Below are 50,842 nucleotides of genomic sequence, written 5' to 3' on the forward strand. Positions count from 1 at the left end.
GATCAACTTTCGGTAAATGTGGCTATAAGGATGAAACATATCACTCCAACAATGACTTGGGGCAGATAGTGAACAATTTTCTACCATGAAAGAGAAACAAATTCCCACGTCTTCTCACAAACTCTTGGGAATAAAAATACAAGTGAAAAAACTGCAAACACTGTTTAGGAAAGCTCAACATTTTATATTTTACAATATTGTGCAGTGCATACATCAAGGCGTACATACTTGTTTAGGTGATCTAAATCTGTGGGCTTTTTTGATAACTACAGGTTTGTTAGGATATAATGCAATGAAGATGTTCCACATCCCTCCGTCTTGCTTTCAACTGTATTCCTTTGTGTAAGAAAGTGTTGTTTTGATATCAGTGGAAAAAGATGACAGACACTAAATTAAACCAATCATACTTTAGAAAACAGTTGCAGCAGTTCCAGCTTTCAGAGATTATGAGGTATCCAACTGAGCTTTCAAATACAAATCATTCTGGGAACAAAGAAATTGTTATGAAAACAACCAGTGTGAGGGATAAATCTTTGCTGCAAAATAGATCTTATGTATGGAAAACAGAGACAGTGAGCAAAGAAGAGATGATATAAGCCAGGCAGCCTTCCAGGGGCTTTGACAGAGACAGCTCATAAATCTGACAGAGATATAACAACCCAAGAAATTAAGTCATACCCAAAATGCACCACTCTATGGAGTAAATGTTTCTCTCTTTCAAATATTTATGCGTTCTTTTACACCAGGATCATCCTCCCGAAAATGCATGAGTGCACATTCAGGAAACCTGTTGCACAGCAGTGAATATGGAAGTTGATGTTAAGTAACACTTTAAGGCTCGCCGCTTGAAACTCTCTGGTGTTTCAAGTCTCCACGCTTTGGCGCTGTTGCACATGTGGAAAGAATTCAGAGGCTTTTTTCAAACAGGGGAGATTGGTGACTCAGTTGCACTCACTGTGCTTTTGGCTTTTGCTGTTTTTCTTCCTCTGTTTCCCAAAAAACATCTGCTTGCTGTTTAATTCTTCAGTCCTCTGGCATAACTTGTTCCTTGAACCTGAGGCAGGAATTATTACAGTCCGCAGTCGCGCACACAGTAGCTGCTCTCCTGACCAGACCCATGAGTAACAGCTCATGCAGCAGGACATGTCCAAAACAGCACAATGTGCTCTGGTTTACTGTTTCCGCCCACCTTGGAAATGTTATTTCACTTCATTTTTGAGATATTTAATATGAATATATATATTTTATTTCATGTCATGGAAATTAACTAATATATATATATATATAAAGTAAAGATAAGTGTGTTTTGATTCCCCAGGATCACACCAGATTTGAGGTAATTTGGTAACATTTGGGTTAACATGATTTCATTAGGTAAAAGAATGTGGTTATAAAACACCACATGTGCATCCAATGATGAATGTACTTCTTAACATTTAGAGGAACATAATTTTTTTTTTTTTTAAAAAGAAAAGAAAAATAGCAGTAGGCATATCCATTTAATCCTTAAAGAATTCTGGTATTTTAAAGTTACTTACTTTTAAGTATTTTCGAAAAGAAGCATCAGTTTTAGGAATAAAGATAAGATTAAAACAAAATCACGTAACATTAAAGAAAAAATGATGATTATACCAGATGTTATAGCATGGACAAAAAATATACGTCTGTGAACTCCGTGAGCAGACATGGTGGAGGCATAAAGTTCCACTTTTTGTTACTTTTTTTAAAAATTATAATTTAATGTAAAATATGTTCAATCCGTAGTTTAGATCCATAGGTCCCAATAGCTGCACAAATCCATGTAGGAGAGTGGTGTGGGAATTATAGAAACTATAGCATGAGGCCATTACTGTGTAATTCTGGGATTACAGTATAACAAATGTTATGGGCATTTCTTTCTCCTTCTTCTTTTTTTTGTGGTTATGTAAGACTCGCACTGAATTGTTGCGCCTCAACGTGACTTCCCAACCCTACACAGGGCAGCACGTGTGCAGATGAACAGATTACAGAAGCTTATTTATCTTCATTGCTTGATGTTTTTTCTTCAAAATGAGGATTATAAGTATTGCTCACACTTTGTCGGGCGGGTCTTCCAGTCTCCCGTTAAACCCCTCCTCTGCTGCTGTGGCGGTCCCAGTATATAACCAGCGCGCAGCCCTCTGCTAGGTCTGGCGCACCAGCTGCGATTCGGCCAAGTGAACTGCCGAGAAGGAGCAGCCGAGGTAGCTGAGAATAAGGGGCAGGAACCAGCTCTCTCCAAGCCCTTTAATACTTCACTTGCTTTTTTTTACTTTTTGCTATTGCTTTTTTTCCCATCATCTAAGTTTTTTCTGCTTTTCATTGAAATATCCGTTCCATAAGATGAAGGGTAGCCCGCTCACAGGGTTACTGCTTGCGCTGTGCGTAAGCAGCGCAGTTCACGGCTTGCCAAAGAAGAACAAAAGACAAACTGGCCAGTATCAGGTGTATCCCGAGCTTCACGATACATCGGCTATTAATCCAGGTTGGTACAAGAACTTATTCTTGAATTCAGGGGGCCTGACTGTGTAACTTCATGCATTAGAAAGGTATTTCTAGTGCGTTTTGTGTTAAATGAAAACAACAACAACAAAGAAACACGTGATTTCGATATGTTTCTTTCCATGTGAGCCAAAGCAAACAAAAAGATTAATGTTCATTCTACTGTTAAAATGTTTAATAATATATTATTTGTAGTCGGCTGTGAGGAAAACGGTCGCTCATACAGAGTGAACGAACAGTGGGAGAAACCTTACCTTGGTAGCACGTTGGTGTGCACCTGCAGTGGAGCAGCAGGCATCAAGTGTAAAACTAAGCCTGAAGGTTAGTGCGTCTTTGTAGTGCACTATCACTTGTTTCACGACTCTTGTGTTGATCCCGACAAGTGAAAAACAAAACACACACAAAAAGCAACGAATACACGGAGAAAGGCACAGATGTTGTGCGTTTTTACGCAGCAAGAGAAGACTCCAGAACAGCTTCTCGGTAAGAGCCTCTTTAACTTTGTGCTGTTTGTTTTTTCCTCTCAGTGGAGGAATCCTGTTATGATAAGTACAATGACCGGACATACCAGGTGGGTGAAACCTATGAGAGATTACATGAGAGGATGACTTGGGACTGCACCTGCATTGGTTCCGGCAAGATCAGCTGCACAATAGCGCGTGAGTTCCTAGAATACCAAATACTAACCTTGTTGAAACAGCATAATGTGCTGGAGTGGTATGTCTTAGCATGGTAGTTTTTTCTTTGTCAAAGTGCATGACACACATGGCAATACCTCTGCATGGTTCAGTTTATTCCTGAAATTAAGTTTTAATTATTGAACCAGAATTTGTATATGTGTGCCATCTCGCATATACAAGAGGTCTTTGAAATCAGCAAGTTCACATTTTGTCATTCACAGATCGATGCCACGATGGTGGGAGGTCTTATAAAATCGGGGACACTTGGCAGAGGCCTCATGACACCGGTGCCTACATGTTGGAGTGTGTGTGTCTTGGAAATGGCAAAGGAGAGTGGACATGCAAACCTCTCGGTGAGCAGGGCAGAAAAGAAAATTTCACAAATGAACTATGAAAAGCAGACAAATGTAAAATATTGCAAAAGATCAAAGTTTATATATTCATCATACACACAAACATGGATGCACACACACACATTTCCCAGAAGCGTAACTCTTTGATACCACTGCAAATATTTGACATGAGTCCAGTCAAACAAGATAAGCGAGTGAGACAGCATGTCCTCTGATTTGCTCATCTTTCACTCCAGCTATTGATTTTTGTTTGGTTTATGTCTAATACAAATTGCCCAGTGTGATTTAGATTCTGCATATTCAGTAAATCAAAATTTGTTTATTTTTCTGCAGGGGAAAGGTGCTATGACAATAGCTTAGCTGCCACGTATGCTGTAGGAGACACCTGGGAGAAGCCATACCAAGGCTGGATGATGCTGGATTGCACCTGTATGGGCGAGGGGAATGGACGCATCACATGCACCTCAAGAAGTAAGCAGAATCCAAACATACACAAGCACAAATGCAAGCTTTTCTTCAGGGGCAGCTACTAACCACTGTTGTACACCAACCAGACCGCTGCAATGACCAGGATACAAGGAGGTCCTACCGTATTGGAGACACATGGACGAGGACTGACACAAGCGGACATCGCCTGCAGTGTGTGTGCCTAGGAAACGGCAGAGGAGAATCAAAGTGTGAAAGACACAGCTCAGGAAGAGGTGAGACTTGTAAATCAGAAACCAGTGCTCAACAAGAGCTCTGAGCTTGTCGCTGTTAACAGACCTGACGTTGGTTGTTTTTTAAAATGTGTTTACAGCCAGAGTTGTGTTGACCCCAGTCCGGCAGCTTGAGCTTCCCACTGAGAGAACCTGTCGCACCGACTCTGGAGCCTACTACTACGATGGACAGCGCTGGATCAAAAACCAGGGCAGCAAACAGATGCTCTGTACCTGTTTGGGCAATGGAGTCAGCTGTCAAGAATGGGGTGTGTACCAGAAGCAAATAAAATTGGGTATTTTAATACAGAAGTCTTGAGGCTGGCTCAAGTGGCTCTTGGAGTCAATCCCAGAGAAATTGCAGTCTTTTGTAATTTTCTGTTGGTTCCATTCAGCTCTGCATGTTGCTCTTTGAATGGTATACTGAAGTCATTTTTCCCACCCTCCCTCCCCTTTTCCCACAGAGGCCAGGAACCAGGTGTACGGTGGGAACTCTGATGGCCAACCCTGTGTATTCCCCTTTGTCTTCATGGGGAAGACCTACTACTCTTGCACCTCAGATGGACGTTCAGATGGGCAGCTGTGGTGCTCTACAACCTCAGACTATCAGAGAGACCAGCAGTACTCTTTCTGCACTGAAAAGAATGGTGAGACTCAGGAACATAGATGTAAACGGCAACTTTGTCCCAAAAATTGATGTGCAGTTACTGTTGTCTAGCATCTTTAGTTTATCCACTCACATAATAAAGATTGTGTGAATAATTGTGTGGTTAGAGCCAATTAAGCATGCATTAACTTGTATGTGTACTTTCTTGAATCCAGCAATTGTGACAACACGGGGTGGGAACTCCAATGGGGCCCTGTGCCACTTTCCCTTCCTCTACAGCGGTCGCAACTACACCGATTGCACCACCGATGGGCGCCGTGACAACATGAGATGGTGTGGCACCACCTACGACTATGATTCAGAACAGCGTTTTGGATTCTGTCCCATGGCTGGTGAGTGTGTTTGCTGTTTTTCTCATTTGAAGGTACTGAACTGGTATATTGTTATATAACACAGCTGGGCATTTAAATACTTTTGCCATTTTTGTTCCGATTGCACAAAATGCTTTTTGTCTTCTTCTCATCAAGTCGTTTCTCACAGACTATAATGATGATTTGGTTGCAAGGTTCACTTGTAGACAATTGGGGAGTAAATAATTGGCACTTAAAGAGGTCATGGGAGAGTGATGATGCTATTAAGGCTGTTACGTAACAGTAACATACAAATTCTGGGTTGAAGTGGACCAAGAAAAACTCTGTGTCTGGACATACGCAGCACCATGTGAATGTATACATGTACCAACACACTGATAGCTTTTTTATGTTTCCTTCTGTAATTAGCTCATGAAGAGGTATGCACCACCAGTGATGGAGTGATGCGCCGTGTGGGCGACAAGTGGGACAAACGCCATGACGTCTTGGGTCACATGATGCAGTGCACATGCCTGGGAAACGGCCGTGGGGAGTGGAACTGTGTTGCTTACTCACAGCTTTTAGGTCAGAGGGCTAAATCTAACAAAACCTTTTATATTTTGTCTTCAAATACTTTGCGAATAATGTGAAAGTTTAAATAATTCATCTTCCTGTCTTTTCTCTGTGCATCCAGATCAGTGTATAGTTGATGGTTTGACCTATGAAGTTAACCAGGAATTCACCAAGCGCCACGACCAAGGCTACATGATGAACTGCACCTGCTTCGGACAAGGACGTGGATACTGGAAGTGTGACGCTATTGGTACGTTCACGGCTCGTTACTGATTGGCTTTTTGGGGACTAAATACTGAGAACTGCTGCAGCTTCAGAAAAACAACCCCGCTGTCGTCTGTCCCATCTGCTCCACTCTTTTGTCTCCTTGTGTTTTCTGCAATAGATCAGTGTCAAGAACCACAAACCAGGACGTTCTATCAGATCGGCGAGACGTGGGACAAAGCCATCCATGGCATCTACTACCGCTGTTATTGTTATGGCAATGGGATTGGAGAAATGAGATGCGAGCCCCAGCAGACCTACCAAGGTAAAAATGCACAGCTCTGTTTTAAAATTCCACATGTTCTGAGTCATAGGGAGTACATGAAAGATGGGAGTAGCTACTTTTGATACCCTTTGATTTTTTGGACTGCCATTCTGAATGCTTAGTTTTGGCATTTTAGGTGTTCCACCGTGGCCAGATCGACTTATTCAAAATAGTTTCTTCAGCATCTAAGGGACTTCTGTGGTCAAAAATGAGCCAGAATGTAAACAAACAGGTAGAAAATTTAGCCTGAAGAACATCCTAAACCTAAAGCTTTTCTCATTTGTAACCATTGGTCTGAATGTCCTTTCTTTTAGCTTTTCCACTGACCTATATGGATTTTGGTGCTCAGTTAATGTTTGCTGTACTAAACCAACTCCCATTAATTATTGACTTCCTCCCACTTAATCCTAACCTTGCCAGACAGGTGGAGGGAAGTGGGAGTTTGTGGGTTTCTTTTTATTGCGTAACTTTAAAGTCTGCCGAATGTTGAAATTTTGGCAAGCTGGAGGCACCCTGTCTGTCTGATGCTGAATGATGTTTTGTTGACTTGCTAAGCTGGAACAAGGTGAATTGCTGAACAAGGGAGAGGGGCTTAGAAGGCAGTCACTTCCTGCCTGGGGGAATTTGTACTGCTTTGTGAGCCTTGAATCAAACAACACTGACCTTGCTAAATGAATCTCACGCAATCAGGAAGTCCTATATCTATCTATCTATCTATCTATCTATCTATCTATCTATCTATCTATCTATCTATCTATCTATCTATCTATCTATCTATCTATCTATCTATCTATCTATCTATCTATCTATCTATCTATCTATCTATCTATCTACCTACCTGTCTGTCTGTCTATCTATTTATGGGTGTGTGTGTGTTCTCTAGGGAACAGAGACGAGATAAACCATGATGAATATAGTATGCAGACGTTATATCTGACTTGAAAATGTCTGTGGGTGTTTGAGCTGGTTTAGCATCGTCTGGTGGTTTGATTCTGTCCCCGAGCAATGACGCCCTCTGACAGAACTCACCGAAAAGTAGCCAACTTTCACCCACACTCCCTACACACAATGCTGTTAAGTTATGTGAAAAAAAAATCTTCTCACTTCCACCCTTTCCTTTACTCCTGATGTCTTCTCCTAAATCTTTTTTTTTTCTCCTTAGATGGCCGCAGACCAATCCAGGTGATCATCACAGAGGCTGGGAAACAGTCCGACTCTCGCCCTATTCAGTGGAACGCCCCTTCATCTGTTCAGATCACCCAGTACATCCTGAAATGGAGAGTTGTGAGTCTCACTTTCGCTTCCCTCGGTTACAAATTGCCTCCAGAAATGAAAGCGAGTCGTATTTCTTTGCTCAAAATTGGGCTTTAATTTTGCTGAATAGTAGCATTTAGTAAAGGCGGATACATTTGTGTTTGAGGGTGAGTGCCTCTGGTGAAGTCTGAAGGTTGAACAAACAAAGTGATTAGAGGGTAAACTTACTTGCCTTTGCAGTCTGTACACGCAGACACCGGTTTTTAGCAGATTCCCAGATAAACATCCAGTGTTGTTGTTTTTTCTCTTTGAAGACCTCAAAGACGTCTTGAGGCAGGTTGAGATGTTAATGAACTTCAACTGAAGTCAAACTTGCTTCCGCTTTATGGGTTTGGACTGTATTTCTTGGACAGCAAAGCCACTCAAAGTCTAAAACCTGCTTGAAAAGTTTATATTTTTCTAACAGTTCAAAGCCAGTTGACATACTCCTAATGGAAGAGCTGACACTGAATGGCTGCCCAGTCTCCAATATATACAGACCACAGGTTTATTTCCCAGAGCTAATTAATGACTCCACTGCACACCCTTTTGATTTATTTAGTCATAACTGTCTTTGCCCACAGGTGGATTTTACCTCATTATAAAGTAAATATAGATGTTTAAATCTCTATTTTTTCCCTAAGCGCTTTTGAAAAGTTCTTGTTGAGTACCTCTTCTTTATCTTCACAGATTAAAAGGTTTAAACTTGTCAACCTCTCGTTATCGCTAATCTGCAGAAAAACACCCGTTCTCCCTGGAGAGAGGTCACCATCCCGGGCAACATCAACTCCTACACCATTAGCGGGCTGCGTCCAGGCATCACCTATGAGGGTCAGCTCATCAGCATTCAGAACTATGGACGCCGTGAGGTCACGCGCTTTGATTTCACTACTAACCTTGGCTCCTGTGAGTATGCTGTACAGCTACATGGCTACACCAAAGCAGCACATCTAAAGAAATATTTAAAATAACGCCATGCTCCTTAATTTCAAAAGTGGAGACATATGAGGGAGAGACGACTGCACCTCCACCTGTGTTGGACACCTCCGAGTCTGTGACAGAAATCACCTCAAACAGCTTTGTTGTATCCTGGACATCAGCTGATACAACCATCTCTGGCTTCAGGGTGGAGTATGAGCTCAGTGAGGAGGGGTCCCAGCCTAAAGTTCTGGGTGAGAGCCTTTGACCATCCCTGAAACCTCCGTAATGCCTCCATATTTCCTGCAGATCAATTCAGTTTTTATTAGATTAGATTAGATTAGATAGAACTTTATTAATCCCTCGGGTGGGTTCCTCTGGGAAATTCGATTTCCAAAAAAAGCACAGCACCGACAGAAGTTACAGAGTTACAGAATATATATATATATATATATATATATATAAATACAGAGACAATATAAATAAAATATACGAAGGGGATAAATAGAATAAATAGGAATAAAAATAAAAATACAAGTGAATTGCACATTTCAAGTATTGAGTCTATTGCACCGTTGACTATTTACAAAAGTATTGCACAGTGAGGTGAAGAGGCACTACAGCTTAGTTGTTCCCCCCTCCTTTGTCCTCCTGTTTCCCCTCCCTCTCCCCTCCAGAGAGGAGTTAAACAGTCTGATGGCGTGTGGGACAAAGGAGTTTTTAAGTCTGTTAGTTCTTGTCTTTGGGAGAAGCAACCTGTCACTGAACAGACTCTTCTGGTTGTTAATGGCTCTGGGAGGCTCTGCCATTATTATACAGAGTTCTGACTTTTGACTGTGTTCCAGATGTTCCTCGCACATCCACCTCTGTCACCATCAGTAATCTCCTGCCTGGACGCAGATACAACGTCAGCGTCTTCGAGGTCCCAAGTCGGGGGCAGCCCAACCTCATCCTCACTACCTCACAGACCACAGGTAGGAGAAGCTCTCTTCTCCACTGTCGTGATGTTACACTCATAGTCACCAAGTGCGTTTGAAAGAATGATCCTCTCATCCTTTGGGCAGCTCCTGACGCACCTACTAGGCATGTTGTCAATGAAGTGGGAGAAACCTCCATCCAAATCAGCTGGTCCAGACCTCAGGCTCCTATTACTGGTAACAAACCATTTATTTTGTATTTGTTTGAGATATAAATCCTTTTTCTTATCCTGGCTTTGTGTATAACTGTATACTTGTGCCTGCAGGCTACCGTGTGGTTTACACACCATCAGTGGAAGGCAGCAGCACAGAGCTGACCCTCCCAGAGTCAGAGACGTCCGTGACCCTGGTTGACCTTCGCCCCGGTCTGCTTTACAACATCAGCATCTATGCCGTGGAAGAGGACCAGGAGAGTGAGCCTGTTTTTGTACAGGTCAACACTGCTGGATCTCCTACGCAAGGTAGACATAATATGCCTTTTAAACAGAATCAATTCACGAGTTAGCACTGTAAAACTTAATTTTTCTTTTTGTGAAAGATTTGAACAATATGCTGTTCTTTAGATCGCTCAGGATTCTTTTTAGTTGATTCTTAGCCTTTCGGCTGTCTGTGAAGGCTGAACAGATTCAGTTTATACTTGCAGCTGGAGATTCCTTGTAGGGCCTTAGAAAGGGCTTTTCACTGCTCAGTTAAGAGGGCTTGTCAAAACATGGCTTTGTCAAAATGTGCTTTTATGGTTATAGCCGTGCCATTGTAACATTTTTCTTCCTGTCTCCTTAAATATTATGGACCTCAGACTTCTTTTAAATCAGACTTGGCCGCAAAACAGTGACCTCTTTAAACTTAGTTTAAAACACTTAGAAAAGCAAGGATGCATTCATAAATCATTCATAAATCATTCATAAATCATTCTAATATCTTTGAGAATATTTTTAAATGGATTTCCATTTTAGACTCTAAGCTAACAGCATCTATTTTATCTAAGCCAAGTACAATTAAATTAAAGATTTTTAAAAAGCAGCAGTAATATTTGCACCCAATAATGCATATTTAGCTCTGTATACTTATTATATATAACTTAGGTATGAGTTTTATTTTTTTTTAAAGGTTATGTTTTTACCTATGGGGCCTAATAAATGTAAAATAAATATTAAGTTCACATCTGTCTCCAAACATAACCAATGACATAGTAAAAAAACTCCTGAGGAGACTCTAAGGTTTGACTGTGACCCTTGTTAGTCAACTAGCACTCTCCTCTCCACAGAGGTGGTCCAAGCCCCCACAGACCTGCAGTTCTACGAGGTTTCGGATACGAAGGTCACCATCACCTGGACCGGTCCACCCAATGAGGTGTCAGGTTACAGAGTCACTTTCTCCCCCGTTGGGTCTGATGGCACTGACGTAAGGCCCCTGGGGCTGCCTGTCTCCACCAGTGCATACTCTGAGATCACCCACTTGCAGCCAGGCACGCTTTACCACTTCTACGTCTATGCCATCAACGGCGGAGTGGAGAGTGAGCCTCTTGTAGGAGAAAAGGCTACTAGTAAGTGCCACTTTGGAAAAAAGCCCAAATACATAAACGCAGGGATTTTATCCAAAACACAACAGATCTTTTTTGCCTTACATGTGTTATGCTTTCTGCCTCCTCCAGAACCTGATGCACCCACCGATGTACGCTTCACTGAGATCGGCCCTGACAGCGCACTGATTGTCTGGGAGGCTCCTCGTGCCATTGTCAGTGGTTTCCGCCTTTACCTGAGCATCGAAGGCTCAAGTCCCATTGAAAAGAGGATCCCAGGCAGGGTCACCCAGTACCTACTGAGGAATCTACGTCCAGATACGGAGTACACTGCCACCCTTTACTCTGATCTCGAAAATGAGCTCAGCGAGGGCGTCACCACATACTTTACCACCGGTCGGTATTTGGAGAAACCGAACACAAGTAAAGATGGGAATAAATTGCTCCAATCATTTTAAAATATTGTCCCCCCCCCTTCCCTTTCTTCCCTTTCTTACAGCTCCCCAGATGGGAAATGCTCCCACTTTCAGTACTGAGGTTACCGACACCTCGATCATCGTCACCTGGATACCCGTCCACAGGTTCAGCTATAAGGTTAGCTCATTACATTAAAGGAATCACTGGAGCTGTTCACTAACTACTTATCTCCAAGCAGTGCCCAAGCACATTTAGAAGCTAACTGGTGAACATAGCGGAACCGTAAAGATCCAAAGAGTCTAATATTTACTCTCTGCTGTGGGCAGATTTTAGGCCATTGCTAATTGTTTCTAATTTTTTTTCTTTTAAGCGTATTCTCCAGTTTTTCTCATGTCCGTTTTATTTCCCCAGCTGTCTGTGCTGCCCAGCGAGGAAGGCGAGTCTCCCAGAGAAAAAACCTCTTCCTCTGGACGTGTTTATGTAGATGGTCTGACTCCAGGAACTCAGTACACCTACAGCGTTCAGCCCATCTACAATGGACAGAACCGCGGAAATCCCATCACCCGCAATGTTGTCACTTGTGCGTATCTGTTTTAATTTCACAAATAAAAAGCCAGGCACTGTGGTGACTGCTGAACAAAACCAACTGTAAAACCAGTTGTGTGACCGATCATCCGGTCTGCTCTGAGCTGACAGAGTGCCGTTAAAACCATTTGGCGTGATTTTGTGCCAGATATTTTTTGCTGCGCTGAAGTTTTTTTTTCAATGCGTCATGGTCTGCTGTTTCTTGTTGCAGCTCTATCTCCTCCCACTGACCTCAGACTTGAGTCCAACCCGAACACAGGAGTTCTCACAGCCTACTGGGTAGCCTCCAAAACACCAGGTAAATATTGACTTTGCTCCCCACGCACTGACATCACAGAAGGTCTCTAGACCTTGGCCTTCAAATAGTTTTTTTTCTTTTCACTAGAACAAAAAGCTGTTCCTGGTATTTCCTTTTGATTTCTAATATTAATTCATTAATTTGTTATATTTCCCGTCTCTCTGCAGGTATTACAAGCTACCGAGTGACAAGCAGACCAACCAATGGCCAGAGAGGATACTCCCTTGAAGAGATTGTTGCAGTTGATCAGACCTCAGTTGTTCTAGAGCACTTGACTCTGGGTATGGAGTACAACATCAGCGTGTTCGCTACCAAGGACAATGTGGAAAGCAGTCCAGTGTCCACTATTGTCACAACAGGTAGGAGCCAGAGGAAGTCATTTACACGTGGTAGAAAGCCACAAAGACTAGTGTGTCTGGTTCATCGTGAGGAACAAATGACATAATTTTCCCATTCAATGAAAATGGACCCTGCTACTCCCATCCCCACAGAGCTTGGCCTAGTTTCAGAAGAAACTAAAGCTGCATTAGTTAATTTTTACCCACTAGATAGAAGAATAATGTCATTATGTACAAAAATACACTTACATTTTGAAGTTAGCGAAAAGATTACCCATTTGCACATTTGGTAGCCATGGGACTGTGTGCTGGAGCTCACTATTTGGCAACCAATTTAAATCTAAATGTCAGTGTTCTTTAAGCTCAGTTTTGGTTCAAATGTCTAATGCAGCTTTTTTTTACTGCTAGCATGATTATTGGCTAACTGACCATTTGCATGGAAATCGTGTTTATCACTTGGTAGGGTGAATATTTTTGGGATTTTTTTGCACGTCCATTAGTAGTATTATTACTGCCTTATATTTGCCTTTAATTATAATTTTAATTCTGAATGTTTTCCAATCCAGTTATGTGTAATTGTCTTGCATGGTTACTGTTATACCCAGGTTCTCTGAACGCTTTATCGGGAATTAAATGAATGTTCTTGATATAACCAATGAAATAATTGGGGCTTTTCTGTCTGTCTAATTTTGCTTGCGCTTTGCAACATGCCTAACCCTTTCAGACATCCCCGCTCCAAGTCAAATTGACTTTGTCGACGTTACTGACACCACCATTGGGCTACGCTGGATCCCTCTGAACAGTACCACCATTATTGGTTACCGGATAGTGGTAGTAGCTTCAGGCCAGAGCTTGCCAATTTTTCAAGATATGGTGGAAGCATCTGCTGGTTATTACACGATTCGTGGTTTGGAGCCCGGTGTGGACTATCACATCAGTATCTTCACTGTTACAGAAGAGGGGGACAGCGAGCCGGCCACACACACAAAGCAAACGCATGCTGGTGATTTATTCTTTCAGTCCATCACTGGGGAGGGGTTGGGTCTTGATCTGAGGCACCTTTATTCTTTTTTAAGTGTGCCACACTGCAGTAAATATCTGAATTTAATCATTTCTCTGATATTTTCTTTGTGCCACTGGAAGTCGTCCGTTATTTTCTTAAACTCATTGCGTTACCAGTGATAGCTATAGCTTATAACTCCTCATTTTTACAGCCATTCCAGCTCCCACCAACCTGCAGTTTGGAGGAGTGGGCCCTGACCACATTAGGGTGACTTGGTCAGTCCCCAGAATTGCCACACCAAACGACATCTCTCGGTTCGTTATCCGTTATCACCCTGTATCCACTGATAATGACATCAAGGAGGTCAATGTTGGAGGAGCTACCAACACCTACTTGCTGCAAAGTAAGAAGAACTCAGAGGCTTGAAAAGGCAAAATGACTTGTGCTCCATCTCGAACAATACTAATTGTACCAATCATCTTCACAGACCTGCAGCCCAACACTGACTATCGTATCAGTGTGGTGTGTGTGTATGGTGAACGAGAAAGTAGACCAGCCACAGGGACTCAAAAAACCAGTGAGTATCTACACAGGTGGCCTCACAGAAGAACCAAGGGTGTTGCAAATAAAAGATGGCTGTAGCCCCCGAGTCTGAAATGTCCATCATTTTTCTAATGATGGGCGGGGGGAAACTTAAAAGAAGCATACGAGTCTATAAAGATCCCAATTCTCACTTCACTGGTATTAGTTTATTATCTCAGTCACTAGTTTCTTGATGTGATGTTCATTAGGGTAAAAAGGGTGTTAAACGAGAGTGTGAATACAGTGTGATTGACAAGATGTATGAGTGCGTAATATCCTGCAGAATAAACTACAACAGAATAACTACAATGCTACTATAAATAATATCAACAATAAATATTTGGTCTCTTATTCCAGAGTTACCTAATCTGTTTAAAGCTTGCCTGCATTTGGTGACTTTTTGTTTGATTTTTATTAATATCAGTTGATCCATTTCACATATTTTACATTAACGTTTGCTTATTTCTACTAGAAAGACTGTATTTGGCATTATCTTTGTATATAACTGAAAATGTATCTCAGTTTTTCACTACATTTTTCTTCCAGCGCTGGATTCCCCGACTGGCTTGGACTTCTCCGACATTCGGACCGACTCCTTTACAGTTCACTGGCAAGCTCCACAGGCTAGAATCACGGGCTACCGAATCCGCTATCAGAAGACCAGTGGTGGACATGCCAAGGATGAGAGGCTCCCCCCAACCAGAACCCACTACACTTTGACTGGACTGTCACCTGAAACCGAGTACATGATATATGTGTATGCTGTGAGCAGCAGCCAGGAGAGTCAGCCTCTGACTGGCACACAGGCAACAAGTGAGTCCCACCTATTCTTTTAGTTAGTGGGCGTGATCATTCCTCATCTGTTTTAATGTTTTTTTTCCTCCATAATTATCCTCTGTGATTTTCCCTATTCTGTTATTTAATGTTTTTCAGTCTCTGATTCGCCCACTGACCTAGTGGTAACAAGATCCACCCCAACCGCCGTCACCATACGCTGGGATGCTCCCTCTATCTCAGTGAGAAACTACAGGATCACCTATGCAGGAACAAGTCTGTACATTTTATTTTTGAATTCTTGGTTTCCTCTAACGTCAGCCACACAAGTTTAACACTTGGGCCTTCTTTACTGCCCTCTCAGGTGGCGAGACTCCTCGGGAGATTAATGTCCCAGGCACTCAGACCACTGCCACCATCACAGGACTGAATCCCGGCACTGAATACACCATCACAGTCTATGCAATTAGCGGACGAGGCGATAACCCCGCCACCAGTGTTCCCGTCTACATAACACACAGGACTGGTACAGAAATACGGGAAAATTTTTGGAAAAGCAACTTAATGTTGAGTGTTTATGGTAAATCTAAAGCTTTATCCATTGTTCCTTTAGATATCGAGGCCCCCCCTGACATGCGGGTGGCTGATATAAGTGACAATGCCATCACAGTACGTTGGTCTCCTGCTCGGGGACCAATCAGAGGCTACAGAGTCACAAGTATTCCCAAAAATGGCGTGGGACCCTCGTACTCGGAGGATTTGGCTCCTGGTAAGGCCTGCAAGGAATGCCAGATGCTCACAATCAGATTGCCATGATGATTTAATTTTTCACACACAACACTCATCATCTTATTGGCTCCTTTTCTGCTCTCCTGTTACAGATCAGACCGAGGTGACTTTCACGGGTCTGATGCCCACTGCTGAGTATCTTGTGAGTGTCTATGCCCTGGGAAATAATGGACAGCCGTCTTCCCCGCTAATAGAAAATGCAGTCACTGGTTAGTCTCACTTAATTCACTTCTCTTTCAGCTCTAACTTTATTTGTCCGGATTCCCTTGCACTATGTTAGAGCTATACTCGGCAGTTTTGCTACAGGAAATTCAGGTAAATTTCCTCCAAAGCCAACAGGAAAAATCTATTTAGCACTGAGGAATCTTCCTGTTCCTCTTTTTCTGCAGCTATGGACCGTCCGAAGGAGCTCACCTTCTCTGACATCGACTCCACCTCCATGCGCATCTCCTGGGACAGCCCAGACGGCGCAGTAACGTCATACCGTGTCTTGTACACCAGTGCAGAGGAAGGTGAGAGAGAGCTGCGCCCAGCACCCAGAGGGGACCAGGACAGTGTGGTGCTGAGAAACCTTCGCCCTGGAACAGAGTATACTGTTAAGGTCATCGCCCTCCATGACCGAGCACCCAGCTCACCGTTGGTGGGAACTCAGGCCACAGGTAGCGCTAAGCAGAAATACACCAAAGCATTTGTCTCCATTTGATATCCCCGTCTTAAAACTTTGGCCTTGACACTGTGTCTTTGTGCTTCAGTAATCCCTGCTCCCACCAACTTGGCGATCTCTGAGGTCAGTCCTTCCTCCTTCACTGTGTCATGGCGAGCTCCAGACGCGCGCCTGACCGGCTACCGTGTAGTCGTGAGCCCCAAGAACATCAACAGCCCTCACAGAGAAATGAACGTTGCTCCGGACACCACTCGTGTTGTGGTGCCAGGGCTCATGGTAAGCAGAGTTCATGTGTGAATCTTTACATGGATCCACAATGGGTCAGTGAGTAAATATGAACTGTGTACTGTGTAGGTGGCAACCACATACCAGGTGCAGGTTTACGCTCTGAAGAACACAGTCACAAGCAGACCAGCGGAGGCAGAAGCCACCACGCTGCAAGGTAACGTGCTGCGCCATAAATGGACACATCTGCAGACCTCACTCGTGGTGTAACTGATCCTTTTAAAATTGCTTCTGTTTCACCTCAACGCAGCTTTGAGTGCTCCTCGCCGCGTGCGCGTCATCAAAGTAACGGATAGTTCTTTCACACTGACCTGGCGTTCCAAGCTGGAACCTTTCACTGGTTTCCTTATTGAAGCCATTCCCCAGAGTGGATCGTATCCCACCATCACCAAGACCATCCCAAGTGAAGCTTACACCTACACCCTCACCGGTACGCCACACTTTAACGCATTTAAGGTCTTAAAGAGTGATTTTGGAGCTTCAGTCTTGCTTTAAAGTGTGTTTTTGTGTTGTAGGTTTGCGGCCCAACACTGTTTACAATGTTAACATGTACACTCTGAGTGGGAACACAAGGAGCGACCCATTCACTCTCAGAATTCAAACAGGTAATGCAAAAATCCAGGTTTAAAAACTGCTTCTTTTTTTTTTAAAACAAATGTTAATTTCAGTGTAATATTCTGGTTTCTGATTTCTGTCATTACATAATGTTACAGTACACTGATCTGCACATCACAGTTTGCTGCCAGGTTTCCTTAAGTTATGTAATTCAAGAGACAACTGCAACTAGAAGAGGCAGAAGCATGCGAGGTTTCCTGACCTGTTTGGGGCTAGCAGCTTGAGGTCACCTAAATCTCTGGCAGTTTTGCATTTTTAATCTGATTGCGTACATCAGTTTTTCAAAGATTAAAAAATCACACTCGTGATGTAGAGGTCACAGAAATGCATGTATCAGATATGATACTTCTGGCATTACAGCGTTAAAGTGAGAAATAATTTGTAATTTTACAGCCAAAATTACAAAATAAATCCAGGCTGCTTGTATGATCTTACATCTTGATAATGGGTTAAGTGACAACAAATGCAGCTTCAGCCTCACACAAGTCACATCCTAGTTTGCACACACAGAGAAAAAAAATAGCATTCGGGCAGTTTAACAGCCGTATTTGTCCTTACAGTTGACCCGCTGGTCCAGGCGCCCACCAACCTGCAGTTTACGTCCGTCACCCCCTACTCCATCTCCTTCACCTGGCAGCCACCTGCCACGCAAATCACAGGATACTATGTCACCTATGAAGAGTCAGGAGGAAGACCACAGGAGCTTTTCCCAAGACCCCACGCTGGCCAAAACTACGCCACCATCGATGGTACGTACTTTTATTTGACATTTAAAGCTTCACGCAGGATTATCCTGACACACCAATTACGTGTGGAAAAACAACAGTTTTCCTTTTCTTTGCTCAGATCTAAGACCAGACACGGAGTACATCATCAAGATCATCGCCATCCAAAACACGCAGAGAAGCACACCTCTGGTGGGCAGGAGCAGGACTCGTGAGTACTTATACTGATACTTTTTTCTCTGTATGGTGACAAATGTGAAGTAAAAAGGATCCATTCAGAGTTCGAGTCAGTTACTGGTAAGATTAAGGGGTGAAACGGCAGCTTTCATCTGCTCAGCTGGAGCTGTATGAAGCTTTAGCTCAAGTGTGTTTCCAAAATCTAAAACGATAATACCCACTTTGTTATTTTGAATGTCCTCGCAAATGTCATTCAAAATATCTTGTGTGTTTGTAATAGTGCATTATGACACACTTTGCAGTGAGTTGCATTGCTACGTATCCGTCATCCCTTTTGGCTGAGATGTGTTAGAGCTGCTCTGCTTTAACTCCCCCTCGTCTAACCTGCTTGCTTCCGTAACCTCGTCTCTCCCGCCAGCTCAAGACCCCTTGCTTCCTTTGCCTCTGCCCCAGCCTAACCGCCCTGGAAATGGCAGGCTGGATGTGCCTGAATCTCTGGACAACAACGTCCAGTTAGTGGGCACCAATAGCCAGGATGGGTTTGGTGATCAGAGCCAGCATGTGGAGTACACAGAGTACAACAACAATGGAGACAACGGATATAATCGGAATCCACTTTCTCCCTATGGCCAAGTTCGTGAGCCCCTGGTGTTTGTGCCCCTTCCTGATGCAGAAGGCCGCAGAAAGCCCATTGTGAAGCTAAACATGCCCATTGGACCCATACTCTTTAACGAGACAAGTGTGCCGCTGGAGGCCCAAACTCAGACCACCGTCTCCTGGAAGCCTTATAGGCAGAGCAATGCCTACCTGGTGTCCTGTCATCCCATCACACAGCTAAATGAGAAGATGTTCCAGGTAAGGGGCCAGTCCATTATTCAATTATTCTCATTATTCCCATTTATGAGAATAAGCTATGATTTCTTCCTCTCTACCCAGGTCCGCCTGCCAGGCACAGCCACTACTGCTACCCTGCTAGGACTCACTCCCGGAGCAGACTATAACGTTATTGTGGAGGCACTCCTGGGGGCCCTAAAACACAAGATTCTGGAGCAGACAGTGACTGCTGGAAACACAAGTAAGCTTCCAGCTGTGATGTATCTGATTATTAAAGGAAACTGAATGAAGCCCATCGTGGTTAATTTTCCCCCCACTTTCTTCTTCCTTCAGTTACAGAGGGAGATTCCTCAAATAAAGACACGTGCTATGATGCCTTTACTGCCACCCATCACGACGTCGGTGCTGAATGGGAGCGGATGTCTGAGACAGGCTTCAAGCTGTCGTGCAGGTGTCTGGGCCTGGGCAGCGGCCACTTCAGATGTGATTCATCAAGTAGGTTTTTAGGGTATCTTTCCCCAATACGTGTACATGGATGGAAATTGAATAAGTTTCACTCGGTTACTGTATGTTCTTCTCAGAGTGGTGCCACGACAATGGCAACAACTACAGAATTGGAGAGAAATGGGACCGTCGCTCAGAGAACGGGAACTTAATGAGCTGCACTTGTTTAGGAAACGGCAAAGGAGAGTTTAAGTGTGAACCGCGTAAGGCCTCTTTAACTTTTTAATTGAAATGTTCTGTGGCTGTTACAAAGTGAATGAGCTGCGTGTCATTTTTAACCCAAATATCTATTCACGCAGATGAGTCCACGTGTTACGATGATGGCAAAACTTACCGGGTGGGCAACCAGTGGCAGAAGGAGTACCTGGGTTCTATTTGCACCTGCACGTGCTTTGGAGGACAACAGGTAAGACACGTGAGCCTTCCTCGTGTTCTCGTTACATCATACGGGATCATCCAGAAGAGGGCGTGGTTAAATGCTTTTCTTGCCTTTATTAGGGCTGGCGATGCGAGAACTGCAGGAGACCAGGTGGCGATGTCGATGTCGGTCTGCTGCAGCCAATCAGATATGGAGACAACACACTGCGCAAAGTAAGTGAAATGTATTGAAAATCAGGAGACATAATACAAACTGTAAATATCAGTTTTCAAATTGGAGTAATCTGTTGTGTAACAGTCTGCACGTGTCAAAGTTTAAAACTGTGCCACTGTTCATCCTCCAGAACATTCACTGCCCCATCGAGTGCCTCCGGCCTGAACTGCTGGCAGATGCACACGTTCCTCACAATCCTCGGGAATGATGAGCTGGTCATCTGACATCTGCTTTGCTCCCTTACCGTCAAGTTGCTGCACTGTCTCACCTTGTAGAAGCCACGCTGTCTGCAATGAAACAAACTAAGTGCCTTATCACATTGCTGACACATTGCCCTGCTGCCCTCATCATTAATCTTCACTTGAGTCTATTCACTGTCGACTTCCAGGCTTGTGATGTATTAGAAACAGAAACCCCCAACTTTCTAGTTATTTAGAACTTGTCCAGTCAGATTTACACATCTGTCAAGTTGGCATTTGTTTCCCATTTAATTTTTTTTTCTTTTCCAATTATATCCTGACCAAAACCCATAAAGTACGCACTGTGCTAAAAAATGTAGTTGTTACCAGTGTTGCTGAAACTGTCCTCAAAAATGTGCTTCTCTTTTCTGTAGCCCCTCTTCCATTACAGAGGGGTCGCACTGTGTGTGATTGACACATTCTGAAGTTCTGGTAATTTATCCCTTTGATCTCATCGTGTGAATGTGGTGAACAAGGATGTGAACCGTTCTATTTTTGTACTTTGTGCCAAAGTGTTTCTACCGATGACAAATAGAAGTCCCTTATTTTAATAAAGCTGGAGAGATTCTTAAACATTACCACGGTGTTGTGTTTTCTTATTAGGGTTGGGGGGTGGGTTAAGGTGCCAACAATAAGCTTACAATGGCAAGAAAAAATATTTGCCCTCTTCCTGTTTTCTGCATATTTGTCACACTTACATTTTCAGGTTTTTGATTATTCATATTTTGCATTTATTCATTTATCCAAATCTGGTTGGCCCCATGTGAAAAATGTATTGCTCCCTTTGCTGAATCGTGATTTAACTAACCACTTTTTCACGCTAGTTCAATTTTGCTGAACGACTCACTGCAATCCCAATGAAGCACTGTGACCTTGAGTCTGGATTAATGCAATGGACTAACAGTGTCACGCAGTTAGCACAATGAAAGAGACAAAATAGTCAAACTCCAAGTTTATTTCATAGTGTTGCAAGACTGACCTACAAGGATCAGCTGCAGTTACAGTATTACACTCTTGAACATTTTGATCACAAGTCAGGAATGTATTTAGTGTGTTACAAAATTGTGCGTCTGTTTCTACAGTTCAGCTAAATGTAGGAATGTCTGAAGATCAGCAATGTTGCACACGTTTATTTCGTCTTTGTAAAGACACAAAACTGAGAGCGAACTCAACGCTTAGTGAACTCAGTGGTGGAAGAGTCGCAGGCTGGTGTGCACCAGAGTAATGCCTTGCTCATTACAGGCATTGATCACAACCTCATCAGCAGCAGAGCCCGCTGGAGCTGCGATGTATTGAACGCCGCTCTGGAGACAGACACACACAGGAAGGAAATATGAGTTATGACAGGAAGACCAGGGTTTAAGTTGCAGTGAGATTGACAAGGTGTGTGCAGCATGTACACGTTCTTCGTGCAAGGCACTTACCCTTTTGGCCCGATCTATGTTATCTCTGAAAGGGAAGAAGGCGTCAGAGCTGACAGCCACAGCCTGCAGTGAGCTGATCCAGTTCTTCTTTTCAGTCTCTGACAGTAGCTCAGGGACCTCTTCATACATCGACTTCCAAACTTCCAAGTCTGGGCCCTGCCGGCACAGGACAGAATATACACAGGACACAGGTTTTCATTTACTCACACAGTCTCAAACTTGGCATGCTGTTGGATTAGACATGACATTGAACATCAGAGGTGGGAACATCTTAAATCTTTTGTATACAAAAAGTCAGAATCTATTAACGTAATAAAATAATCTGCTGCTTTGTGCCTCAGTCCTCAATATGCACAGGAACATTGGATGTGTTTACATCTCGCAAAATACAGTAATTCTTCATCTATTGTACAAAACACTCTTAAAACTGCATATTTATTTGTGTCCATGTCAGAAGCTGAGTTCCTCTTTGCATTTAAGACACAAAGGGTTGCATGTACGCATTTTAAATATTCACATAAACACAAATGCAGTCTTGAAATGTTTACATCCAAACAAAATAAAAACACAGTTGTACTTTTTCCTCACTGGTAACTACAGTGCACGTCTCCAAATGTTACTCCCTCACCTCTCCAATGGTGTCGCTCACATACTGGTCGATTGCGTTGGCCATCTCTGCTCTCTTCACACCACTGCGAAACTTCATGCTCAGGACTCGAGGGTGGTGCCTGAGCCACCAGTTGTCAGCTTTGTCACCCGCCAGCCGAGTGCAGTGGATACGAGACTGCTGCCCTGCACCAATACCGATAACCTGGAAAACACAGGTGAAGAAAGATTGGGGAACAACTGAGGCTCCTCTGGATTCCTTCCTCATTTATGCGCCACCTCTTACCTGTCCGTCTTTAGCATAGCACACAGAGTTAGACTGCGTGTACTTGACGGCGATGGTTGCCACGGTGAGGTCACGCACAGCTTCCTCAGAGAGCTTTAGGACACAAGAGAAGAATCTGTCAGATTGGATCGAGTCAGTAAAACGTTAACACACTTCAGTGTCTTACCGAGCCTTTGGAAACAACGTTGCTGAAGAAGTCCTTATTGATACGTCCTCCATTCCTCTTTTGTTTGAGATAGAGACCAAACAACACTCTCACCTCGGTGTCATCGGGCTCGTAGTCAGGATCCATCTGAGACACAAGCACGGACATAACCCATAACCCAGTTTACATAGCATGCATGTACTGTACACATTTTTATCTTCAGTATGACTTGCAACTACTTCAGTTACATTATCTGCCTAGAAAAAAAAAAGAAAAAAAAAAAAAAAAAAAAGAGCAGGTTATTCAATCTGCATGTGTCTGAGAATTATGAGGTTTTTAAGCTAATCAGTACGTCCAAAGACATGCTTCCAAAACCAGAGACAAATACAGACGTGGGGAAACAGCGCCCTCACCTGAAGCACACAGTAGTTGCCATTCTTCTTTTTGGAAAGGATTTTGAGTGCCTCCTCATCATAACCAGGAGCAATGATACCGTCTGAGACCTAAGAATGTTACATCACAAAAAATACTATTATTATTATCATCTTTATAATTTTAATGATTAAAAAAAATAAAAAGCTTGCTCTCTTATTTACCTCTCTTGATATGATCTTAGCAGTGGGAACGTCACACACATCTGACAGAGCAATGAAATCTCCAAATGAAGACATCCTGTCTGAACCTGGAGGCACAGAGTAAATGTATAACATATTAAAAAAAAGAAAAAAAGAGAGAGCGCCCAGCACACAATCATTTTCAGGGCATCAGCTACACAGGTGACTTTTTAACCTCTTGCCCTTGCGTAGGCGGTGGCGAGTGGGCTGAGGTCCTTCAGCATGTCGTGCACCATGCACACTTTGGCCTCTTCCTCGGTCAGAGGAACTCCTACTGCGGCTCCTTCAGAAACAAGGTGACAGCTTTCATTGTCAGATCTATGTGGACACTGTTAACTGTAAGAGTGCGTCTGAATGGGGTCTTTCTTTCTTACCAGCAGGGCTGACGTGTTTGAAGGAAGTCGCTGCAGCCATGCTGAGGGCTCTCTTCAGCTCCCTAACGAGCTGCCACGCGTTCAGAGCGTCGCACAGGTTGATAAAGCCAGGAGCACCGTTGACCACTAAGAGAGGGAACGTTAAAAGGGGATGGGTGACATTAAAGGACAGATTGCGGCGTGGCAGGGCGTGGTGTGAGGGTACCTGTGAGCGGCAGAGCCGCGCGCAGAGTGTAGATTTGAGCGGGTGCTTGGTGGGGGTTCATGCCGTATCGCAGAGGCAGCTGGGACACGCCGCGGCTGTACTGCCCGCGGAAGTAGTCGGATATAGCCTCATCATACTGTGCTGTGTGTGTGAAGGCCTGCACAGGAAGCAGAACGAGTAGAGAAAGGTTAGGAAGAAAAAAAACAAAAAAAAAAAAACTGCTTACATCACTTTCTGATGTTTTAGGAAAGGAACCATCTGTCCACAAGAAAAAAGGGCTGCAGGCAAAGTGGGACAGTTATCAGTATTTAACTCAAAGCTCAGTGCAGTCAGACTGTGAGGTTAGAGTTCACTGCTCCTCAAATGTTAAACACATTTCATCACTCTGTGATAAACAGCCTGGACTTCGACTCGCTGACCCTCATCTCTGAGCAAATAGCAAAACCAGAACAAATAGTCACGGGGGGAGTAGCAACTCCTTAATGATCACCCTCAAGCTTTTGTTTTTTTTATTTTTAATCATAAGCCAGCTTAAAATAGCACTGGGTAATACAATGTTGTGATTATAAAGGATTGATCAAAAGAAAGCAAACTCCCTGAAGTCCCCACACATCAAGACTCCAACAGCAGCAGCAGCTATTTTGGCAACGATACCTTATAAAAAAAGAGCCGGAGGCTTGATTTCCCCTCTTACTCCAAACAAAAAGTCTCTTTTCAGCATGGAGCTTAAAGTGGAACAAGTCTGAACAGAATGGATGGATGCTCGAGGCTCATGTGATCAACTCTGAAACGGCACTTTTAAAATTCTCCACGCAGGATTATGACTAACCCCATCAGGAAACGGTCTTTGACTCAACTGGTTATTAAAATTTAAGTTTAAGCAACATCGTTTTGAAGGCAACTAGCTGTAACATATGGTAAATGGCCTGCATTTATATAGCGCCTTACTAGTCCCTAAGGATCCCAAAGCGCTTTACATATCCAGTCATCCACCCATTCACGCACACATTCAACATATGGCTCCTTCAATACATGATCAGGCATTAAAGACACCCCCCCCAATAGGGCTGGGTCATATCATACCGTTCACTGTAATACCGGTTTAATGTTAGGCAATGATAAGAAAATGAAATATGGCGATAGAATATGGGGAAAACGCACATGCTTTGTTTTCATACGCAGATGGCAGAAAAAGCATGGCGGTGACGGAGAATGAGGATCGTTGAATGAAACAGATGAACCAGAATTGGTTTGTAAAAATGCTGCAACTTCAGTGGTGTGGAACTAGTTTGGCTTTTGCAAGTCAGATACACACCAAAGGACAATTTTTGGTAGAGCATGCTAGCGGGCCGTCGTTATTACCGTGTTTTTCGGAAAATAAGACGCACTTAAAATCAATCCTTTGTGTGCTCCTTATAATCGCGTATGCCTTATGTATGAATTCTGGTTGTGTTTACTGACCTCGAACCGATTTTATGTGCTACACGGCGCTCGAAAATCTGTCAAAAAATGTTTTAGTACGACTTTGCTAAGCTACGAACCCGCACCGCTTGATGGACTGTCGGAGCATTACGGCAACCGCAGGCAGGAGCCTGGCGGAGTGATACGTACTGTGCTTCAACATAATATTACCGTATTGTGTGTGTATAACCTCTTTTAAGTTTTGTAGATATTATACATGGTTATGCTGAGGATATGTCGGCCAATTTCCACTGGAAATGCCTTTTGGTTAAACTGTCAGCAAGGAATTTGCATTTGCACTGTTACATTTTTATATAACTTTAATGCACATAAAAAACAGCTGCTTGTTTAAGTGAAAATACATTGATGGGGCTTTTTTTGCACTAATAAAGTTGTGGAATTGTAAGGTATTTATTTTGTCTCGCGCCAATTATATCGTCCGTTATATCTTTATCGCAAATTTTCAAATATATTGTGATAAATAGCAATTTATAAAATATAAAACGTGATATGTGAATTTCTGAAACTGCAGTATGCCAACCAACACGCAAACATGTGACTTCATGTGATCACCTGGTCACGGCTGATAGCCGCTCCTCCATGAGCCTGGCTCTACTGGAGGTTTCTTCCTGTTAAAAGGGAGTTTTTCCTTCCCACTGTCACCAAGTGTGCGCTCACAGTGGGTTGTTCAATTATTGGGATTTTCTCTGTATTACTGTAGGGTTTTTATCTTGTCTAGTCTTATCTGGCGCTATATAAATAAAATTGGATTGAATGACAAACTTTAAATGGCCTCCCTCTGACAGGTATGATAAAGCAGAAACGCATAAAGAAATTATGCGTTTGGAGAGGTGACAGCTTGTGCCCTTTTACCCCATTTTCAAAACATAATCCAAAACCAACCCTCACCTTAACCCCGCCCCCCCCAAAAACTGCATTATAACCTTAAAACCCTTAAATCTAAAAGCCCACCTCAAAAAGTCTACAAGTTTGTATTTTCCTAAAATTCCTTTCTCAGAAAAATCAGGTCACACGCTTGCAACAAAACAGACTCACTTTCAGGGCCAGAGTCCGGCGAGTTTCCAGGGTCGTGTCTTTGTCCGCCGAATTCTCCATCTCCTTGGCAACCAGCAAATAGTCGGCAGGATCGCACACAATGGTGACCCGAGCGTGGTTTTTGGCTGCTGCTCTGAGCAGAGTTACACCACCTGAGAAGAAAGAACAGTTTTTATCAATACACGCAGAGTACACAAATAAATAAGTGTTTCATCATTAGTAAGACAGGCAAGCAAAGAGTGCACTTCTATGCATTACCGATATCAATCTGCTCTACGGCATCCTCCACCGTGACATCCGGGTTAGAGACGGTCTTTATGAATGGGTACAGGTTGCACACCACCACTCTTGAAAAGGGCAAACAAAGGAAAATCTTTTCATACTTAAAAACTTTCAAACACTGGAGTACAATAATGAACTGATGGCCCTCACATTTTAAATGCAGGTGCATTTTTCTAGCTAAACAGCTGCTTCTTACTGATCCAGCTGTGCAGGCACACTACACAGCAGTTCTGCCAGCTTCAGATAAGTTAAAGATGGAGATCAGTTCAGTGGGAGATCCTACATAGACCTAAGGTGTTCATGGGAATCCACATGCTCAAAACAAGCTGTTCACAGTTAATTCTCTTATACATGCATAGTGTTTTCAGTCTATGCATTTAGGCATAATAAACTCGAACTTATTGCAACTTGTCTGAGAGAAATCCACGTATTTCCTCGGATTCTGTTGAGCAGAAGTGTCTGACATACCGGTACTTATGTGAATGAAATTACCACAACTGGTTAAACAGATCGTTTTATCAACGTGCTGGTGCTTCCCTTTGGTTCTGGATAAAACATCTTTGGTGGGCACCGAGCATTTTTCGTGGTAGGTATTAGTAAGCAGGGTCACCTGCTGTTTGAAAAGCTCTAATGTTCAACCTGTAATGATCAAAATCGTGTTTTGCAGCACGGTGTTACAAACTGAATGGGGTTAATCGTGTGTCCATGCAATACATTTTTGCGCTTCTTCATTTGAGACCACTACCAAAGAAAGTACAAAGCAAGACAAGCTTTGCTCGAGCGTGTCTTATGACTACTTGTGTAAACAGTCAGTAAATGAAATCATTAAATCCATTAACTTTACTGCAGTTTCAGCATTTTTTCATATGTTGCCAAACATTTTAAAAAATCCGACAAAAAAAGAAAAAAAGCAAGTATTGCACACCGACAACAGGATCCACTGATTTTCTTGTCTTTAAAAGAAAAAAAAAAGTTGTTAAGAAACAGTCATCTGCTAAACTTCAATCACGTGTCGTTTAATCTTCCACTGAGGACACAGTGAAATCGAATCATTCTTCCAATGAACAGGAGTCACAGGATGAGCATGCACGGGCAGCAGGTTTCCAATTATCCAGCAGCCAAATCAACTCGACATGCTTCTTGATTAAAAAGCACGTGCCTGCACTCCACATGGGTCACATGTGCACAAGGGTTTCATTTCCACTCAGCCTTCTCTTTCTACTGCAAGTACACACAAACATCCAGCATACTGTACACATCAGAGTATTTTACATGCTTGAGAAAGCTTTTGCCCATTTCTGTTTGCTGTGTTTGTCTCACCTTACCAGGCTGTAGCCCAGCTTCTCCATGTCAGCGGTGTCACTGGGTGTTTTTCTGGCCAGGATACCTCCATGCACTGCAGGATGCAGGGTCTTCACTCTGCCGCCCAGCATCTCTGGATGTCCAGTCAGTTCAGACACATCCCTGACACAAAGCAGAGACTCTGAGAACTTAGAGAAGGCCTCACATGCTGCAGGTATCTACAGTACTGCAGTAGTACATGTGGACGCCTATGGCTTTGACTTTAAGGGCTAGTGGAGCACCCACCTGACGGCCAGTCCAGCATCCCGCAGGGCTTTGGCTGTGCCCCCTGAGGCCACCAGAGACAGCCCCACACCCACCAGCCTCTTAGCGAAGTCCAACAGTCCAGTTTTGTCAGAAACACTCAGAAGTGCTGCAAAGACAGATGAGCAGAGCTTTAACCCAGGACTTGTTGTCATTTTACAAACGCAAACGAAGAATAAATGCCCGTTTTTAGTGAAGTGGAGCTAACCACGTTGGCTAATGTTAGCCAGTCAGCTAGCAGCCTGCATGTCGCAACACCAAAACTCAGAAAGTTTGTTTCATGCTCAGAGAAACTCACCAAGCTCCGAGGAAGCCATGTTCACGGTCACAGTGTTCACAGTGGGCAGTCTGTCTGTCTGAGCGTCGGCTGGCTCTCTGCTCACGCTTCTCCCAGTTTCACAATTAGCAAACGATGCAGAGGAGGCTGAGGCAAAGCTGCAGGCTGTTCACGGCTTCATCATGCGCTTCAAAACTACGAACGCCCGCCCTTCTGAAGCCGGCCCGCCCCTCGCACACAAGCGCACCCAAAAGAGCAAAACGGCGCAGAAAATGCGCATTTACATTAGAAAAACGCAATTAACACAAAATATTACTACAACAACAACAATAAGTACTACTGCAAATAATAAGAATGACCACACACACTCACTGATAGACAGCAGTATTTCCAATTACCTTTAGATTTATGTCTTGAAATGTGAGACTGTGTAAATTATGAATTTCACATTCATATCATCAGTACAGCAGTAACTAGCTATGTTGTCTTGATGTCATTTCAAAATTACTCTTGCTTATTTTATATGAAAGTGTAATACTGGATTTGTAAACGTGTGATCATCAATTTTGAGTTAATTTGAGGATTTACCAGCAAAATTACAATCATAAGCCGGGGAGGGGCTGCAGCTAGTAAGGCCACCCAGACGAGGTGTCATTCTTGGTTTTGCCACAAGAGGGCAGACTTGGTCCTTCTTCGTACACGTGTCAGCGTGTTTCTGTTTTTTGCATTTCATATATTTTATTAACAAATAATCCGAAGCTTGGCAAAGTTCACTGACATCATACACCTGGTGACACGAAGAGCGCTTTCTCATAATAATAAGTTTATCCTTGATTTATAGATTTAATTAAAAAATACTAATAATAATAATATGTTGTTTTTTAATAACATTAAAACACAACATATTATTATTAGTATATTCCTGACCAGCATGAATTTTAGTTTAAGCTACAGAGTATATAAATTAAAGAGTGGTTGGGAGAAGTGACTGAATGAAACAGTACCTAAACAGGCTTTATTTCTTACCTGATGACAGAAAATTAAAAATTCTTCTTCTTAATTTATTTTACCAAGATCATCTGTAAAAACATGAAGTAAAAATTCCTTGTTGTGACAGGTGGGTGTCAACCAGGAAGTTGTTCGCGAAGGCATCATGATTCAGTTTAAGTTAAGTTGTTGTAGTTTATATATTCCACAAAACACTGATAGAAACATGAGTGTGATGTTCTACTGCAACAAAACCAGTAAATATGTGTTAATGTGATGTTTCTAGTATTGGGAAAAAACTAAATTGCTTTATCAGTGAACAAAAATATAAAAGACGCATATATTCTGCATATGCTCTTCATGCAGATACAATCCTTAGAGGTCACGGCAGCAGATCATCATCCCCTCCATCTAACCTTGTCCCAGCATCCTCCTCTGTCACACCACCCCTCCGAGTGTCCTCCTTGGATTCCAGCGAGAGTAGATGTGGAGTCTTCCCATGCTTCTGTTAGCGATGCTCCATCTGAATGGATGATAACAACATTCGGAACAAACTAGCAGGTGGAGATGGCCCCCTATTGGCCCATAAATATGGGGCTGATTTCTGCTAATAACGCCCATTTTATGGACTGATAACATCTGAAGCGGGTGTCATTACACCCATGAACTGCATGGCAAGCTGTGGTCTTCGTCTTTTCCTCCTGCCTGGCAGCGCCATCTCCAACATCCTTTGTCCAATTTTTTCACTAATCCTTGAACATGTCTGAACTATCCCAGCCTTGCCTCTATTTCTACGACTGTCCCTGTGATAGACTCATTTCTAATCCTGTCCATGATGGTCACACCAGTGACAATATTAACCGTGTCAGCTCTGCAAGCTCACTCCACCTACATTTTGTTTCCTGTCTACACCAGAGTGGAACAGGCCTTACTTCACTTGTATGCAGAAAATATTCCTGAATCAGCTGAATTTTTCAAGCAAGACATTGCTGACCTTAACCACAGCCATGTTATCATAACCCATGCTTCTACAGTTCAGACTGGACCTCTGCACGGCCCTTTTCTGGATTGGCATGACTGGAAGCTTTGACATCAGAGCATCCAGCTGTCACTGTGTTGTGAGAGTGTGGCTTTATAATTTAATAAAGTTAATCAGAAAAATTATGATGAGCAGGAAAGCAAATTAATATGCCCGAAAAATTAGATTGTATTATAATTAAAAAACAAAAGAAAAAAACTTTTCCTCACTAATGATAAAGGTTGTCACAATCATCCAGAAGATCCAAACACTTAAAGAGAAAACAGGCCTGGTGTCAGTTTACGTCTCCTTGAAAAGTGAGATAACCTTCATTCCTCCTCACACAGATGGACGGCCTCTCCATTGTTGCAGAAATCCATCATGATTTTTATTTATTTTTTTATTCAGTAAATTTATGACACGAACATTTACACGGGACGGAAATTCAAAAAAACTGTCCCAATCAGCCTTAATTCACCCTACTTTTCCTGCAATAATAAATGACGCCCATGAATACATTCACCCCTAAAACGCCTCTTCAATAAACTTTACTGGCAAAGAAAAAAGAAAAAAAGTGCCCTTTTTCGTGCTTTAGAACAGCGTTTTAAGTCGGACAGATGTGGATTTATGGGACCCCGTCGCTCACTGCAGCCTTACTTGTCCATTAGTTAAGTGACAGGACAGGGCCCAGGGAAACCTGCGGCGGTACGTGTGATTACGTTAAAAGATCGCACAATCTGTTCATATTTACGTAATGAGTCCGGCATTTTGCTGATTGATTAAACTACAGGGTGTAAATATTTTAAGGGCACGCTGATTTATAATCCGACAAAGCAAAAAAAAAAGAAAAAAAAGAAGAAGAAGGAGGCCAATTTATTTGTCTAACCATGAAAATGGGGGTTTCTGGTAAACCGTTCTTGACGTCTCACGGGCTGACTTGAGTGATTCAATAGACAGTGAAAGATTTTTATAGAAAGACGCGGGCTCTCTGCGCATTATTGGGGAAAAACAGAGAGAGGCAGGAGCCCGTCAGCACTTTTTGTTGCCGGAAAGTGACAGCGTTATCAGCGGTGAGTGTAATTTACGCGAGGGGGGAAATTTTTTAATCAACACGCACAGTGTATTCAGATTAAATTAGAGGAGAAACAGAATCAATGACCTCCATATATTCCTCCGCTGCCTTATCAATTAGCTGTGATTTTGTGTGTGTGCGCGCGCGTCCTGTGTCAGAGGGCCCTCTGTCATAAAATGGGCCAAATGGCATTCGTCATAGAGCTGACAAGTCACACAACTAAATGAGCTCCTATTGATTCGTGAGATTTTTCATCAGCCAAATTAAAAGCTGCGGTTTGATAGAGGCTCACTCTGCAGGCGTGTTACGTTCACTCCTATTAAATCAAGTCAAAGTTAAACGAAAACTTCTTTGGAGTTAAACACTGGCTAAATAAATAAATAAAAAAGCGGATTTGATGCTGCTTCAGGTTAATCATCATTTCGATCTTAACCAGATTTGTTAAAGCCCTGACCACGTGTTAAAACTCGTATCCTTGTGTGCTTCCACCTTTCTTTATTTGATCCCTTTCTTTATAAAACCTTTGATCTTCTGTGAGGTCTCTCTGAGCAGAGATTTCCGCTGTATTGCCACTAAGAAGGTCCTCATAGTTTACCACAGCCTCACCTCAGAAGCTCTGGAGGTCTTTTTTTTTTTTTTTTTCATGAAATTGATCCTTTACTGTCACTTAAAATAAAACTTGCACAAATGGCATGAATGGGAAATATTCCCAGTGCTTATGTATTTGCACTGGAATATTTCAGCAGAGGTCTCATAACACAGTTTTATGAATATGTTATCAGATTTGTTTCGATAAAGTTTGATGTCAAGGTGATTCTTTGTACTTGATGTCAGCTGTAATTATTCTGTTATTTATCCTACGCAAACATATACATGATTTTCATATTAAAAGTATATTTTTTAACAAGTGATGCTCTTGAGGGTCTCTTAAGTTTCTTATATATATAAGACAGAACAGCCAAGAGCCTCATAAGGGTGCTAAAAGCACTGCTAAATCACTGCCACCAGTTAAGAATGCATTTAATCACTATATAAATATGTGACCGTGGTCTGAGAGAGGGTTAAGTTTCACCACACTGCATGTCCTCCAGTCTGCTCCTTAATCACAGCCCTTACATAGGGGTCCAATAAAAAGCCTCTTGCGGTTGCACAAACTCATCATGCCGTTGCTCTTGGAAATTAAAATGGGCCTATGTGACCGCTCCCCATCAGGCTTTTGATTGCTTTACTTCCTATTCATTAGCTTAATTATTTGGCCATCAGTAAACCTCACCAAGTAATTAATATCTGAGAGCCTCTGCAGTAAATTAAAACTGTGAAATGAGGCGTACTTGTGCTTTGGTTTACTACCAGAGGCAGCAGGGATGTGAGCTAATGGGTGGGAACTGAAAAAGACGCAAACATGAACAGTGAATTGCTTTTGTAGCCAAGGAGCATTTTCACGGGAGTGAGATAAAGCTGTTTGTGTTTTTTTCCTTTCTTTTGCACAACAACTCTCAGAGTGGTTATCCAGCACTTTGGTCCAGACTGAAAAACACATCATAATTACATTCTTCTTGCTTTCTGGATTAATTTTAGTTGTGCAAATGATTCCCTGATTTTTCAGAAAGAATTCCATAGTCTCTCTCTGGGTACTCCAGCTTCTTCCCACAGTCTAGAGACTTGCTTGTTAGACTGATTATCAATAGGTCTTAGGTGTGAATGTGAGCACAACAGGTTGTCTCTCTCTCTGTGTATTAGCCCTGTGACAAAAATTGAAATTGAATTAAATAATAGAATAAATAGAAGTATATCTTATCCATCCACAGCAGCTGTTAGCAGACGTTGCTTTGTAGACTTCAGCTGGTAATTTAATCACGAGGCAGCAGGTAAGCAGCTCCTTCAACGCTCAGCACCATCCCTGTGTGAGTTCTTTTATGTATTTTAAAAAACAATTGAAATCAAATGTATTTGTCCATATATATATATATATATATATACATTTCTATCACATCAAATGGAAATAATTCACTTCTTTTGTTGCCATTTTCTTTATTTCACATTTACACCACACAAGTTTGAGATAAATACACGTACGATTCATCCTTCAATCATTCAAATAAATTAAGTTCATTTATTTACATGTAAGTGACGACAACCAAGTCATAAATATTATTGAAAAAAAAATCTGAATATTCACATTAAATGCACAAATGGAAATGCGCTACATGGGATGTTGTGCAAAGTCTGGGAGCAAAAACATCTGGAACTGCAGCTGTTTCTGAGCCTTTGTCCGTTCTATCAATGGTCACACGGCTCGTGCGCCTCCTGAACCTCATCAAACTGTTTGAATGTGTTGTAGTTCACTCCTCTTAACATTTAATTCCTAAAAAATGTGTTCACTGAGTGGAGCTCAGGCTGTGAGTGGATGGAGGAAACAAGTTTGCCACAGAGGACCACTGGCGCATTAAAAAAGAGCAAAATTAGGGAAAGAAAGAAGCAGTTTTTTCCAGCATGCTGCAGCAATGTAAATTACTTAGTGATAATTCTATTCACAAATAGTTTAAGCACTATACACGCGTCATAATCCTGCATTTGTTTATGTGTGATTGTGTGAATGAGTCCAACAAATGTCTTGATTGGAAAAACCTTCTCAGAGCATACGAGGTGAAGATCTTTAGGTTTGTCCTCTCTCACAAACACAGACTTTCCTGTTGTGACTTTGCTGAAACACTCAGGTAATTCTCATGTGTTTTTAAAACCTTTTTCTGGGTGTGTATTCACAGTCCTGCCCCAATTTTCCTGTCACCCCCACCCACTTCCACCCCATCCAGCTCATCATCAGAGAAAGGGCTGTGGGAGCTGTAGCCAACTTCATTGTTACGCTGCAAGAAGTCCGTGGTTTGCTGGATCCCAACTAGGTTACCCGCAGAAAGAGGAAAGCCACGCTGGGGTGCCTCCGCTACTTCTTCCTCCTCATCCTCTCCATCTTCTTCCTCTTCTCCATCCTCCAATTCGAGAGCTATCCTTCGGTCGTCCGGGTTCAAAGCTCGTCTGCTCTCACTGGATTTGTCGGAGCCTGTCTTTCCCGAGCTGCGTAGTCTCTCTGCCTCAGACTGGGTGGAGGCAGTGGCCTGCTCCTTTGCCTTCCGACTGCGCTTCCACTTCATCCTCCGATTTTGGAACCAGATCTTCACCTGTGAAGTGATCATAGTAGAAGAAGAACGCATGTTTAAAAGAAGAAACGCAACCTGGGGTTTGTCTGAACAGAAACAAAGACAAATTTAGTCACAGCTCCAGAAGCTCTCTCTTTCCTATTTCTTTTTTCTTTGTTAGATAAAAGCTGCTTTATAAATTGTTTATTCTATTTTACCTTCATTTTTAAGGTGATATGTTTCATATTGCATGTCAGTGTTGGGGAGGATAAAAAGTGTTATTTTGGGGTTCATGCTGTGGTCATCATTAACGACATCACTCTTTATTATCACAAATTTTTTATCCCTCCTCCTCCTACCAGAGGTATTAGCATTCATAACACTGAAACAATCAGCGACAAATAAATATTAACAGAAACATAAGACATGTGAGTCTTACACACATGAATATATGAAGATAGGTAAACAATGAACACTGAAAACTGCCACAGATGATTGACAACACAACATCTGTGGACATGAGAAGCAGTTTGCTGATCAGCTAACTGCAACAAGAATGAAGATACTTTAGTAAAGTGTAACATTTAAAGCTGATCTAATAGAGTGCTGCTGGCTGTTTTCATGGTATAAAAATGGTTTGGTCTTATTTAAGGCTACAATAAAAAAGAAAAAGGAAGATGAAATCTGTTGATTGGTTGTTTTCTTTTTATTTTCTCCCTATTTTGATATTGTGGCTCATTTAGTGTTATTAGGTGATGGGTTTCACACTCCTTTAACTCTACCGAGTTATTCTTATTAAGAAAATAAAAAATAGATATAAATGTTATAACTGCAACTACACACATACAGTGTGCTGGCATCTGTTGAGCGCCGTGATCTGGAGATGTAAAGAGGAGCTCTGCAGTCTCTGGTCTGGCTCACCTGTGTTTCGGTCAGCATGAGTGAAGTGGCCACCTCGAAGCGCTTGGGCCTGGACAGGTATTTGTTAAGCTTGAACTGGTTCTCCAGCTCCAGGAGTTGCTGGCTGGTGAAGGCGGTGCGGGGCCTCCTGCATTTCCCCAACAGGCCTGACTGAGCACCCGCTGGAAGAGGAACAGCAAAGTTATCAGTTTGTGTGTGGTCCCATGCAAGATGACTATAAGTGTATATTTTAAAAACCTAAATCACCTAAAAACAGGATGAATATGTGCATATTAATATTAATATTATAAAGTTATTTTCCTAATTATTTGGATTCATTTAAGGCATTTAAGGCTCTATCCAGGAATATTTGCTCACTGGCTGCCACCACTCTTATTTATATACTGTAACATCAAGGACATCAGAAGTTCATGGTAATGTTGTGGGTGGGAACAGACGCACATATGCCGGCACTCTCCGGCCATCATTAACTATAATAGCTTTACTCCAGTTTATTGTTGACGGGCGGGACACGGCAGAAGCGGGCGCAGGGGCCATAAAAACACAGGCATGCCATTAACTTAATGAAAATTCAATGAAGGCTTTTGGGATTTTATTGATGAACTACAGAACGTTTTAGGTGTTTGTTTATAGTTTCTTCGTCACACAAAGACAGTTTTCATCGGGCTGGCGTTTATAGAGAAATAAATGGGGCAAAATTAAAATATGACAGAGACGCAGTAAAACAGGTGCCACTGTACTGTGAGGGACGATGTATGACTGCCATTAACGCGACATACAGGACTTAGATAAAAAAAACAACAACAACAACAACAAAAACAACAGAAGGCGCACAAAGCAAAGCTAACCGAAGGCTTTAAATTACGCTGCCAGTGAAATGTATTTATGAATAATAAATAAACAAATCAAAATGCTGCCCGTTTCTTTCTCAGATTATTATTAAATATTAAGGTTTTTAAATGTAATAAAACTTTGGAGAATAGAAAAAAATCTATGTCAGAATCGTTAGTCCGGTTTGTGATTTAAACAATAAATCTGTGCTGTGTGCTTGATATCATGAAAAAATAAGCAAACATAAAAACCCCGAAATGACAACTATTTAGTTATTAATTATTATTAATAATAATAATAATAATAATAATAATAATAATAATAATAATAATAATAATAATAATAATAATAAGATTAACTTGACCGGTTCCGCCTAAACTCTTTCTCTTTTAGTGTAACACACAGCTGTCTGAAAATAAAATAAATTAACAGATAAATTCTCCTGTGAAATTAATTTCTTTTTATTTATATATTTATTTATTTTAAAGTTAGATTATTCTGGACCTCTGCTTATCTAATGTCATCACACTTACAGCTGTAATCCGGCAGTCGTGGCACCATGAGCCCAGCGCGGATCCAGTGCTCCAGGGGCAGAGATCCAGCCATGGTAGCCACCTTCAGGTGCTCTGGGTAGGTCTGCGATAGGTGCGTGAAGCCAGTGTAGGCGAACGCAGGGTGTTGTCCACCCAACGCCGACAGTGGGTACATGGGTGCAGGATACATGCCGGGAATCGCTCCCTGAGGCAGCGATGCAAGCCCCGGATGGGGCAGATTGAGGACACTCTGCTTGGGGATTATTCCGGTCTGAAGGTGCGCTCCTCGCGGGGACGGAGTGTCCCCACGGCGGCATGAGACCGGGCTGCCGGCCGGGCTGTCACTGCTCAGACCGGGTGAGAGGTCTCGACCACACCGATTGGTCTCATCGGCGAGAAGAGCGTCGATTCGAAAGTTTTTCGATTTCTCCATGATGGCTTCAGCAGCAGCAGAGAGAGAGCGAGAGAGAGCGGGACTGAGGAGTCTTTAGAAAAAACAAGTCGAGCTCTCTCCAGGTGCGCACCTGTGCCGTGCTCTTCAGTCACAAAATCATAAGCTCTCCTTTCCCCCTTTTATAAAGAAAAATAACCCGAAACCTGTATATTCGTTTAAAAAACACATTGGCAGGTTTTTCCCTCGTTGTACTTGTTTCAGCTAAATGCCACTCTAACTGACACCCGCGTGTGCGCGCGTGCACCGGTTTCTTTAAATTGCGCCTTTATGTCAGTCCGCACCATCGAGTCTCTTGGAAAACTAACCCACAGAGGTATGTTTCCCTCTACATCAGCCGTCCTTCTCCACCCCTGGAGGCCTCTGCCAGCTGGGGATTGGCTGGAGCTCGAGCTGCTCTGACGGGCCTCTAATCAGCTAATTACTCGCTCGTTTCTCCCCCCAGAAAGCATTCAGAGTGAGGTAATGTCCAACCCTTGTCCCGCCTGCAAACACCTTCAACTGCATCAAAGCACCGAAGTACATTAGAAGATTGGGCAATTGTATTTTCAGTATCTATCTTACTGCCAGCTCATCGTACTCTCCACAGATTGCGGCTACCTGGCTGCCATAAACAAAGAATTATACGCTGCTTTCATTGTCCAGACTAATTATTAGTGCTGCTAATATCCTCCACACCTTAGAGCCAAATACTGGCCTGTTTTCCACACTAATGTTATTGGTTACCTCTGATTGGTGTGACGTTAGAGACGTTGTGTACGGTATTTAAATCATTAGTATTAATGGTTTGTTTCATTCCTATACCAAGGCCATACCGATGCTATTAAAGTTTACGATCAGGAATTGCACACAAACCGTATAAAAGTGTAATGACTTGGCAGAAGAGGCTATAAGTTAATTGGCCCTCTGCTTAATGTGAACTAATGCAGTTTTAAGACTGGAGAAAGGCGGCGTACATCCGTCTCTCTTCGTCTCTCAGACATGGTACCACAACATCGATAGAGATACAGTTTATCAAAAATTATAAGTCACAGAATAATAAGTGGAATCTGCATGTTGCTGCACCAGAAGGAAAACTCCATCTTTTGATAATGCGACATTACAGATCTCTATCCAACCCAACAATAACTATAAATAATGTGATTTTTTCCTGTGCAGTTGTGGCTTGTGCAATACTAACAATCTAATATTTATATTTATTTGTTTTATGTGTTCCCAAGAATATGTTTTAGGCTCTAACACCTTCACTAACAAATAGTCATCTTTTCCTCATGTCACAATATTACATTTTCCACATAAAAGCACACGTGGGCCTTTGTGTGCTTCGTTCTGCTGATGTGAACAAAAACGCCACCTGTTTGAGGACACCCCCTTCTTAAATCTGTAAAATTGTGCGCACACGTGTGTATGTGCGGTGCAGTTGACCTCCAGGAAATTGCTAGTCCGCCCATTTCTCACTCTCTCTTTCTCCTTTACCGTGTTACTGCGGTGTCTCTCATCCTCAGCTCTCTCTCTCTCTATCAGGCAGATTGGTGTCTGTCTCCGGGGCTGATATAGAGGTAATTTGCTCCTGGGTAATCAGTGCTACCTTCTGCCTGTTTCTCGCAACCTCTCCCCTCTTTTCTTTTGCCTTTATTATTTGAAAGTATTTAAATAGCCAGGCCACCGCTAAACCTGTCACTTGAGTCTGCCAACAGAGGTCCACGAATTAAATTAAATCAGCGCCTGCTTCCAGTGTCTGGTGCATTCTTCTGACGATGGATGGTCTTTTCCTCCTAAAAGATGAAATTTTGCTGCTATATGTACATAAGTCCTGCTAATCCTAAATAAGTTAATAATTGAATATAACAGCTGGATCAGAAGCTTTAAGAACTTATAATACAAATCTTATTAATGAAGAGAAGACTGATTAATATAAATGTCTACAGACAGAACAGGTGGAGCTGGTGTAATTGAGATGGGGTCTAAAGAGCTTTAATAGTTTAGAAGAAGAAGCTGTTGAGGTTAGCTCAGCAATTTCTTAAGTGCCTGTTTGATGATATAAATTTGAATGTTGTTGGAGAGAATGCTATGATTTTTATTTTTTATTTTTGCAAGATGCTCATGAATTTAATAGTAGAATAAATCAAAAGAAACTCTAGTGATTCATTGAGGTTTCCAGGCATTTGTTCATACGCAGCCCTCTTAAGGTCCCGCCACAGGGTTTCAATCAGGTCGAGGTCTTTGGCCCGGACTTTGACCAGGCCATTACAAAACTTTGATTCTTTTCTTTTTTGGGCAATCTGTTGTAGATTTGCTGCTGTGGCTCATGGCTTCAAAATAAGCCCCAATCGTCATCCCTCCAGCTCCGTGTTAGACGGTTGTATGAGGTAATTTGTGTTCACCAAATATACTACTTTGAATAATAGCCTAACATCTTCATTTTGTTCTTGTCTGTCCAAAGGACATTGTTCCAGAAGTCATGTGGTTTGTTCATGTGCAACTTTGCTAACTGAGGTTTGTAGAGTTTGAAATGTAGCTCTTTCTTGCAATTTCGAGCACTGATTTCAAGCACAAATTCTTGGTTGCAGATTTTACCATCTAGCTTACAGTGCTGAATATAGTCACATGGCTTCTTGTAAAGCTGATGACTTCTTCTTCTTTGTTTACTTTGAAACTATAAACAGCAGATATAGTAATGCGATCTGTCTTGTGATTAGTTATGGGCAAACCTCTCAGAGGTCAAAACTAGGTAAAATGCAGGACAATGGGAATAGCATGATAGCTTAATTACACTGTTGTTAAAAATGAGTCAGTAAGAGCAAACATTACTCCAGGCTGCAGTTTGCAGGTGAAATATCTGACAGCAGGTGTAGCTGAAAGTGTCTTATTTTAATGTGGTGGAAGGCTTAATAATAAATGTTTTCAGATCTAAACTATCATTACTTCCTTTCCCTTCTTTCCTTGTGACACATGTCCTCACATACACATGCCCCCTTGAACCTTTAGTGAAACTCTCCAAAAGCAGTGCACACCCTTCTCTCTGTGAGAGGACAATTGGTTCAAAGGAGCCGCGAGCCCTTGACTACAAAGCCAGAGTTTATCGACGAGTTATGCGTCAGTAAACCTAGCGGCTAACAGGAGTTTACTGAAACATTAAAGAGCTTATCAGCAATTACAGGCATATTTTTCAATCATTACCACAGCTCTGACACAGCTCACCCTGTCCTTAAACTAAGTCAGGTGTGCTCTTATTCTATCTGCATGCTGGACCAGTCATTATGTTTTTCACCTCCACTGGGTCAGTGATTCTTGGCGGTTTGAGGTATTGATAAGATCTTTCCTGCTGCTGATAGAGCAGAAAGTTCAGGCGCTTCTATAGTTCGTCAGAACAACACAGAACATGGAAAAACATCAACAAAGCAATGTAACGGACATTGAAAGATATATTTTCTTTGATTCGCTGTCATTGATACAATACCTAGGCACTGTGATTAATCCTAATCCAGTTTACTTTGATTGTGTGTGCACATTCCTGGATCTGCCCTCTCTTCAGGCATGTTGTGACACACAAAGGTTTCAGGGACGCTGTTGACCAACACCACCTTTCCCACCAGGCCTGGAGTACAACGACCAGACTGCTGCTGTGATAAATGGTTGTGGTGCACAATGGGCTTACTGTGAAGTGAAAATCAGCTCTCCATAGCTCTGGTAATTAGACTAATTCCCACAGCGTTAAAGACAGATGATAAATCAACTCACTTTTCTGCCAGACCTTGAGACCAAAATTAATGTTGTCTCATTAAGGAGATAAAAGTAATTTATTACTTTTACTTCTCCTCCTTGTCTCTGTATCCTGTCCCCCTTCATTTATTAACCAATATTGAGCTTTGCCATATGACATCTAGCCTGCTGGATGTGAATCTTTCGTTGTCTGTCTTTGCTACTTTGGCCCCTTCGCTCTCCTCTCTCTCTCTCTCGCTTTCATTGTGCATTAGCATGTTTATGAGCGTCTAGCAGAGAGATAACACAGGTGTTTGCCAAAGCTGGAATGCACTGCAATGATAAAAAAAACTTTGAACTTTTGGATGTTTCTGTGTGAAAGCTTTGTTTTTATGCAAACTAGTGTACACTTTATATACCATTAAGACAAGAGTAAAAGAAGCCAAATGAAAAGACGATCACATCCTCGGCTGGTACAGAAGGTGCAAACTGACCGTAATTGGAAAGTTAGCAGGGCGAGTGTGTGTGAGGTACTTCCTGCTCGGGAAACCAGGAAATTTCCCCAATTCTGCAAATGTTTGACAACCAAAAGGCTTACAATAACCTAAACCTCTTGAAATGGTAACCAATTCAAGTATTTTCTTTATTAATTTATACAATATAAAGTCTTTATTATCAAGCTAGGTTTGCTGTTAGCCAAATTTACATTACTCATGTTGGTTTGCTAGCCAAACTCCTGACCAGTGTTGGTCAAGTTACTTGAAAAAAGTAATCAGTAACTAATTACTGATTACTTCCACAAAAAAGTAATCCCGTTACTTTACTGATTACTTATTTTCAAAAGTAATGAATTACTTAGTTACTTTTTAAAAACAAGATTTACAACCTGAAGAAGTGATAAAGCGATAGATCTTTCAGCCCAATTCTACTTTTTCTGCATAATCCATCATACAAAATGTAATCAAATGGAAAAGTCTCTTTTTTTAACTTGTTTTATCAGTTTTAATCTTTTAACTTTATGCATGAAGCAAAAATTTAATTATATGCACCATTCTCTGACTTGAATAAATTAGTTTAACATTTAAACCTATTTTCTGCACATTCCAGCACATAAAATAAAATATTTTTTGTGTTTACACTCACTCTTTCAAATAGATGCAAGTAAAACACAGCAGGGCCCTATTTCAGAAAGCCGGTTTAGTGCAAACTCTGAGTAAGTATACCCTGAGTTAACGAAAACTCCGGGTTTTCGGTTTCACAAAGCGAGTTTAGATTAATTCTGAGTGAGTTACTATGACGACACACTCCGTGAAGCTAACCTGCCCCCTAGCAGGTTTACTTCAACTAACCCTGACTTTCTCCGCCTCTTTGTCGGAAACCTGACTGTAGGAAGTGTCAGACATGGCGTGCCCCTTCCTTGAAGAGCCAGTAGATGTTGAAGCCCAAATTCTCCGCAGAGCTCTCCGCCGGGAGAGAGTGATTAGAGCGCGTTTGGACATTTTATCATTTCCTGATGATTTTCTGTGTGAACGTTACCGTTTTTCAGCACAATCTATAATTTATTTGAATAACATCCTCAGGCCTAATATTGCTCATGTGACACATCGCGGACATTCTCTCAGTTCTGTACATATTATTTGTATTGCACTTCGGTTTTTTGCAAACGGGAGCTTTCTGTATAATATTGATGACGCTGAGCACGTTTCCAAGGCTACCGTCTGTCGGGCAGTCAGGAATGTTACAGTTGCACTGAAACGTCTCCTGTACCCGTTTGTGGTGTTCCCCGGTCCCACAAGATTTATCAAAGAGAGATTCCACAAAATTGCAGGTATCAGGATGAACAAAACTTAATTCATGATGTGGTGATACTTGAACTACTACTTAAATGTTACATTTATTTTCACGGTTCCCAGGCGTGATTGGCTGTATAGATGGCACTCACATTCCAATCATTGCTCCTTCAGTAAATGAAAGAGACTATGTGAACAGGAAGTCTTTCCACAGCATTAATGCACAGGTACATAGTTCCCTGTAGCATTTCAAACTAACAAATTATTTCATTATAGTAATGGATGCTAATTTGCGTTCTCTGCACTGTGAAGATCATATATGATGCTGCCAACATTATCACAAATGTGGAAGCCAACTGCTCAGCCTCTGTGAGTGGTGGTGGTGGAGGACCCCACCTGTTTTTCGGGCCTCCGCTTTTTTTCTGTTGGCTATAACGGGTCACATTTGAGCATACAGAGTAAGCAAATATGTACTTGTAATGTGCTCAGATAATTTCAATAAGTGCTCACAGAAAGAAAATTAATGTAGCCTCTAACCGCAATTGATTTACATGGGACAAACAGACCAAGCACTATGGCTCATAATACAATACCTGTTTGGACTATATTTTTATATTTCATTTTTACTTGCTGCCAGGCACGTTTGGGGCCTGTTGGGTTGCACCTGCGCTCACATCACGTCACAAAATAAAATGTATAAAATAAAAAATGAAATAAAATATAATAAATAACGTGTTAAATGGGTGGAAATCCCTAGATCAATGTTTAAATTAACACTCACGCATTGACTCTGTCGGCTATGTTTTGCCATGCATGCTCCCTTTCTTTTGCAGCTGAGGCTGTGTTACCTTTTTCCCGCAAAATTTGCATGTTATCGGCATATGCTGCCATCAGAATTTCGGCCTCAAGCGCTGTAAAATACATTGACCGCGCCTTCTTTCCCTCCGTCTCCATGGTGACTCGCTTAATCTGTGCTCCACTAATCAGGGCTTTATGTATCCTCGTGCGCGCACTTAACTTGCGGTTGACGCAACTCCGCGTTGATTGAACTAATTGTTATCAGCCTTTCTGAAACCGAATATTCCGAGTTGGACAGTTCGGGGTTACTCAACCCTGAGTATCGTTTTTCACTCTGAGTTTTCTAAACCGGCTTCCTGAAATAGGGCCCAGAAAATAAATAAAGTCAAAGACTAGCGGTCCTTTTGCTCTATTTTCACCTGTAAAGCAGGAGCAGGGTAGGCGGAGGTTTACCCTGGTGCAGGTGTGCCGCGGTCAGTTGAAGAATCCGCGAGTTTCTCTGTGAATTTCCCATTACATCATTGCGCACTTGGTGCTTGTTTAGGGTTTTTTTCGCTGTAAAAAGAAGTTTTCTTCCCACGCACGATGGACGCTAATGTTTTTGTCACTTTTTATGGAATCAAACTCAAAGTAAGGTCAGTACTTCCACGCTTTAAACGCTGCACGCTCATACTCTCTCCCACAATCGATATGTGATGCATTGTTGATCTGCACACAGCTGTTGTCACTAACAGCTCACTCGCTTACATCACTGTCATGAGACATTCTCGCAAAAAAATCAGGGTTTTAGTAACGCAGTAACGCAGCGTTCCTACAGGAAAGTAACGGTAATCTAATTACCGTTTTTGCAATAGTAATCCCTTTACTAGTTACTTGAAAAAAGTAATCAGATTACAGTGCCCATCTCTGCTCCTGACTAAAGCTAACTTGGTCAGTTTCATTCATCACACAAACAGACCCAAAATATTTAATGTGACAGCATGTACGGGTTTGCTTTGAGCCCTATTATCTCTCTGATAAGTGCAATAAAATGCTCTTAATGGTACCAATACCACAGTTCAGAGGTTATATAAGGTGAGATTAAGAACTCTGGACAACTAATGGCTTAAAATGCTGACCTTACACCCTAATATAATTTGACCCAGGGAGTTGTAAGGTCATATATTTTTCTACTGTATATTTGTGCATTTTTAACACATGTTATTCGGTGTTGGCCTGATTTTGGAGATCCTCAAGTAGCCATTAGCAGAACTGCATCTTTTAGCACTTTCACATTTTCTTAAAATGTTCAGCGTCAGAGGATGCTGTTAAGCTCCCACTGAGAAGAAAGATCTGCATTAACTATGACAGGTGCAAAGGATGAAAGTGATCAACAAAGTCTGCATAAGTAGGAGGCTGCGCTGGAAGCCAAGCTTTGTTTCATGTTACCAGACGACAGTATGCCATCACCATAACTGTTCCCTAGAAAAATACTTATTTTAAACCCCTGCTTTTCCTAAACTGATCCATTGCTTTAAGGCCTGAGGTCTGGGTTATGATCAAAACTAGTTTATACCAAAATTTTTCCACAGGTCAATGTTTTCCAGTGGGCAACATTTAGACTGATTTGGGATGAATCACAGTGCAATTATTGGCTCTGCTCTCACCACTTCACAGCTGACCAATCCCAGCACTATCAGGTTAAGAAAAGTGTGAATGCAATCACATTCAATCCACTGTTAGAAACTACCACCCATCTGGACCTGGATAATGAAAACTCTCCATATTTAGATATAATCAGTCTACAAGAGGCCTTAAATACATGGACCACAGATTAATATGATTTGACATGTGATAGCTCTAACACCATTATCTGGCTTTTAGGTTAGGTAACACCTTTTGAGCACCACATATGCAAAATGTGCAACATAAAGATCTCTAAAAATAGATAATAATAATTACAGCCTGATCTGAATAGCCCCTTTGCACCATTCCAGTTTGATCTTAGGCGATTAATGGCTTGAAATGCGGAGATATCTGATAAAACAACAAGAGACATCGGCTTCAGAGGCTTAATTCATGAAGAGTCTGATTCGGGGAATTCCAACCTTATGACTCTTCAGTCTGTTTCCCTGCTCACCTGTTTCATTATTCCACAATGGAAAACAAAGCTTCCTTTCACATTATCCAGTCCAGTGCGACTTTTATGGCCATTTAATGGGTTGTTCCATCTAACAGCCCCATGTTTTACTATCACCCATACAAGGGCCCCATTGTGCATAGATATGGGAGATAGGAGATAAAGTCACCTTATCAGCCACAACAAGACATCATTACTTTCACCCTGCTATCTCACCAGCCCTCTCCGCCGTGCATTATCAGGCCACTTATGAGGATATTCAGCTTTGAAGATCTCCGCCAGCTGGCGGTTTGTGCTTTTGGTTTTCCGCCTCTACAGATCAATTCAGTTTCAACTATGTTATAAATTTTTGTGTCTTTACCACCACTGTAAGCAATTCTCTGTTGTCGAAAGTGACATATAAATCTACATCTAATTGCACTTTTAGAGATGCAGCTCATTGCTCCTGATAGCAATTCTTCTGCCATTCTTTCCGCTGTGAGGAAGCCGCCTGCTGCCATTAACAATCAGGTAATAGCTTCTTATTGCCCAATTTGCATGTTAACTGTAACCAAAGGTTATTGAAGGCGAACCGCAGAAGAGCAGCGGGAGATATGAGAGCAACATACCGGATACTGAAGGTTTTTTCATTTGCAGAAAATATATTTGAAATATGCTAAAAATATTAAGTTGACTCTTTTTTTTTTCCATCATGCTCTTTTTTTCGGTTTAGATATTATGAATATTAAGCAGTAATTCTGCTGTTCCCCTCTCAGCTGTTAAACCATTTGTAAATGCCAGCGTCCCATAAACCACCAACAGCCATAAGCGACCCTACACCATGTTTGACAGAGGAGGTGCTATTTTCTCAGTCAGTTGGCCATAGGATTGGAAATCCCCAATTCAGACTCTTTACATTCGAATTCCACACTGACATTAAAAGCACTTTGGAAAGAGGTTGTATGTGTGAGAAGTCTGTTTCAAAAGAAACTTCACAAGACCCAAACCGATTTTTTTCTGGTTTGCATATAGAAGAACAGAATTCAAATGAAAATGAACAAACATAAATTACTGTCACCTTTTAAGTGCCATAAAGATGAAGTCAACCCTCTTTTTAGATCAATTTATGAGCTTGAATAATCAACTTTGACATTTTTTTTTTCCTTTAAAAGGATGTGGCCTGCAGGCAGCACGATGGTGTGATGGCTCGCAGTGTTGCCTCACAGCACAAAACTCCAGAGATAGACTCCACCGTCATGCCTTTCTCTGTGGAGTTTACATGTTCTGCCTATGTATATGTGAGTTCTTTCCAGGTACCTTCCTCCCACGGTCCAAGGACATGTAATTAGTGGGGTTAGGTTAATTGGTGATTTTTAAATTGTCTGTGGGTGAGAGTGTGAATGGTTGTTTGTCATTATGTGTTATTGTCAGATTTGTGACCTGTGCAGGGTGTACCTGCATCTCGCAGGGAAAGGCTCCAGTGCCCCTGTGACCCTGACAAGAAAAAGAGAATGGATGAAAGGATACAGGCTGCCTTTTGTCAAACAAATAGACTGTCCATCCATCCTCTACTCCCATTCAGGGTTACAGGAGGGCTGGAGGTTATCTCAACAGTCATAGTATAAAAGACAAAGTACATCCTGGAAAGATCACCAGTCTGTTGCAGGGCCAACTCACAGAGACACACATTTGCATTCACAGTCAGTTTAGAATCACCTAACCACATGCAGCCTGGGAGGAAGTTGGAGTAAACCCCACAGATATGGAGAGAAAATGCTCCACACAGAAAAACTAAAGGCAGGGCCCAAGACTAGATTTGAACCCAGGACCTTCTTGCTGTTGTTGAGGCCACACCACCCTCCTCCTTGTTGTTGTTGTTTTTTTTGCACCACATTTGACACGATACAGACCTCAGGGCTTTGGCTATGGACGACGAACTCTTCCAGTTTTGAGAGGTGGGTCATGCCAGATTCAGGCCATTACTAATAATGATGCTCAACATGAAGACCTATGTTAAAATCCCATATGCAACTGGCAGAATGGCATGCCCCACAGAGTGATCTAAATTAAGCATTGTGGTGCAGAGGTCCACATGGAGACGGCCTTAAAGGAAATAGAGGCCAGGTGTAAGTTTTGCTATTTCATAAGCATGCATACTAAGTTTTTGAATACTCTGTGTAACCCGGACAACAAATTAGACCCTGCATGAGGGTAAAGTTTTAAGTAAATGCGTTTCTGTTGACTAATACTAGGAGAGTCACCTCCCAACACATGATTTCTGTGAGGACAAAGTTAATATTTCAAAAAGTGAAATGAATTGATCGGTCACTTTTGACTGTTCAATAGACCTGTTTAGTCTATTGACGTTGTCAATTGGCTAACAGGTCACTATCAAGATTGACCAATCTTTGAAATTGGAGTAGAGGTAAATCACAGCAGCAAGGTATATTTTAACGGCTCTGAATTGATCAAAATGTTATCAGAGGTGTGACAAAGAATGGTCAATAGCACAGGCCTGATGAATTGGCAGTCAAAATACTCCCATAAATTCCCACTTGACAGATCTCTATAAATTCAGCTGGAAATACAAGATTAGATAAAAAATTGAAATCAGAAATATCTACCTTAGCTTTGCCCTTTTTGACTTTAAGTAAATTTTCATTCAAACCAAACACTCTCCTGGTTAATCTCAAGTTTTATTCTTGACAAACACAATACCCGTTTTGAGGGAGCAAGTAAAGTGGTTTAAATACAAACATCTGTGTGTGTGTGTGTGTGTGTGTGCGCACCTCATTGACTCATCTCGCCTTCACTCTTTGTACTTCAAATTTGTTGTATTTACTGCCCAAAGGTTAGAGAGGTGAATAGGTGGCCCGTCCTCTCAGTAAATTACACATGCTCAATATTTAAGGTGGGCTAAATCACTTTTACACAGCCTGTCACAAATAACTGGAGACTCTGTGCTTTTGAGTCAATGTGTAGGATAGTTAGAATTTAGCATGACATTTTTCCACTGCCATGGCAAGGTCAACATACTATAGAGGCCAAATTTTAGGAAAGTTTGTGGAGAGGCCCGAAGAACAACCAGACTAGACTCCAGGGTGCGTCTGGATTAGCTTTGTTAAGACACGGCATTGCCAGAAGATGCACCTGATTTTCATCTATAATTTTGGAGGATTTTACAGATACATACTAGCAGCTATCAGAACTAAACCCAGTAATGACATGATAAATTGCTTGTCAGTGAACTGTCCATTTACTTTTGAGCCTCAGAAAAAGGAGACCTGCACCAAAATTGCTGTAACTCCTAAACAGTTAATGAACTTTTCATAATCCCCCTGAATTAAAGCTGAAAGTCTGCACTTCAATCACATCTTGATTGTTTGACTGAAAAAACTTCACTGTGGTTGTTTGGAGGCAAAATTCCAACATTTACTTTTTTCCCAACAAATGATTGATCTAACTGTCCCACTGGTTGCTGGTTAAATTTTAGAACAGATTATATGGTTAACTTACTTGTATACTTTCATATTGTATCCTGTGTTTCACTCTTTATGATTCTATCTCATGTAAGTTGTATTTTAGTGACGTGTGGTGTAAATTTTAAATCCAGCTGTTTGTGTGCTGATCTGTTTATATTCTAAAAATGATTCTGGGAAATGAAAATGTACCATATTTACATTTCAATATCTCATGTTTGTTGGCATTTGGTTTTGTACAAATAGTCTTATGAGATTAGTGCCGTTTGTTATATTCTGTTTGCTCTTGGTGTACTGACGTGTTGCGACTCGGGAAATGTGCCATGGTGGGACTCGCTCAGTGTGTGAACTAACCGAAATAGTAACTGCCCGGTCTGTTAGAGGTTCTGACCTGATGAGAGAATGAAATTTGTCTTCTGCTTCGTCTCACACTGTGTCTCGAAGCAAAGGTTAGTCTACAATTAAAGGATTTGTTGTGTCTCACTCTGAGGCTCACACCACACTCTACACATACCTTTAAAGTGTCATTAAAGCTTTGCTGGGTCATTGCGGCAGTGGGCTGCAATGCACACAACAGCAACTTGACAGTGACAACTAAATAAAGTTCTAACATCATTAATTTATTTATTTAAGTGTATATTATTAGCCTTTATGGCAAGCTTTATGCTAAGCTATGGTAGCCCTGCTTTCATATTAGCACTTGCAGAGCACCGACATGAACATGATATACCTGTATTCTAATTTATTTTTAAATCACTATACAAATTGCAATATTTATTGAATTATGACTTAGTAAAGATGTTCGAGCACATCAATAAAATTCTTCATTTGGGAGGTTTTGGTCAGTTGTGTATGTCAAAGATTTTGAGAGAACCAGGCTAACTTTTACATGACTTCATATTTCATGCTGAACTAGGCTAAATGGCTTCTGGGGAAAGCCAATGAAGGGTTTATCTCCTTAACCCCTAGTGTATCATATTTATATGATATACATACAGTTTTTGAGACTCCTACATCATCAGCCTGATTTTTTTTCTCTCTGAAAAACCTAAATAAATTGCACAATATGTGTTTGGGAATAAATTGCTGGCTAAAAAAATGCCAGATGTAGCAAATATGATAAATTAAACTTCATATATGCATATTTAAGATTTAATTTAATTTTCTTTTGTTTTAATTTTTCAGAATTTGTCATATGGCTCCCCTTTCACTATTTCAGGTTTCAGGTTTTAAAGATTAATGACATGATAATTTC

The 50,842-nt window shown here is 41.8% G+C and overlaps 3 protein-coding genes across 5 annotated transcripts; 1 reads left to right on the forward strand and 2 right to left on the reverse strand.

The window, feature by feature from the left end:
- The first annotated feature begins 2,143 nt into the window (after positions 1-2,143).
- On the forward strand, positions 2,144-21,006 carry fn1b (fibronectin 1b). Of its 3 annotated transcripts, XM_085348230.1 has the most exons (46): positions 2,144-2,503; positions 2,716-2,841; positions 3,048-3,179; positions 3,422-3,553; positions 3,887-4,024; positions 4,108-4,254; positions 4,353-4,520; positions 4,716-4,898; positions 5,074-5,250; positions 5,638-5,793; positions 5,903-6,031; positions 6,167-6,310; positions 7,473-7,594; positions 8,341-8,509; positions 8,599-8,775; positions 9,367-9,495; positions 9,586-9,675; positions 9,765-9,959; positions 10,763-11,041; positions 11,150-11,413; positions 11,517-11,611; positions 11,846-12,014; positions 12,231-12,317; positions 12,485-12,676; positions 13,380-13,658; positions 13,870-14,061; positions 14,146-14,235; positions 14,787-15,053; positions 15,174-15,290; positions 15,379-15,540; positions 15,628-15,783; positions 15,896-16,012; positions 16,193-16,462; positions 16,556-16,743; positions 16,822-16,909; positions 17,003-17,182; positions 17,268-17,357; positions 17,928-18,116; positions 18,214-18,303; positions 18,688-19,124; positions 19,206-19,344; positions 19,437-19,598; positions 19,685-19,810; positions 19,907-20,013; positions 20,106-20,198; positions 20,330-21,006. In XM_085348230.1, exons 1-46 carry the CDS (start codon positions 2,362-2,364, stop codon positions 20,405-20,407), a joined length of 7,359 nt encoding a protein of 2,452 aa, XP_085204356.1. In that variant the 5' UTR covers positions 2,144-2,361; the 3' UTR covers positions 20,408-21,006. The 3 variants fall into 3 exon arrangements, with proteins under 3 accessions (XP_085204356.1, XP_085204206.1, XP_085204280.1); XM_085348080.1 differs by lacking the exon at positions 13,380-13,658; XM_085348154.1 differs by lacking the exons at positions 2,716-2,841; positions 13,380-13,658.
- Positions 21,007-21,403: 397 nt separating this feature from the next.
- On the reverse strand, positions 21,404-28,949 carry atic (5-aminoimidazole-4-carboxamide ribonucleotide formyltransferase/IMP cyclohydrolase). Its single transcript, XM_085356469.1, has 15 exons — positions 28,795-28,949; positions 28,479-28,605; positions 28,212-28,355; positions 26,868-26,956; positions 26,610-26,761; positions 24,093-24,249; positions 23,888-24,013; positions 23,689-23,796; positions 23,496-23,581; positions 23,313-23,402; positions 22,921-23,046; positions 22,755-22,847; positions 22,491-22,673; positions 21,863-22,018; positions 21,404-21,742 (listed from the first exon to the last, which is right to left on the reverse strand). Exons 1-15 carry the CDS (start codon positions 28,811-28,813, stop codon positions 21,623-21,625), a joined length of 1,776 nt encoding a protein of 591 aa, XP_085212595.1. The 5' UTR covers positions 28,814-28,949; the 3' UTR covers positions 21,404-21,622.
- A 5,660-nt stretch (positions 28,950-34,609) lies between these two features.
- Positions 34,610-37,702, reverse strand: mnx2b (motor neuron and pancreas homeobox 2b). Its single transcript, XM_085356481.1, has 3 exons — positions 37,270-37,702; positions 35,906-36,066; positions 34,610-35,026 (listed from the first exon to the last, which is right to left on the reverse strand). Exons 1-3 carry the CDS (start codon positions 37,700-37,702, stop codon positions 34,610-34,612), a joined length of 1,011 nt encoding a protein of 336 aa, XP_085212607.1.
- Between the last annotated feature and the right edge of the window lie 13,140 nt (positions 37,703-50,842).

The sequence above is a fragment of the Diplotaxodon limnothrissa genome, linkage group LG1 (genome assembly GCF_057381915.1).
Source record: "Diplotaxodon limnothrissa isolate DT_005_m linkage group LG1, D_limnothrissa_male_GT1.1, whole genome shotgun sequence".
NCBI classification, from domain to species: domain Eukaryota; kingdom Metazoa; phylum Chordata; class Actinopteri; order Cichliformes; family Cichlidae; genus Diplotaxodon; species Diplotaxodon limnothrissa.

Coding starts and splice junctions, on each gene's coding strand:
- fn1b (XM_085348230.1), top strand. CDS start 2,362: ATGAAGGGTAGCCCGCTCACAGGGTTACTGCTTGCGCTGTGCGTAAGC. Junction 8,510..8,598: donor CACTACTAACCTTGGCTCCT/GTGAGTATGCTG, acceptor TAATTTCAAAAG/TGGAGACATATGAGGGAGAG. Junction 15,784..15,895: donor CTCGGAGGATTTGGCTCCTG/GTAAGGCCTGCA, acceptor CTCCTGTTACAG/ATCAGACCGAGGTGACTTTC.
- atic (XM_085356469.1), bottom strand. Junction 23,797..23,887: donor CAAACACGTCAGCCCTGCTG/GTAAGAAAGAAA, acceptor TTGTTTCTGAAG/GAGCCGCAGTAGGAGTTCCT. Junction 22,674..22,754: donor GCTATGCTAAAGACGGACAG/GTAAGAGGTGGC, acceptor TGTGTTTTCCAG/GTTATCGGTATTGGTGCAGG.
- mnx2b (XM_085356481.1), bottom strand. CDS start 37,702: ATGGAGAAATCGAAAAACTTTCGAATCGACGCTCTTCTCGCCGATGAG. Junction 36,067..37,269: donor ACGACTGCCGGATTACAGCT/GTAAGTGTGATG, acceptor TTCCTCTTCCAG/CGGGTGCTCAGTCAGGCCTG. Junction 35,027..35,905: donor TCATGCTGACCGAAACACAG/GTGAGCCAGACC, acceptor ATCACTTCACAG/GTGAAGATCTGGTTCCAAAA.